This window comes from Lolium perenne, chromosome 3 (genome assembly GCF_019359855.2).
Source record: "Lolium perenne isolate Kyuss_39 chromosome 3, Kyuss_2.0, whole genome shotgun sequence".
NCBI classification, from domain to species: Eukaryota; Viridiplantae; Streptophyta; class Magnoliopsida; order Poales; family Poaceae; genus Lolium; species Lolium perenne.
The window spans coordinates 100,105,010-100,177,098 of NC_067246.2; the positions used below are offsets into that span (position 1 = coordinate 100,105,010).

At 47.2% G+C, this 72,089-nt stretch overlaps 2 protein-coding genes across 2 annotated transcripts; both read right to left on the minus strand.

Annotated features, from left to right (window-relative positions):
• Nucleotides 1–15,776: 15,776 nt before the first annotated feature.
• LOC127338309 (uncharacterized) lies at nt 15,777–17,853 on the minus strand. The gene is made up of 7 exons (XM_051364480.2): nt 17,830–17,853; nt 17,532–17,736; nt 17,242–17,436; nt 16,988–17,161; nt 16,517–16,885; nt 16,138–16,435; nt 15,777–16,043 (listed from the first exon to the last, which is right to left on the minus strand). The coding sequence occupies exons 2-7, from the start codon at nt 17,550–17,552 to the stop codon at nt 15,985–15,987; spliced, it is 1,116 nt and encodes a 371-aa protein (XP_051220440.2). The 5' UTR covers nt 17,553–17,736; nt 17,830–17,853; the 3' UTR covers nt 15,777–15,984.
• Nucleotides 17,854–36,756: 18,903 nt separating this feature from the next.
• Nucleotides 36,757–39,086, minus strand: LOC127341986 (cytochrome P450 71A1). The gene is made up of 2 exons (XM_051367932.2): nt 37,918–39,086; nt 36,757–37,581 (listed from the first exon to the last, which is right to left on the minus strand). Exons 1-2 carry the CDS (start codon nt 38,947–38,949, stop codon nt 36,958–36,960), a joined length of 1,656 nt encoding a protein of 551 aa, XP_051223892.1. The 5' UTR covers nt 38,950–39,086; the 3' UTR covers nt 36,757–36,957.
• Nucleotides 39,087–72,089: the final 33,003 nt, after the last annotated feature.

Here is a 72,089-nt window from a genome sequence, read left to right on the forward strand (position 1 = left end):
CATTGTTGTCCACAATCTTGACATTTAGACAAGGATCATACCAGTCAGGATTGGCACGTTCCCTTGTCGATCTGCGAGGTTCAGTAGCTATCTCGCTCGAAGTTTTATGATCATTATCATTCGCTTCCTCTGTTACCGGTGCAGGCGGCACAGGAACAACTTCCGGTACTGCGCTACTCTGATCAACGAGAGAAGATTCAGTAATCTCGTCGAGTTCTACTTTTCTTCCAGTCACTTGTTTAGTGAGAAATTCTTTCTCAAGAAAGGTTTCGTTCTTAGCAACAAAGATTTTGCCTTCGGATCTGTGATAGAAAGTATACCCTATAGTTTCCTTAGGGTATCCTATGAAGACGCATTTCTCCGCTTTGGGTTCTAGCTTGTCCGGTTGTAACTTTTTTACATAGGCTTCGCAACCCCAAACTTTAAGGAACGACAGCTTAGGTTTCTTATTAAACCATAATTCATACGGTGTCGTTTCAACGTATTTAGATGGTGCCCTATTTAAAGTGAATGCAGTTGTCTCTAATGCATAACCTCAAAACGATAACGGCAAATCAGTAAGAGACATCATAGAACGAACCATATCTAAGAGAGTTCGATTACGACGTTCGGACACACCATTTCGTTGTGGTGTTCCCGGCGGTGTCAACTGTGAAAGTATTCCGCATTTCTTTAAATACATGCTAAACTCATAACTCAGATATTCGCCTCTGCGATCAGATCGCAGAAATTTAATCTTCTTGTTACGTTGATTTTCTACTTCACTTTGGAATTCCTTAAACTTCTCGAAAGTTTCGGATTTATGTTTCATGAAATAGATATACCCATATCTACTCAGATCATCTGTGAAGGTTAGAACATAACGATAACCACCGCGCGAGGCTACACTCATTGGTCCGCACACATCGGTATGTATGATTTCCAATAAGTCTGTAGCTCGCTCCATAATACCAGAGAATGGAGTCTTAGTCATTTTTCCCATTAGACATGCTTCGCATCTATCAAGTGACTCAAAGTCAAGTGACTCAAGTAATCCATCGGAATGGAGTTTCTTCATGCGTTTCACTCCAATATGACCAAGACGACAGTGCCACATATAAGTAGAATTATCATTTAATTTAATTCGCTTAGCATCAATATTATGAACATGTATATCATTACTATCGAGACTTAATAGAAATAAACCATTCTTCTCAGGCGCATGACCATAAAAGATATTATTCATAAAAATAGAACAACCATTATTTTTAGACTTGAATGAATAACCGTCTTGCATTAAACAAGATCCAGATATAATGTCATGCTCAACGCAGGCACTAAATAACAATTATTGAGGTTTAAAACTAATCCCGAAGGTAGATGTAGAGGGAGCGTGCCGACAGCGATCACATCGACCTTGGATCCATTTCCAACGCGCATCGTCACTTCATCCCTCGATAGGCTTCGTTTATTCCGTAGTTCTTGTTTCGAGTTACAAATGTGAGCAACCGAACCAGTATCAAATACCCAGGCACTAGTACGAGAACCAGTAAGATAGACATCTATAACATGTATATCAGATATACATTTCTTCTTCTTGACAAGGCCGCTCTTCAGATCAGCCAAGTACTTGGGGCAATTGCGCTTCCAGTGTCCCTTCTCCTTGCAGTAATAGCACTCAGCATCAGGCTTAGGGCCAGTCTTAGGCTTCACAGGAGGCGCGGCAGCTTTCTTGCCGCCCTTCTTGAAGTTACCCTTAGACTTGCCCTGTTTCTTGAAACTGGTGGTCTTGTTGACCATCAACACTTGGTGCTCTTTCTTTATCTCAATCTCAGCAGATTTTAGCATGGATAAGAGCTCCTGCCGGTTGCTCCAAAAAAACTCATTGATCAACTCATGTGGATCGTGGTGCTCAAAACGTTTTTGAAGATCGGCTTCCAGACTACATAGGATGGCACACTGAACTTGAGAGTACCGAATTTTCCTAGTCGCGTAAACATTCTTTACTTCATCGGTTTCAGTTTCTGCAGGTGGGTCACCTAGCGGTGCATCAAGCACATATTGCGGATTTCCACCAGCGAGGAAAATCCTCACATGACGGAACCAGTCGGTGAAGTTGCTACTGTTGCTCTTAAGCTTTTCTTTCTCTAGGAACTGGTTAAAATTGATTGATGGGGACGCCATGATCTACAACATATATTTGCAATAGTTTAGACTAAGTTTATGATAAATTGAGTTCAAATTTTTAATTCAACAAAATTAAAAATCTAGGTGAACTCCCACTCAAAACAATATCCTTCAGATTGTCTTAGTGATCACACGAACCAAATCTACTACACCAAGACCGATCATCACGAGACAAGATGTAACTTCAATGGCGAACACTCAAAGTATTCATCATATCAATCATATGATTCATGCTCTACCTTTCGGTATCCCGTGTTCCGAGACCATGTCTGTACATGCTAGTCTCGTCAAGGCAACCTTAGAATCCGCGTGTGCAAAACTGGCTTGCACCCGTTGTATGCACATGTTGAATCTATCACACCCGGTCATCACGAGATGCTTTGAAATGACAAGTCTTGGCAACGGTGCTACTAAGGATGAACACTTTATTATCTTGATATTTTAGTGAGAGGGATCATCTTATAATGCTATCGTCGCAATCTAAGCAAAATAAGATGCATAAAAGGATTAACATCACATGCAATTCATATGTGATATGATATGGCCCCTTTGTCTTTGCGCCTTTGATCTTCATATCCAAAGCACGGACATGATCTCCATCATCAAAGGGCATGATCTCCATCATCGTCGGCGTAGCGTCAAGGTCAATGGCGCCGTCTTCATGATTGTTCTCCCATGTAGCAACTATTACAACTTCTTTGAAATACTACTCAACATGAAATTTAAAGACAACCATAAGGCTCCTGCCGGTTGCCACAATACAATAATGATCATCTCATACATATTCATCATCACATTATGGCCATATCACATCACCAAACCCTGCAAAAAAAAGTTAGACGTCTCTAATTTGGTTTGCATATTTTACGTGGTTTAGGGTTTTCGAGTAAGATCCAATCTACCTACGAACATGAACAACAACGGTGATACTAGTGTTGTAAATAGAAGAATAAATTGGATCTTCACTATAGTAGGAGAGACAGACACCCGCAAAGCCACTTATGCAATACAAGTTGCATGTCGAGCGTGGAGCAAATCTCATGAACGCGGTCATGTAAAGTTAGCCCGACCCGCTTCATCCCACTATGCCACAAAGATGCAAAGTACTCAAACTAAAGACAACAAAGCATCAACGCCCACAAAACAATTGTGTTCTACTCGTGCAACCAATCTATGCATAGACACGGCTCTGATACCACTGATGGGATTCGTAGCACAGAAAACAAAAAATTTCCTACCGCGAGAATGCAATCCAAGCCAAGATGCAATCTATAAGACGGTAGCAACGAGGGGATGAACGAGACTAACCCTTGAAGAGTTCCAAAGCCTACGAGATTAGATCTCGTTGTTGCAGAAGATGATCACTTGCCGCTTTCAAAAGCGCGTAGAAGATCTTGACGGTGCCACAATCGGGCAGCACCTCCGTACTCGGTCACACGTTCGGTGTTGATGAAGACGATGTCCTTCTCCCCGTTCCAGCGGGCAGCGGAAGTAGTAGATCCTCCTTGGAATCCCGGCAGCACGACGGCGTGGTGGCGGTGTCGATGGAGATCTCCGACGGAGCTTCGCTAAGCGTATGCGGGAGAGGTGGTGGAGGAGAGGCGGCTAGGGTTTGGGAGAGGGGGGCGCCGGCCACTATAGGGGTGCGGCCAACTAGGGCTTGGTGTGGCTGGCCCCTCCCCTTGCTCCTTATTATATAGGTGGAACCCCTAAGAGTTGGTCTACAAGTCTTCGAATAAGACCCCAACCCAAAACCTTCCATGTGTAGGGAAACCTACCCAAGGTGGGATTCCCACTCAAGGTGGGATTCCCACCTTTCCTTGGAGGGGGGTGGCCGACCGCCTTGGTGGAGTCCACCTGGGACTCCACCCCCTTAGGGTTGGCCGGCCATGCTAGGTGGAGTCCCTCCGGGACTCCGCCTTCCATAGTGATTTCTTCCGGACTTTTCTAGAACCTTCTAGAACCTTCCATAAATGCACCGGATCATTTTCAAACTTATAAAATGACTTCCTATATATGAATCTTAATCTCCGGACCATTCTGGAACTCCTCGTGATGTCCTGGATCCCATCCGAGACTCCAAACAAAACTTCGAAATCCATTCCATATTCCATATATACTAATATGACATCAAACCTTAAGTGTGTCACCCTACGGTTCGCGAACTATGTAGACATAGTCGAGACCTCTCTCCGACCAATAGCCAATAGAGCTAACTGGAGATCCATAATGGCTCCCACATATTCAACGATGACTTAGTGATCGAATGAACCATTCACATACGATACCGATTCCCTTTGTCACGCGATATTTTACTTGTCCGAGGTTTGATCATCGGTATCTCTATACCTTGTTCAACCTCGTCTCCTGACAAGTACTCTTTACTCGTACCGTGGTATGTAGTCTCTTATGAACCATTCATATGCTTGCAAGCTAATTAGACGATATTCCACCGAGAGGGCCCAGAGTATATCTATCCGTCATCGGGATGGACAAATCCCACTGTTGATCCATATGCCTCAACTCATACTTTCCGGATACTTAATCCCACCTTTATAACCACCCATTTACGCAGTGGCGTTTGATGTAATCAAAGTACCTTTTCGGTATAAGTGATTTACATGATCTCATGGTCGAAGGACTAGGTAGCTATGTATCGAAAGCTTATAGCAAATAACTTAATGACGTGATCTTATGCTACGCTTAATTGGGTGTGTCCATTACATCATTCATATAATGACATAACCTTGTTATTAATAACATCCAATGTTCATGATCCTGAAACTATGATCATCTATTAATCAACAAGCTAGTTATACAAGAGGCTTACTAGGGACTCCTTGTTGTTTACATAACACACATGTATCAATGTTTCGGTTAATACAATTATAGCATGGTATATAAACATTTATCATAAACACAAAGATATATAATAACCACTTTATTATTGCCTCTTGGGCATAACTCCAACAATATGACCTTGGTCCGACAAACTATGCGGTGTCACGGGGCGTTTCCTACTCATTTCCCCTAAAAGTCATAGAACTCCGGACGTGATAGCTTTGTTTGTTAAGGGTTTTCCAAAATAATTGTTTTATCCTAACTCCGAATTTTGGAGTGGTTACTAGGACACATAAAATAACGCCATGCGGCTCCGCGGGATTTTCTGACTTCGTTTAAGTTACCATCTGGCCAAAACGAGCCCCCACGGAGATACGGTATGGCCGTACCGGGCGCGCTGGTGCACCCGTTCACCATCGCGATAAACGGAAAATATTTAGCATATAAAGTGATGTGTCGTAGACCTAAAAACATTTTTCCCGAAATCTATTGAGCGACAGAAAGTGTATCCCTAGTTCAAATCCGGTCATTTTCCAGCGGATTCGGCGGGACACCGCAGGAAGCCGCATGGATTTCCAGATAGCTAGCACGCACATATGGCATGTGATATGTGGTGCGAAGGCGGTGTCCTACCACTACGCGGAGGTCTCGCGCAATACTAAAATGCACCCCATGTAGCTGCTTCAAAAAAAAAAAAACCGTTTTGGCACCCCTAAAATGAAAAAACCATCGCCCATGGGTCGGATTGGAAATCCGCTCACGGGGCCTTACTTCCCATCCCAGGGACCATGCACGTACAAAATATGGCCTCGTTCTGACAAACTATACGGTGTCACGGGGCGTTTACTACTCATTCCCCTAAAAGCCATAGAACTCCGGACTTGATAGCCCAGTTCATAAAGGGTTTTCCAAAATAATTATCGTATCCTAATTCCGTCTGTTGGAGTGGTTATTAGGACACATAAAATGACGCCATGCGGCTCCGCGGGATTTTCTGACTTCGTTTAAATTTCCATCTGGCCAAAACGAGCCCCCACGGAGATACGGTATGGCCGTACCGGGCGCGCTGGTGCACCCATTCACTATCGCGCTAAACGGAAAAAAATTTAGCACATAAAGTGATGTGTCGTAGATCTAAAAACATTTTCCCGGAATTTATTGAGCGACGAAAAGTTTAGCCCTAGTTCAAATCTGGTCACTTTCCAGCGGATTCAGCGGGACACCGCAGGAAGCCGCATGGATTCCCAGATAGCTAGCACGCACATATGACATGTGATATGTGGTGCGAAGGCAGTGTCCTACCACTACGCGGAGGTCTCGCACAATAATAAAATGCGCTCCATGTAGCTGCTTCACAAAAAACCCTGTTTTTGTACCCCAAAAATGAAAAAACCATCGCCCATGGGTTGTATTGGAAATCCGCTCCCGGGGCCTTGCTTCCTGATGTCTACGCACGCTTCTATTCCTGTAGACAGTGTTGGGCCTCCAAGAGCAGAGGTTTGTAGAACAGCAGCAAGTTTCCCTTAAGTGAATCACCCAAGGTTTATCGAACTCAGGGAGGTAGAGGTCAAAGATATCCCTCTCAAGCAACCCTGCAATTAAGATACAAGAAGTCTCTTGTGTCCCCAACACACCTAATACACTTGTCAGATGTATAGGTGCACTAGTTCGGCGAAGAGATAGTGAAATACAAGTAATATGGATGATTATAAGTAGTAATTGCAATCTGAAATAAAAATGGCAGCAAGCGAACATGTAGCAGAACTTGTTGGAAATGGTGTTTCAATGCTTAAAAACAAGGCCTAGGGATCATACTTTCACTAGTGGACACTCTCAACAATGATCACATAATTGAATAAATAAATGCTACTCTCAAACACTCTCTTGTTGGATAACAAACACCATTCATTGTGTAGGGCTGCAAAAGCACACCTCAAGCCGGAGTAAACAAGCTCCACAACGTCATAAAGGAATCACACACGATGCGCACACTGTCACCATCACACCGTGGAGAGTGAATCCGAAGTTCATATTAAAGTAACCTCTAGAGTGCATAATAGACAAGAGTAACATCTACATATTCAACTAGATTACAAAGCTCATGATCACATAAAGATCACACCATGGGAGAGAGAGATGAACCACATAGCTACCGGTAGAGCCCTCAGCCTCGGGGGAGAACTACTCCCTCCTCATCATGGGAGACAGCAACGGCGATGAAGATGGTGATGGAGTCGATGGATTCCGGGGGCACTTCCCTGTCCCGGCGGCGTGCCGGAACAGAGACTTCTGTCCCCCGAACTTGGCTTCGCGATGGCGGCGGCTACGTAAATTTTCTCGTATTTTGGCTCTCGGTATTAGGGTTTTCCGATACGAAGGAATATATAGGCGAAGAGGCAGCGTCGGGGGAGCCAGGGGTGGGCTCCCCACACGTGGGCGCGGCAGTGGGCCCAGCCGCGCCGCCCTATGGGGTGCCCCCTGCTGGCCTTCTCTGACTCTTCTTTGATGTTCTGGAACACTCCGTGGAAAATAGGGCCGTGGGCTTTTGTTTCGTCCAATTCCGAAAATATTTCCTGTGTAGGATTTCTGAAACCAAAAATAGCAGAAAACAGGAACTGGCGCTTCGGCATCTTGTTAATAGGTTAGATGAATAAAACATGTAGGTATTGTCATAAAACTAGCATGGAACATAAGAAATTATAGATACGTTGGAGACGTATCAAACATCCCTACTCGCCCTCGAGTAGGCAAACGATAAAAAGAATAATTTCTGAAGTGACATGCTACCAACATAATCTTGATCAATACTATTGTAAAGCATATGAGATGAATGAAGTGACTCAAAGCAATGGTCTATAGTTTACTAACAAATATATAATGACTAAAAAACTGAATCATATAGCAACGACTTTTCATGAATAGTGCTTTCAAGACAAGCATCAAAAAGTCTTGAAAAAGAGTTAACTCATAAAGCAATAGATTCTTAATAGAAGGTTTTGAAGCAACACAAAGGAAGATTTAAGTTCCAGCAATTGCTTTCAACTTTCAACATGTATATCTCATGGATAATTGTCAACACAAAGTAATATGATGAGTGCAATAAGCAAGCATGTAAGAATCAATGCACACAGTTGACACAAGTGTTTGCTTCTAAGATAGAAGGAAGTAGGTAAACTGACTCAACATAAAGTAAAAGAAAGGCCCTTCGCAGAGGGAAGCAGGGATTAAATTATGTGCTAGAGCTTTTCAAGTTTTGAAATCATATAGAGAGCATAAAAGTAAAGTTTTGAGAGGTGTTTGTTGTTGTCAACGAATGGTAGTGGGCACTCTAACCCCCTTGTCAAACAGACTTTCAAAGAGCGGCTCCCATGAAGGACGTTATCTCTACCAGCAAGGTAGATCATCCCTCTTCTCTTTTGCTTACACATGTATTTTAGTTTTATTTATAGATGACACTCCTCCCAACCTTTTTCTTTCACAAGCCATGGCTAACCGAGTCCTCGGGTGTCTTCCAACATTTCACATACCATGGAGGAGTGTCTATTTGCAAAATTAAGTTGCTTACTGATAAATCAGGGCAAAACATGTGAAGAGAATTATTAATGAAAGTTAATTAATTGGGGCTAGGAACCCCGTTGCCAGCTCTTTTTGCAAAATTATTGGATAAGCGGATGAAGCCACTAGTCCATTGGTGAAAGTCTGCCCAACAAGATTGAAAGATAAAACACCACATACTTCCTCATGAGCTATAAAACATTGACACAAATAAGGAGTAATAAAGTTTTGAATTGTTTAAAGGTAGCACATGAAGTATTTACTTGGAATGGCAGAAAAATACCACATAGTAGGTAGTTATGGTGGACACAAATGGCATAGGTTTTGGCTCAAGGTTTTGGATGCACGAGAAGCATTCCCTCTTAGTACAAGGCTTTGGCTAGCAAGGTTGTTTGAAGCAAACACAAGTATAAACCGGTACAGCAAAACTTACATACGAACATACTGCAAGCATTATAAGACTCTACACTGTCTTCCTGGTTGCTCAAACACTTTTACCAGAAAATATCTAGACCTTAGAGAGACCAATCATGCAAACCAAATTTCAACAAGCTCTACAGTAGTTCTCCACTAATAGGTTTAAACTACATGATGCAAGAGCTTAAACATGATCTACTTGCGAGCTCAAAACAATTGCCAAGTATCAAATTATTCAAGACAATATACCAACTACCACATGAAGCATTTTCTGTTTCCAACCGAATAGCAAGAAACTCTCAAAACAAATATAAGTGAAGTAAGAGAGTACTTTCTATAAAATAACTAATAGCTCTGAACAATAGATACATGAAAACCAAGAGCTAGAAGCTACACAGTGCGAAAACTGAATACTCAACAAATATAAGTGAAGAATAGGAGTATTCAAATGAAAAAGCGGAGCGTGTCTCTCTCCCAAACAAGATAGACAGGATCCAATTTATTCAGAGAACTAAGATAACAAAACGAAAATAAAAGCACACAGACGCTCCAAGTAAAGCACATAAGATGTGACGGAATTAAAATATAGTTTCACTAGAGGTGACCTGATAAGTTATTGATGAAGAAGGGGATGCCTTGGGCATCCCCAAGCTTAGACGCTTGAGTATTCTCGAAATATGCAGGGATGAACCACGGGGGCATCCCCAAGCTTAGACTTTTCACTCTTCTTGATCATATTATATCATCATCCTCTCTTGATCCTTGAAAACTTCCTTCACACCAAACTCAAAGCAATCTCATTAGAGGGTTAGTGCATAATCAAAAATTCACATGTTCAGCAAGGACACAATCATTCCCAACACTTCTGGACATTACCAAAGGTTACTGAAATTTAATGGAGCAAAGAAACCCACTCAAACACAGTAAAAGAGGCAATGCAAAATAAAAGGCAGAATCTATCAAAAAAGAACAATCCGTAAAGACGAATTTTTTCGAGACACTTAACATGCTCAGATGGAAAATCTCCAGTTGAATGAAAGTTGCGTACATATCTGAGGATTACTCATGAATTTTTTTCAAGATTTTTAGATTTTTCTACAGAGAGAACAACTCAAATTCGTGACAGCTAAAAATCTGTTCCTGCGCAGAAATCCAAATCTAGTATCAACTTTCTATCAAAGACTTTGCTTGGCACAAAAACGAAATAAACACGATAAGGAGAGGTTGCTACAGTAGTAACAACTTCCAAGACACAACAAAACAGTAGAAAAATAAAAAAACATGGGTTATCTCCCATAAGCGCTTTTCTTTAACGCCTTTCAGCTAGGCGCAGTGATTTTTATGATGCTCACATAAAGATGAGAGTTGAAGCATAGAGAGCATCGAAAAGCAAGTAAGAAACTCTTTTAAGTCTAACCCTCTTCCTATGAAAAATAATTTTGTAAGGGAACAAGTACTGAAAGCACAAAGCAACAAACATAGAAAGGCAACACAAGCGCAACTTCAAGATTCTCAACATAAAGAGGGGAAACTTAATATTATTAAGATGCATATAACCATGTTTCCCTCTCTCATAATAACTTTCAGTAGCATCATTGATGAAATCCACAATATAACCATCACTTAAAACATTCTTATCATGGTTCATATGCATAAAAGTATCATTATTTTTGGCATAAGAAAAACTTTTCTCATTAATAGTAATTGGAGCAGGATCATTATCAAGAATTTGAACATGGTAAACAAGTTGCATACTAAGGGAATGGTTTTTGGCAATCCCATCATAACAATGACAAGTTTCATAAGGATAATTATAACTTGTGTCATAGCCATCTCTATAACGATTATCTAAACCCGAAGATATAATATCATCATTTTCACTAGAAGTAAAGGTATCAAATATAGGATCTTCAAGCACAACATCCCCAAGCTTAGAGCTTTCAATATCATCGTTTGAGGGAACATGGATAGTGCTAACATCATTACTTTCATAATCGGTACCAAAGAGATTTTCAGTATCAAAAGTAGTGTGCTCTTCCAAATCATGATCACTAATATAGGTAAAGGGCATAGGAAGATCATTGTACTCAGATTCATTATCATAATAATCATTAGGAGCAACATACTTACGGTTACCTATCGTTATCTCATACACGCGGGGATATGTCGTTACCTCTTTTTTATTCTCCCTCTTCTTCTTCTTCGTTCCCTTCTTCTTCTTTTCCCTTTTAGGAGGGAGAGGCTTGAAAGGAAGCTTCTCCACATAACCTGATTTATTATTATAAACAATAGAAGAAACTTGGGAGGATACCTCTCTTTCATTAATAAGAACAAAACACATATTAGTCCTGTCATATTTTGGTAAAGTCCCATCCTTTATAACTCTTTGTATGTAGGTGTTGGCATGGCAATTATTAACACAATAGAGATAACATCCATGCAACACACTATTCATATCAAGATAATTCATATCTAACAAAGAAATTTTTCTTGATAACTCTTCACACCCCAAAAATGAAGTAAGTTCATCATGCTGATTAGAAGTGAACATGTGATCACAATATAGATTTGAAGTACTCATTAAATTCGAAATACTATCATCATGACCAGAACATTGAAAATTAAAATGACCCACTTCATAGCAAAGTTCACAAATAAAAGGATGGAGGTCACAAAATTTTTCACCAAGATCTTTTAGAGCCTTGTACCACATTCTAGTTTTTTCATTCCTATGATGGATACAATATTCATCTTCGATTTGATTAATTCCACAAGATCTATGCATTCCACAAAAATTAACATGCTTATAAGAAATAGTATTTTCAGAAGTTTGGGCATGTTTATTGCAATCATTAACAACAATTTCATTTTCCATGCAAGTGTCTTTAAAAGGTTCATGATACATGTACCAATTTTCTTTAGGAACATTAATATGAGAAGCAAAGGCTCTATAACAATCGACCATAATTTGAGGATCAAGACCATATTTAGCACTAAGGTCTTGAAAATCAGCAGTTTGAGCGAAAGACTTAATGCAATCATACTCGTAGTTTATACCTGATTCTTTACCTTTGTCATTCTCCCAATCTTCAGTATTGCTTTGAATTATTTCAAGAAGATCCCATCTAGCTTCAACCTCCTTGCTTGTGAAAGATCCCTCCAAACAGGCATCTAGATAGTCCTTGTGGTGTCCTGAAAGCCTTGCATAAAAAATATTAATAATAACATTACGGGGGAGCTCATGAATGGGACATTTGAGCATTAGTGACTTCAATCTCCCCCATGCTTGGGAAATACTCTCTCCATCACGAGGATAAAATTTATAAATGTAATTCCTATCAACATGCACTTCACGAGGAGGATAAAATTTAGAATAAAAGAGAGGTACAATTTTCTCCCAACTAATAGATCGACCATTCTTCAGCATCTTATACCATTCCGCAGCTCTGCCCTTCAGAGATATAGAGAATAGCTTCCTCTTAGCTTGGTCCTTTGAAATACCTGCACTCTTGAACAACTCGCATAATTCATGTATAAAGAGTAAATGATCACTAGGATGGACAGTCCCATCTCCAAAATAGCACTTGTTCATAGCAAGTTCAACAATTTTCGTAGGTATATTGAAAGGAATACTTTTAGTAGGTGGATTTAAAATATCACAAGCATCATTAGAGTTATCGCATATGGGAGATAAAGTATTATCAGAGAAAATTTTCTCCCCTAAAGCTGGGGAGCTAAAAAGATCATAAAAACTAGCTTCCCCAAGCTTAGACTTTTCCATAGCATTAGCAGTAATTGCGTTCATACTAATAGCATTGCTACTAGCATGCAAATAAGGTTCCATAGGTTTTTTAATTTTCGCATCAAACAATTTATGTCTTAACTCAGGAAAAAGATTAACAAGCTCACTAAATTTTTTGTTGTTTTCCATTATGCCTAACTAGTGAAAAATAAAAACAAGAAACAAAAAGATGCAATTGCAGAATCTAAAGGAAATAACTTCGAGCACTCACACACCGGCAACAATGCTAGGAAATAGCTTAGTAGTCGGAGGATGTGAATACCTTTTACCTTACCTCCCCGGCAACGGCGCCAGAAAATAGCTTGATGTCTACGCACGCTTCTATTCCTGTAGACAGTGTTGGGCCTCCAAGAGCAGAGGTTTGTAGAACAGCAGCAAGTTTCCCTTAAGTGAATCACCCAAGGTTTATCGAACTCAGGGAGGTAGAGGTCAAAGATATCCCTCTCAAGCAACCCTGCATTTACGATACAAGAAGTCTCTTGTGTCCCCAACACACCTAATACACTTGTCAGATGTATAGGTGCACTAGTTCGGCGAAGAGATAGTGAAATACAAGTAATATGGATGATTATAAGTAGTAATTGCAATCTGAAATAAAAATGGCAGCAAGCGAACATGTAGCAGAACTTTTTGGAACGGTGTTTCAATGCTTAGAAACAAGGCCTCGGGATCATACTTTCACTAGTGGACACTCTCAACAATGATCACATAATTGAATAAATAAATTCTACTCTCAAACACTCTCTTGTTGGATAACAAACATCATTCATTGTGTAGGGCTGCAAAAGCACACCTCAAGCCGGAGTAAACAAGCTCCACAATGTCATAAAGGAATCACACACGATGCGCACACTGTCACCATCACACCGTGGAGAGTGAATCCAGAGTTCATATTAAAGTAACCTCTAGAGTGCATAATATACAAGAGTAACATCTACATATTCAACTAGATTACAAAGCTCATGATCACATAAAGATCACACCATGGGAGAGAGAGATGAACCACATAGCTACCGGTAGAGCCCTCAGCCTCGGGGGAGAACTACTCCCTCCTCATCATGGGAGACAGCAACGGCGATGAAGATGGCGATGGAGTCGATGGAGATGGATTCCGGGGGCACTTCCCCGTCCCGACGGCGTGCCGGAACTGAGACTTCTGTCCCCCGAACTTGGCTTCGCGATGGCGGCGGCTACGTAACTTTTCTCGTATTTTGGCTCTCGGTACTAGGGTTTTCCGATACGAAGGAATATATAGGCGAAGAGGCAGCGTCGGGGGAGCCAGGGGGTGGGCTCCCCACACCTGGGCGCGGCAGTGGGCCCAGCCACGCCGCCCTATGGGGTGCCCCCCCTGCTGGCCTTCTCCGACTCTTCTTCGATGTTCTGGAACACTCCGTGGAAAATAGGGCCGTGGGCTTTTGTTTCGTCCAATTCCGAGAATATTTCCTGTATAGTATTTCTGAAACCAAAAACAGCAGAAAACAGGAACTGGCGCTTCGGCATCTTGTTAATAGGTTAGTACCGGAAAATGCATCAAAATGATATAAAGTATGAATAAAACATGTATGTATTGTCATAAAACTAGCATGGAACATAAGAAATTATAGATACGTTGGAGACGTATCACTTCCCATCCCAGGGACGATGCACGTGCAAAATATGGCCTCGTTCCGACAAACTATGCGGTGTCACGGGGCGTTTCCTACTCATTTCCCCTAAAAGTCATAGAACTCCGGACTTGATAGCCCTGTTCGTGAAGGGTTTTCCAAAATAATTATCGTGTTCCAATTCCGTCTTTTGGAGTGGTTACTAGGACACATAAAATAACGTCATGCGGCTCCGTGGGATTTTCTGACTTCGTTTAAATTTCCATCTGGCCAAAACGGGAACCCGAGGACATATAAGAAAGTGTTTGAATTGTTACTATGTTAACATGATACTATACATGATTCAAATATGCATGATTTTGACATAAACGGATAGAGAATGTTTTTATGAACATTTTGATACCTTATACGCATTTTTCTGACATCATATGAATTAGTTATGATTTTTACAAAATTAGATAAATTTGAAAAATAATCTACGCCGAGGGTGGCCGTCGGCGTAGCCTGTCTACGCCTCGGGCCAAAGATATGCCGAGGGCTGCCCTAGACCTCGCTACGCCGACGGCAACGCTACGGCGAGGATCGAATGGGGAGGCTGGCCAGACCAGGCCATACGCTGAGGACCCCGACTTTTGGCCGTCGGCGTATAAAAGGCCCTCGGCGTATCGCGTCATTCCTGTAGCGGATCTCAGGTTTGTCCATTACAATACGTTTTTTTGAAGGAGTTCTGTTATGTTTAGCTTCCAATTAATCGTTTCGTTTGTGTAGTGGCTTTATCCAGCTTTCGAGCGAATCGTCTTGCATTTATTCAGTCCACCACAGCATCATCCTCACACTACGGGAGAAACAGGCGTTGCCGTGCGACCGATCGCACGGCAAAGAGCCTATTTTGCACGGCAAAGGCTTTGCCGTGCGTCGACGCACGGCAACGTCTGCACGGCATTGTCCCCGACGGCAAAGACAACATTGCCGTGCGCCTGACCAAACCGCACGGCAAAGGCTCGTTGCCGTGCGCGCGCTCGTTGCCGTGCGCTCGAGCGTTTGCCGTGCGCGCGCTCGTTGCCGTGCGCTCGAGTCGTTGCCGTGCGACCCCTCTTTGCCGTGCGCCCAATACTTTGCCGTGCCCATAATTCTTTGCCGTGCGCTTCTCTGTGCCGTGCATTGATCTTTGCCGTGCGCCCGCGCCCCTTCCTGCACGGCAAAGAATCCTGCAGCCACACCCAGTGAGCTCCCAGGAGCACAGTTTAGCGACACGTGGCTCCTTTGCCGTGCGTGTGCACACGGCAAAGTGACCAAATGTCCTTTGCCGTGTGCACACGCACGGCAAAGGGCCCTGTTTTTTTCATTTTTTTGCTGTTTTTTGCTTATTCCCTGCATTTCAAATATAGCAATTGACAATAAAGCATATACTCATATAATCTTCAACATAACATCACCAAACACTACGGGAACACCACAAATACATCAAACACACATATTCATGCATTACATAGAGTCCATAGTCCATCCACACAAGTTACATAGAGTCCATAGTGCAATGTCCAATATTACAATCCATTACAAGCATACAATCCGACAAAGTGCACGAAGACCATGCCATCAACCTTGTCCTCCTCCGCTTCCGCCGGCCTCATTGTCATTGCCTTGTGACATAAAATCTATAAGCAGGTTGATGGAATTAACATGCATTTGCATATTGAACACTTGAACAAGCACAAGTAGCGGGTTGGGCACAAGCGTAGGAGGACTCACCGAGGTTCATGCTCCGGATGATGTTCATGTTGTTGACGGTGATAGGTGTCCCCGGGGTCTGAGTGGGCGGTGGCGGCATCCACATGGAGTAAGGTGGAGGAGGAAGACTCCCCGGTGGAGAAGACAGAGCCGTCTGGCTCATGAGCCAGCTCATCTGTGCCTGCTGCTGCTGCATCATCTGCTGCTGCTGTTGCATCTGCTGCATCATCTGTGTCTGCTGCTGCTGGTACTGCAGAATCTGCTGCTCCATCTGCGCCCTTTGCTCCTGGGCCGCCTGCTCCTTCGCTGCCATCTCCTCCTACGTTGTGTTGCCGCGATGTCATTAACATTTCAATGGAAAGCATGTAAAGGAAATGTAGAGACCCGAGGAAGAACATACCCGTAACCGCTCGACAGCTAGATCCGGGCCCGTGGCCGGGCTCTCTACCTCAGGCTGGCCGCTCTTACGACCACGACGGATCTGGCGGAGAGAGGGAACCCTCGCTGGGTCGACGCACCCGTCACCAAACCATAGGCGGCCATGCTTCAAGCCTTCTCTCGCAAGCACCGCGACCTCAGGGTCAAAGTCCTCGGCCTCTGGATTGGCCTCCTCGCCATACTTCTGCTTGAACTTGGAGACATACGACGTGCACTGGGTCTCGGATTGCGGGTTAACCCACAAGGACCCCGTCTCAGGATCAGGCGTCTTCCTTTGCTTCATCTTCTTTAGCACGGCAAAGACGTTAGGCTTCGCTCCTGTCCTGACTTCCTGCAAAAGAGAACATGTAATTGAGTGAAGTGACACACCCTTGCGGAGTTAACAAATATATAACATGAATTCAAAGAATGAAGGAACCATTAATTTGCTCACCTCCTTCTGCAGGTGAAGAGAGATGGGGATGCTGCCTTGGATATGCGATCCACCTCGCATCTCTGCCCGCTTCGCCTTGCCCTCCTCGTGCTTCTTGAGGTACTGGGGGCATGTCCACCACATGACCATCGCACGAAAGCACCTATCGTCGTTGCCGACGTACTGAGGAGGGTTCTACATGCACAAGATAAACCCATTATGGTAAAATAAACTACATGGCGATAAAGAAATCAATAACACATAAATGCAAATACCTGCAAGTACTGCCACGGCTGCATGAGCGTGTCGCGAGCGTCCTCCTTACTCATGTGGACGAAGCGGTCGGCGTGCCAGTCGCGGACGCATTGAATACGTGCCTCGTAGTGCATGCCAGTCACCCTCTTCCTTGCAAGCTGGTGTAGGACATCATCGCACGCATTCTCCTTGCCCTCGGCCCTCTTGAAGTATTTCTGCAACCATGCACATAGGTAAAACAAGGGGCATTAGTGCAATTATTGTGAACCAAGGAGAGTGTATGAATGGTAAGAAGTCAAAAGTCACGTACCCAGAATTTGGCAACAACCATATCCGCCGCGGTGCCGCGGCCAAGAGGATCTTCCGCGAGGCTGTAGTGCGCCCACCTCCAAGCTACGTCGCAGCCACCAGTAGGGAAGTTGACTATCCCAGGGAAATACCACCTAAGTAGGCCCCCAAGGATGTTCGAGTACCCACGTGGCGGTCTCTGCGTCGGGTCTTCAAACTGGAACGAGCTGCAACATGAAACGACAACATCAATATGTATGTGATAATAATTTTGATAATGAAAAAATTCCGATAACGAAATGCAAATAAATTACATGTACCTCCTTCCATAGGGCACAAGAACAACGTGCTGTAGCGCCAGCTTCTCGGCGAGGGAGCTGTGTTATCCCACGGCGATATGGCTTCCTATCACGTGGCCTCAGCCTCTCCAAAGCTGGAACGTACTGGTAGTCCTCCGGCTCACACCACTCTAGGCTTGGATCAGGATCGAACACTAAGTTCCCCAACCCCTCATCCTCCGAGAGGTCCTCCTCGTCCCCCTCCTCCTCCTGGTCCTCCCCACCCCCTCCTCCTCCTGGTCCTCCCCACCCACCTCCTCCTCCTGGTCCTCCCCACCCCCGTGGTGCTCCTGGTCCTCCTCCTCGTCATCATCATCGGCTGCGGGAGGGGGGCTAGGACTAGGAGTGAGTACCCGCGTCGCATTCTTCCTACGCGGCCGCCCTGTGGGAGCGACAGGAGGGGGGCTAGGAGGGGGGGTAGTAGCTCGGCCCCGCCTCGAAGTCCCTACACCTACCAAGTCCTTGAGCTTCTTTTTAAGACCGCCACCCCTTTTTTTTGGCGGCATGCTTCAATCACCTGCAAACACAAATGAAGAGAGTGGTTTATTAGTACGCAATATTGTAAAGAGATAAATATTAGTGAAAGCAACAGAAATATAAGTAGATGAACATTAATGAAAGCAACAAATAATGCAAAAGGATGAACATTAATTAATTAGTGGAAGCAACAAATAGCTACCATAGAGTTCTCTCAAACATAGCACGGAGTTCTTACAAATAACCTAGCTAGACAATCTCTATTACACGGAGTTATTACAAATAGGCTAGCCTCACAATTACTACTACATAGATCAGTAGCCTGTGTCGCCATCCGTGATTGGACCGCGTGTCTCCTCATCGTCATCAGGCTCGGCGAACCAATAATCATCAATGAAACCTGGAGGTGGTCCATCTGCATCGAGGTCAATCCCTGCTTTGAACGCCTCGAGCAAACTCAGGTCTTCCGGGGCACAGACATCCTCAGCTTCATCTTCTGCATTGTCTCCATCTATGCCCGCGTCTTCTTGTTCATCGTCTACGACCATGTCATCGATAGTCGGCAAGCCGATTGTGAAATGGCCGGGGAGCCCTTCTTCCTGATAAAACTCGACACTCCTTGCTGAGGGGTCTACGCGGCGGTAATCGTCCTTGTTTGGCGGGGGCGGCCTATTGCGTGAAGGCACCGTCATCACAACATCCCATCCATGTAGACGTTTTGTCGGGTTTCTGCACGCGTACGGGAGATAGAATACTTGAAAGGCCTGGGTTGCCAAGATGTACACATCCTCTCCCTTATAAACGGAGTTCCTTTCAACTTCGACCAACCCAATTTCAGGATCCCGTCTCACCCGACGTGGGTCAAACCAATGGCATTTGAAGACGACGGGATTTAGCCCTTTGTGAAACCCGTAATTCAGCTCGTATATACCCTCGACTCTTCCATAGTAATGGAGCCCATCATCACCTTGACATACCACCCCACTATTTATTGTCTTCGCGTTGGGCCGGCTTGTTGTGTATTGATGGGTGTGGAAGCGATACCCGTTCACGTCATAGGAGTTGAACGCTTCTACGGAATGGTCAAAGCCCCTAGCAATTTTTCTTAGCTCTGACTTCATCTCTTTGTCAGTTCTTGCCTACAAGTTTAGCACAAGAAGTTTAGAACGAGAAATGACCGATAAATGTAGGAAGTGCTAGCTAATTTGGATAGAATAGTACCAAATTACAAAACCAGCTACTGAAACCGAAACCGCCTCCCTTATCGAAAATTTGCTTGGATTCTTCCGGGGTAGGCTCCCTGTGGGTATTCTTCCAATGTATAGCCTTGAATTTCCTATACCGATGAAAAGAGGAAGAGTTAGCCACGAACATACGAGTGAATGTTTGCGAATAATTAAATGGTTCGCACTTACTCGATGTACGGCTTCACTTCGACCATGGTGTTTAAGACATACGAGTGGATCAAGGTCCGCTCGGGTAGGTCCGTTACGTACGGCTTCGAGCCACTTGACTTGCCACCAAGCCCCACGAAGATGCTAAGCTTGGGTACTTCTTCATTGTTGGCGGCATTGTAACGGAGGACCGGGTTGTGCTTTGTGGGAATGTTGGGATCATAGTGCTTAGTGGTGAAGTTTGCCACCTCCACGTTCAGGACTGCCTCGGCTATGGATGCTTCGATCTTGCATTTATTGCCAGTCATTTGACGAAGCTTTTGTGTTTCTCTCTCGGGACCAAACTGCCAACGGCCCCAATTCGGGCCCCCCTTTAAGCACTCCTCCGCGAGGTGCAGGATCATGTGTTGCATCGGATTAAAGAACCCTGGAGGAAAGATCTTCTCCGGATCGCAAAGCAACACGGGTGCCTCTTCATCCAGCTTCTCAATCACTTTAGTGTCTAACTCCCTAGCACAAATCTGGCGGAAGAAAAACTCAACCTCGCTAGCACTCGCCAAGTCTTCTCGGGGACATAGCCTCGAATCATCACCGGCATTATCCGCTCAAGCCATATGTGGTAGTCATGACTCTTCAGTCCTTGTACTCGCAGCGTTTCAATGTTCAGGCCCCTCATCCAGTTGGCTGCGAACCCATCGGGGAAAAACAAGGAGTCCTTCATCCATTGGAAGACCTCCCTTTTTTGGGCCTTTGTGAGGCAGAACGGAGCGTGTGGCTTAGTCCAAGTTTTTTTGGCACCATTAGGTGGCTGCATGTTCAACTCCGGCCTATCACACCACCTTTCTTGATCAATTCGAGCCTTTATGTTATCCTTCGTCTTCTCAGTGTCCACAATCGTGCTCCAAATGGCTTCACTGATATTCTTCTCGGTGTGCATTACATCAATGTTATGCGGGAGCTCGAGAAACTCAAAGTAAGGGAGCTTCCATAAGCACGGCTTGTGAGTCCATTGGTGTGTCTCCCCATATCCTAAGAAACCATTCCCATCAGGGCTAGGCTGAAGAGCATCTAACTCGGCCTTGATTTCCGTTCCGGTCTTCGGAATTGGCTTCGGGCCACGGACAACACGGCCTTTCTTGAAACTCTTTACATCACTCCTGTATGCATGCCTCCGCTCAAGGAACTGTCGAGCTTCATCAAAGCATGAATACTTGCCTCCCTTGTTTAGCCAGAAGAAAGTCACAGCACATGCACTTGCTTGTGGGCAAGGCCACTTCCCATGTGTACACCACCCGCAGAACAAAGCACGTGCTTGGCAGGTCATGCGGGACGTGTGGTACCACACATACATATCGAAGTACTCCTTCTTTGATGCGTCATATGTTCGGATCCCGCGACCTTCCCAGCCACGAACCAAGTCATCCACCAGCGGTTCCAGGTACACATTCATGTTCTTGCCGGGTATTTGGGCCCTGGGATTATCATCGACACAAACATGTTCTCTCGATCTCATGCGACGCTGTGGGGAGGTTCATGGGAATAACAAACACTGGCCAACAACTGTATATCGCAGCCGACATACCATATGGATTGAACCCATCGGTAGATATCGCAACTGCTACGCTCCTCGGGTCACACTGCTTTCGTGGAAATTTCTTCACAAAGTTCTTCCATGCGGTACCATCCGACGGATGTATCATCTTGTCGGTGTATCTGTTTCCTTCCACGGCCCACCTCATCTGCTGGGCAGTATCCTCGGTCATGAAGAGCCGCTGGATCCTCGGTAGAACTGGAAGATAGCGGAGGATATTCTTGGCAACCGTGGTCTGCCTCTTCTGACCATCACCATTGCGGTCTACCTCAAAGTACCTAGAGGAATTGCATTTGATGCAATAATTTGTGTCAGCGTGCTCCTCTCTGAATAGCATGCATCCCTTTGGACAAGCGTGTATCCGCTGAGATGACATCTTAAGGTCACTGAGCAATTTGGTCGAATAGTAGAAGTTTTGCGGCAAGAGGTGCCCTTTCGGCGAAGGCTGCCTACGATGACCAGAAGTTCATCGAACCCATCTCTGCACAAGTTCCTATGGCACTTCAAGGCCATAAGGCGAGCGATGGCATCTAGTTGGGTAACCTCTGTATTTTCATGTAGGGGTTTCTGCGAAGCAAACAGAGCCTCATAGTACTCCTTTGTGTTTTCCTCCGGGTCCTCACTTGTCTCCGCATCCTGAGGTGTCTCCACCTCTACATGAGAGCTTTCAGGCACATTACCATTAGCCAAGTTTTCTAAGCACCTATCAAAACCAGTGTCATATTCCCCCCTAGGTTGAATCTGCCGCACCTCCTTCCTAGCACGTTTCTTTGCCTTTTCTCCATGGTAAGTCCAAATCCTGTAGGACGGTGTGAACCCAAACTTGATCAGGTGCATACTCATAGTTTCCTTGTCCTGTGCCTTTCGGTTAGCGCACTTACTACAAGGGCACCAAACACTTATAGGTCTGCTAGGGATGGCAAACGCCCTATCCACAAACTGCTCGGTCTTTTCTCCCCATTCATCAGTATAGTTCCACTGACTGATTCTGCCATCGTACATCCAGCCACGATTATCCATCCTCTAATCAGCAACAAAACAGACGAACATAGCATTTATATATCAAATAGGAAATAAATGCATCATATATTTATTTATTTTACGCGTGCATCAACTTTGAAACTCTACTAGGTGGGCTCCTAGCAGCCGCCGGATCCGTAGATTGAGTACGTTCTCCGTGCTCTACCCCGATCCGAGACAGAATTTCGGCAGCACCTCCCCGCTGCTCTCCCGATACACGTCTCGGCAAAAAGCCGAGAGGGGTGTGCATCCGGAGAACAACGGGGAGGCGCTACCGAAATCCTGTCTCGGATCAGGGTAGAGCACGGAGAACGTACCCAACTACGCATCCGCCGGCTGTCCCGATAAATGCCGTAAGAGTTACGGTTCATAATATGCGAGACCACTAATGCATATTTATCCGCGTAACCCTTACGGTCGGGAAGAGACGCCTAGGTATCGCGACAGACTTGGTGATCTAGACATAAAGAAAAAACCTAGGTACAAGAGAGGCGAACGGATTCTCACCCCCGAAGCGTGACCGACAGCCGGCGAAGAAGACCAATGACCCTCCGGCAACGCTCCTCAAGCACCCCGACAACGCCGGCCCCTGTGTCCACCTCGAAACATCGTCTGCATAGCGAGAAAAATAAATTAGTCATTCAAGTCAAGACTAAATTCTGCCTCAAATTCCTATTTGCTAAATGGCCCTAATTTTGACCTACCGAGACCTAAATTTTTCCGTACGCTCGTGTATGCAAATTTCACAAAATCAATGCATCTCAATGTGCTTTACGTGTCTTATCTTGATCCATGTAAAGGCATAAGGCAAAGTATTTTAACTTCATGCATGATATGAATAAAATACCAGCTCATGTCAAAATATCACACAAATAGCTCACAGATTTTCAAATTTATCTACATCTAGCAGCGTTCATTTCAATGTAACACACAAACAACCCGTCGGGTCGGGAACACACAAACACACCTTGCTGCAGAGATTGGCAGATTGGCGGAATGGGCAGTAGGCCGTCGGGTCGAGGCAGCAGGGTGGAGGACCTCCCGTATCCCGCCGGAATCGGAGCAGGCGGCGGGGGCGGCGGCGGGACCTAGCTCCCTAGCTCGGCCGCGGTGGCGGTGGGGGAGGGGAGCAGCAGCAGCGGTGGGGGAGGGGAGCAGCAGCAGCGGCGGTGGGGGAGGGCGGGGAAGCAGCAGCGGCGACGGGGGAATGGCGGCGTGCGTGGCTGGCGCGATGGTTGGGGAGGGGCGGTGGTGTCCGTGGCTGGCGGCGGCGGCGGGGAGGGTGGCGGTGTGCGTGGCTGGCGGCAGCGGGGAGGGGCGCGATGGTGGCGGCGATGGTGGCGTGGATGCGGGCGGCGGCGCGGCGTGGATGCAGTGAAGGGCGAGGTCGATGCGTTTGTGGCTCAGGTGCCCCGACCAGGTACCTTATCCCCACACTTTGCCGTGCGCCGTTCTTTGCCGTGCGGCAAAGGGCCTTTGCCGTGCGGGCACTCTTTGCCGTGCGCATGGCGGCCTTTGCCGTGCGGCAGGGTTCTTTGCCGTGCGCCTGCGCATGGCAAAGCATTTTTACCACTTCTATAACACTAAGAATTTTATTTGTAAATTATCAATAACATTAAGTTTTATTTGTAAATTATATTAAACTTGTTTTTCAAAATGTGTATTATTTAATACTATATGTTTCATGTTTTTCAAGAAATGTGTGATTAACCATAACCCTAACCCTAACCCTAAATCCTAACCCATTGATCTAGCCACATTAATCATAACCCTAACCCTAAATCATATAACCCTAAATCATATAACCCTAAATCATAACCCTAACCCTAAACCCTAACCCTAAATCCTAACACATTAATACTTAACCATAAATCCTAACACATTAATACTTAACCATGCATCATAAACCCTAACTCTAACCCTAAACCCTAAACCTATACCTAACCATAAATACTTACCCTTTAACCTAAATCTTTGGTTCTCCATGTGTATATGTACTAAACAAACCTAAAAGAATGAAAAGTTACATTGGTGCACCCTCGCGCGGAGAAATCTAGGGGGGTAGACCCGCCGGGGCACGCGTTCCGCTGTTTTGGGGGGAGGAGGGGGATAACGACCGCCGGAGCACCGGAACCCCACCAAACCTTGCATGTGGACCTATTCTATGTGTCAAAGTGTGATGCAAGGTGTGATTCACAAAATGGTGCATGGCATGGATCCCCGGTCTGACATTCCTCACCTTCGGGCGATAACATATGATTCCTGGACGTGTACGCTGAAGTGTCCCGCCGCGGGTATATCGGGGGCTAGACTGTGCCAAAGGGTGCCACACATGGTTTTCCATATGTCCATGGACTAAACAAACCTAAACCTATGAAAAGTTACATTGGTGCACCCTCGCACGGAGAAATCTAGGGGGGTAGACCCGCGTTCCGCTGTTTTGGGGGGAGGAGGGGGATAACGACCGCCGGAGCACCGGAACCCCACCAAACCTTGCATGTGGACCTATGATATGTTTCAAAGTGTGGTGCAAGGTCTAATGGTGCAAAAGTAGCTCCCCTAAACCCTAAACCCTAAACTGGGGAGGCTTCGAGCCCTAAACCCCTCTAAATCCCTAAACCACGACGCCGGAGCTGCAGAACCATGCATCATAAACCCTAACCCTAACCCTAAACCCTAAACCTAAACCTAACCATAAATACTTACCCTTTAACCTAAACCCTAGCCCTAGCCCCTAAACCCTAGCCCTAATCCTACACCTAACCCTAACCAGTAGATCAGGCACACCGTCGATCGTGTGATAATGGCTCTAGCTGCGGGTATATGTGCCAAAGGGTCCCAATCTTGGCTCTCCATGTGTATATGTACTAAACAAACATAAAGGAATGAAAAGTTACATTGGTGCACCCTCGCGCGGAGAAATCTAGGGGGGTAGACCCGCTGGGGCACACGTTAAATTTGTTTTGGGGGGAGGAGGGGGAGAACGACCGCCGGAGCACCGGAACCCCACCAAACCTTGCATGTGGACCTATTCTATGTGTCAAAGTGTGATGCAATTAAGGTGTGATTCACAAAATGGTGCATGGCATGGATCCCCGGTCTGACATTCCTCACCTTCGGGCGATAACACTTAACAGATTCCTGGACGTGTACGCTGAAGTGTCCCGCCGCGGGTATATCGGGGGCTAGACTGTGCCAAAGGGTGCCACACATGGTTTTCCATATGTCCATGGACTAAACAAACCTAAACCTATGAAAAGTTACATTGGTGCACCCTCGCGCGGAGAAATCTAGGGGGGTAGACCCGCCGGGGCACACGTTCCGCTGTTTTGGGGGAGGAGGGGGATAACGACCGCCGGAGCACCGGAACCCCACCAAACCTTGCATGTGGACCTATGATATGTGTCAAAGTGTGGTGCAAGGTCTAATGGTGCAAAAGTAGCTCCCCTAAACCCTAAACCCTAAACTGGGGAGGCTTCGAGCCCTAAACCCCTCTAAATCCCTAAACCACGACGCCGGAGCTGCAGAACCATGCATCATAAACCCTAACCCTAACCCTAAACCCTAAACCTAAACCTAACCATAAATACTTACCCTTTAACCTAAACCCTAGCCCTAGCCCCTAAACCCTAGCCCTAACCCTACACCTAACCCTAACCAGTAGACCAGGCACACCGTCGATCGTGTGATAATGGCTCTAGCTGCGGGTATATGTGCCAAAGGGTCCCAATCTTTGGTTCTCCATGTGTATATGTACTAAACAAACATAAAATAATGAAAAGTTACATTGGTGCACCCTCGCGCGGAGAAATCTAGGGGGGTAGACCCGCCGGGGCACGCGTTCCGCTGTTTTGGGGGAGGAGGGGGATAACGACCGCCGGAGCACCGGAACCCCACCAAACCTTTCATGTGGACCTATGATATGTTTCAAAGTGTGGTGCAAGGTCTAATGGTGCAAAAGTAGCTCCCCTAAACCCTAAACCCTAAACTGGGGAGGCTTCGAGCCCTAAACCCCTCTAAATCCCTAAACCACGACGCCGGAGCTGCACCATGCATCATAAACCCTAACCCTAACCCTAAACCCTAAACCTATACCTAACCATAAATACTTACCCTTTAACCTAAACCCTAGCCCTAGCCCCTAAACCCTAGACCTAAACCTACACCTAACCCTAACCAAGAGACCGTGCACACCGTCGAATCGTGTGATAATGGCTCTAGCTGCTGGTATATGTGCCAAAGGGTCCCAATCTTTGGTTCTCCATGTGTATATGTACTAAACAAACATAAAGGAATGAAAAGTTACATTGGTGCGCCCTCGCGGAGAAATCTAGGGGGTAGACCCGGCTGGGGCACACGTTCCATTGTTTGGGGGAGGAGGGGGAGAACGACCGCCGGAGCACCGGAACCCCACCAAACCTTGCATGTGGACCTATTCTATGTGTCAAAGTGTGATGCAATTAAGGTGTGATTCACAAAATGGTGCATGGCATGGATCCCCGGTCTGACATTCCTCACCTTCGGGCGATAACACTTATGATTCACGGACGTGTACTGTTGATGTGTCCCGCCGCGGGTATATCGGGGGCTAGACTGTGCCAAAGGGTGCCACACATGGTTTTCCATCTGTCCATGGACTAAACAATCCTCAACCTATGATACGTTACTTTGGGGCACCCGCTCGGAGAAATCTAGGGGGGTAGACCCGCCGGTGCACACGTTCGTGTGTTTTGGTGGTGGAGGGGGATAACGACCGCCGGAGCACCGGAACCCCACCAAACCTTGCATGTGGACCTATGATATGTGTCAAAGTGTGGTGCTAGGTATAATGGTGCAAAAGTAGCTCCCCTAAACCCTAAACCCTAAACTGGGGAGGCTTCGATCGCTAAACACCTCTAAATCCCTTAACGACGACGAGTGAGCTGCAGAACCATGCATCATAAACCCTAACCCTAACCCTAAACCCTAAACCTAAACCTAACCATAAATACTTACCCTTTAACCTAAACCCTAGCCCTAGCCCCTAAACCCTAGCCCTAATCCTACACCTAACCCTAACCAGTAGATCAGGCACACCGTCGATCGTGTGATAATGGCTCTAGCTGCGGGTATATGTGCCAAAGGGTCCCAATCTTGGTTCTCCATGTGTATATGTACTAAACAAACATAAAGGAATGAAAAGTTACATTGGTGCACCCTCGCGCGGAGAAATCTAGGGGGGTAGACCCGCTGGGGCACACGTTCATTGTTTTGGGGGAGGAGGGGAGTACGACCGCCGGAGCACCGGAACCCCACCAAACCTTGCATGTGGACCTATTCTATGTGTCAAAGTGTGATGCAATTAAGGTGTGATTCACAAAATGGTGCATGGCATGGATCCCCGGTCTGACATTCCTCACCTTCGGGCGATAACACTTATGATTCTGGACGTGTCTGTTGAAGTGTCCCGCCGCGGGTATATCGGGGGCTAGACTGTGCCAAAGGGTGCCACACATGGTTTTCCATATGTCCATGGACTAAACAAACCTAAACCTATGAAAAGTTACATTGGTGCACCCTCGCGCGAAGAAATCTAGGGGGGTAGACCCGCCGGGGCACACGTTCCGCTGTTTTGGGGGAGGAGGGGGATAACGACCGCCGGAGCACCGGAACCCCACCAAACCTTGCATGTGGACCTATGATATGTGTCAAAGTGTGGTGCTAGGTCTAATGGTGCAAAAGTAGCTCCCCTAAACCCTAAACCCTAAACTGGGGAGGCTTCGAGCCCTAAACCCCTCTAAATCCCTAAACCACGACGCGGAGCCGCAGAACCATGCATCATAAACCCTAACCCTAACCCTAAACCCTAAACCTAAACCTAACCATAAATACTTACCCTTTAACCTAAACCCTAGCCCTAGCCCCTAAACCCTAGCCCTAATCCTACACCTAACCCTAACCAGTAGATCAGGCACACCGTCGATCGTGTGATAATGGCTCTAGCTGCGGGTATATGTGCCAAAGGGTCCCAATCTTGGTTCTCCATGTGTATATGTACTAAACAAACATAAAGGAATGAAAAGTTACATTGGTGCACCCTCGCGCGGAGAAATCTAGGGGGTAGACCCATTTGGGGCACACGTTCCGCTGTTTTGGGGGGAGGAGGGGGAGAACGACCGCCGGAGCACCGGAACCCCACCAAACCTTGCATGTGGACCTATTCTATGTGTCAAAGTGTGATGCAATTAAGGTGTGATTCACAAAATGGTGCATGGCATGGATCCCCGGTCTGACATTCCTCACCTTCGGGCGATAACACTTAACAGATTCCTGGACGTGTACGCTGAAGTGTCCCGCCGCGGGTATATCGGGGGCTAGACTGTGCCAAAGGGTGCCACACATGGTTTTCCATATGTCCATGGACTAAACAAACCTAAACCTATGAAAAGTTACATTGGTGCACCCTCGCGCGGAGAAATCTAGGGGGGTAGACCCGCCGGGGCACACGTTCCGCTGTTTTGGGGGAGGAGGGGGATAACGACCACCGGAGCACTGGAACCCCACCAAACCTTGCATGTGGACCTATGATATGTGTCAAAGTGTGGTGCTAGGTCTAATGGTGCAAAAGTAGCTCCCCTAAACCCTAAACCCTAAACTGGGGAGGCTTCGAGCCCTAAACCCCTCTAAATCCCTAAACCACGACGCCGGAGCTGCAGAACCATGCATCATAAACCCTAACCCTAACCCTAAACCCTAAACCTAAACCTAACCATAAATACTTACCCTTTAACCTAAACCCTAGCCCTAGCCCCTAAACCCTAGCCCTAATCCTACACCTAACCCTAACCAGTAGATCAGGCACACCGTCGATCGTGTGATAATGGCTCTAGCTGCGGGTATATGTGCCAAAGGGTCCCAATCTTGGTTCTCCATGTGTATATGTACTAAACAAACATAAAGGAATGAAAAGTTACATTGGTGCACCCTCGCGCGGAGAAATCTAGGGGGGTAGACCCGCTGGGGCACACGTTCCGCTGTTTTGGGGGAGGAGGGGGAGAACGACCGCCGAGCACCGGAACCCCACCAAACCTTGCATGTGGACCTATTCTATGTGTCAAAGTGTGATGCAATTAAGGTGTGATTCACAAAATGGTGCATGGCATGGATCCCCGGTCTGACATTCCTCACCTTCGGGCGATAACACTTAACAGATTCCTGGACGTGTACGCTGAAGTGTCCCGCCGCGGGTATATCGGGGGCTAGACTGTGCCAAAGGGTGCCACACATGGTTTTCCATATGTCCATGGACTAAACAAACCTAAACCTATGAAAAGTTACATTGGTGCACCCTCGCGCGGAGAAATCTAGGGGGGTAGACCCGCCGGGGCACACGTTCATTGTTTTGGGGGAGGAGGGGGATAACGACCGCCGGAGCACCGGAACCCCACCAAACCTTGCATGTGGACCTATGATATGTGTCAAAGTGTGGTGCAAGGTCTAATGGTGCAAAAGTAGCTCCCCTAGACCCTAAACCCGCAAGTGCGGAGGCATCGAGCCCTAAACCCCTCTAAATCCCTAAACCACGACGCCGGAGCTGCAGAACCATGCATCATAAACCCTAACCCTAACCCTAAACCCTAAACCTAAACCTAACCATAAATACTTACCCTTTAACCTAAACCCTAGCCCTAGCCCCTAAACCCTAGCCCTAACCCTACACCTAACCCTAACCAGTAGACCAGGCACACCGTCGATCGTGTGATAATGGCTCTAGCTGCGGGTATATGTGCCAAAGGGTCCCAATCTTGGTTATCCATGTGTATATGTACTAAACAAACATAAAGGAATGAAAAGTTACATTGGTGCACCCTCGCGCGGAGAAATCTAGGGGGGTAGACCCGCTGGGGCACACGTTCCGCTGTTTTGGGGGGAGGAGGGGGAGAACGACCGCCGGAGCACCGGAACCCCACCAAACCTTGCATGTGGACCTATTCTATGTGTCAAAGTGTGATGCAATTAAGGTGTGATTCACAAAATGGTGCATGGCATGGATCCCCGGTCTGACATTCCTCACCTTCGGCGATAACACTTATGATTCTGGACGTGTACGCTGAAGTGTCCCGCCGCGGGTATATCGGGGGCTAGACTGTGCCAAAGGGTGCCACACATGGTTTTCCATATGTCCATGGACTAAACAAACCTAAACCTATGAAAAGTTACATTGGTGCACCCTCGCGCGGAGAAATCTAGGGGGGTAGACCCGCCGGGGCACACGTTCCGCTGTTTTGGGGGAGGAGGGGGATAACGACCACCGGAGCACTGGAACCCCACCAAACCTTGCATGTGGACCTATGATATGTGTCAAAGTGTGGTGCTAGGTCTAATGGTGCAAAAGTAGCTCCCCTAAACCCTAAACCCTAAACTGGGGAGGCTTCGAGCCCTAAACCCCTCTAAATCCCTAAACCACGACGCCGGAGCTGCAGAACCATGCATCATAAACCCTAACCCTAACCCTAACCCTAAACCCTAAACCTAAACCTAACCATAAATACTTACCCTTTAACCTAAACCCTAGCCCTAGCCCCTAAACCCTAGCCCTAATCCTACACCTAACCCTAACCAGTAGATCAGGCACACCGTCGATCGTGTGATAATGGCTCTAGCTGCGGGTATATGTGCCAAAGGGTCCCAATCTTGGTTCTCCATGTGTATATGTACTAAACAAACATAAAGGAATGAAAAGTTACATTGGTGCACCCTCGCGCGGAGAAATCTAGGGGGGTAGACCCGCCGGGGCACACGTTCCGCTGTTTTGGGGGAGGAGGGGGAGAACGACCGCCGGAGCACCGGAACCCCACCAAACCTTGCATGTGGACCTATTCTATGTGTCAAAGTGTGATGCAATTAAGGTGTGATTCACAAAATGGTGCATGGCATGGATCCCCGGTCTGACATTCCTCACCTTCGGGCGATAACACTTAACAGATTCCTGGACGTGTACGCTGAAGTGTCCCGCCGCGGGTATATCGGGGGCTAGACTGTGCCAAAGGGTGCCACACATGGTTTTCCATATGTCCATGGACTAAACAAACCTAAACCTATGAAAAGTTACATTGGTGCACCCTCGCGCGGAGAAATCTAGGGGGGTAGACCCGCCGGGGCACACGTTCCGCTGTTTTGGGGGAGGAGGGGGATAACGACCGCCGGAGCACCGGAACCCCACCAAACCTTGCATGTGGACCTATGATATGTGTCAAAGTGTGGTGCAAGGTCTAATGGTGCAAAAGTAGCTCCCCTAAACCCTAAACCCTAAGGCGGGAGGCTTCGAGCCCTAAACCCCTCTAAATCCCTAAACCACGACGCCGGAGCTGCAGAACCATGCATCATAAACCCTAACCCTAACCCTAAACCCTAAACCTAAACCTAACCATAAATACTTACCCTTTAACCTAAACCCTAGCCCTAGCCCCTAAACCCTAGCCCTAACCCTACACCTAACCCTAACCAGTAGACCAGGCACACCGTCGATCGTGTGATAATGGCTCTAGCTGCGGGTATATGTGCCAAAGGGTCCCAATCTTTGGTTCTCCATGTGTATATGTACTAAACAAACATAAAATAATGAAAAGTTACATTGGTGCACCCTCGCGCGGAGAAATCTAGGGGGGTAGACCCGCCGGGGCACGCGTTCCGCTGTTTTGGGGGGAGGAGGGGGATAACGACCGCCGGAGCACCGGAACCCCACCAAACCTTGCATGTGGACCTATTCTATGTGTCAAAGTGTGATGCAATTAAGGTGTGATTCACAAAATGGTGCATGGCATGGATCCCCGGTCTGACATTCCTCACCTTCGGGCGATAACACTTAACAGATTCCTGGACGTGTACGCTGAAGTGTCCCGCCGCGGGTATATCGGGGGCTAGACTGTGCCAAAGGGTGCCACACATGGTTTTCCATATGTCCATGGACTAAACAAACCTAAACCTATGAAAAGTTACATTGGTGCACCCTCGCGCGGAGAAATCTAGGGGGGTAGACCCGCCGGGGCACACGTTCCGCTGTTTTGGGGGAGGAGGGGGATAACGACCGCCGGAGCACCGGAACCCCACCAAACCTTGCATGTGGACCTATGATATGTGTCAAAGTGTGGTGCAAGGTCTAATGGTGCAAAAGTAGCTCCCCTAAACCCTAAACCCTAAACTGGGGAGGCTTCGAGCCCTAAACCCCTCTAAATCCCTAAACCACGACGCCGGAGCTGCAGAACCATGCATCATAAACCCTAACCCTAACCCTAAACCCTAAACCTAAACCTAACCATAAATACTTACCCTTTAACCTAAACCCTAGCCCTAGCCCCTAAACCCTAGCCCTAACCCTACACCTAACCCTACCCAGTAGACCAGGCACACCGTCGATCGTGTGATAATGGCTCTAGCTGCTGGTATATGTGCCAAAGGGTCCCAATCTTTGGTTCTCCATGTGTATATGTACTAAACAAACATAAAATAATGAAAAGTTACATTGGTGCACCCTCGCGCGGAGAAATCTAGGGGGGTAGACCCGCCGGGGCACGCGTTCCGCTGTTTTGGGGGGAGGAGGGGGATAACGACCGCCGGAGCACCGGAACCCCACCAAACCTTGCATGTGGACCTATTCTATGTTTCAAAGTGTGATGCTAGGTGTAATTCACCAAATGGTGCATGGCATGGATCCCCGGTCTGACATTCCTCACCTTCGGGCGATAACACTTAACAGATTCCTGGACGTGTACGGTGAAGTGTCCCGCCGCGGGTATATCGGGGGCTAAACTGTGCCAAAGGGTACCACACATGGTTTTCCATATGTCCATGGACTAAACAAACCTAAACCTATGAAAAGGTATATTGGTGGAACGTCGCGCGGAGAAATCTAGGGGGTAGACCCGCCGTCCCGCTGTTTTGGGGGGGAAGGAGGGGGACGGCCGCCGGAGCACCGGAACCCTGATATATGTGGGGGATGAGCATGGAGACTAATTTTGTATTTCACATAGTGTAATAAATAGTCATCAAAAAGAAAAACTAATTAACAAAATAAATATAAGTAGTAGATGAAATAAAATAGTTAGAAAAACAAAAAAAAAGTATATTGGCGCACGGCAAAGGGAGAAGCGCACGGCAAAGGACCCTTTGCCGTGCAACTTGTCTGTCTGCACGGCAAAGTTTGGCTGCACGGCAGTGCCCAGGCCTTTGCCGTGCGCTGTTTCTTTGCCGTGCGGCTTACAGGGACTTTGCCGTCCTAAATTCTTTGCCGTGCGCTGCTCCCATTCTTTGCCGTGAGGAACTTCTTTGCCGTGCGCCGTATCTTTCTTTGCCGTGCTATGTTTCTTTGCCGTGCGCTGCTCTCATACTTTGCCGTGCATTTTTACGTTGCCGTGCGCTCTTCTTGCTACGCACGGCAAAGAAATCTTTGCCGTGCAGCAGCTCACGGCAAAGTTTGGCTGCACGGCAGCGCCTGATTTTCCCGTAGTGTCATGCATTATTAAATCAGACAGACGGCCGCTCGCATCCCCAATGCGTCAATTTGGGACCAATTGTTTGCCTCCTCCTCTCCCCTACTTTCACCGTATATAAATCCCCTCCCATTTATCCGCTCACGTGGACACACACCTCACACGCCAATAGTACCATCGACCAGAGCAACTCCCACTGGGACGCCATCAGCAAGTCCCCGGTGACCTGCTAATGGAGTAATAGCCTGCACACGATGCAGCCAACGTGGGAGGCAACTCACGTCCCTCCATTTTGTTTGCTAGACAAATGGATTGCATCTACAGTATTTTGCGAAACCGAGCAACCTGCAGCGAAATTTTTGCTGGATATGATAATTCCATATTTATTCCTAGCTTTTATTTTTCATGTGTACCAACGTTGTTTCTTTTCTGCTTGGAACTGGGTCGGTTTCATGGTTGGCTCAACCATTATTATCATTGAATCGTCCTTAGAATCTACTCTCTGTAAATCATATTCCTATGTGACTCTTTTCTTGTGATGATTGATCTGAATGTGATGAACTGGACTGTATTCTGCCAAACAATTAGATGATGCAATTCCGGCCTTCCTTTCACAGTTTCACTACAGTGGGTCTCATCTATCATGGCCATACCATTTATATCTCTCATGGAGTATAAAAGCTCGCATTCTATGTGACATAACATGGATGGAGTAACCTTCATATTTCTATGCGGTTCACAACGTACTCTAGCTATGATTGATTGGTATGAGAGGAATTTGACTGCAGTCTAAAGAGCAGCTAGAGGAGTTTTTTCATTGCACAAGCAGAATGTATACTGGAACATCTAATTTGACATGGAAAATTTGTAAGTCAATGTTCCACTTAGTTGCACGCCTTGCAAGGCAACTACATTGTATTCATTGTCGATCATTTCAGTTCAAAGCAAAACGCAATGTGGTCATCATCTTCTATTTAGGTCTGCCCATTTCGGACCGAAAGTTATCTCTGGAGCAGTGGCTCTTCCTGGTGAGGAAGCTGGCGGTTAAGGTGGAACCGTGGCTGGGAAAACTTATGTCCTCGGGTGGACGCTTAATCCTATCCAATGCCTGTCTGGACAACCTTCCAATGTTTGCTATGAGTTTGTTCTTACTCCATGATGGTATCCATGCGAGGTTCGACACCCACAGGTCCAAGTTCTACTGGGAAGGAGCGGGTCCAAAGCGCAAATACCATATGGTCAATTGGCCCACGGTGTGCAGGCCAAAAGAACTTGGGGGTCTTGGCCTGCTCAATACCAAGAAGATGAACCAGGCTCTCATTCTCAAATGGGTGTGGAGGTTGTACCAAGAGGAAGACACCATCTGGGCAAAGCTGATCAGAGCTAAGTACCGCGATGCCAATGACATTTTCAGTGGCAATGGGCAAGGGGGCTCGCAGTTTTGGAAGAGCCTCCACAAAGTGAAACACCTCTTTACAGTGGGGGCAAAGCACTTGGTGCGAGATGGGCACCGCACCAATTTTTGGTTGGACTGGTGGATTGAGTCGAGACCCCTCAAAGAGTTATTCCCGCTTCTGTTTGCTATTTGCGAGGACGAATTCGTGTCGGTGGCTACGGCCCTTCAAGGGGAAGGCCTAGCCATTAGATTCCGTCGCTCTCTGGATCAGGAAGGGACGAGGCAATGGAGGACCTTATGTAACTTGCTTGAGGATGTGACCCTGGTTCATGGCATGGACCAGATTCGCTGGCATCTGGACAGCTCGGGCTGTTTCTCGGTGAAATCGATATACTTCAAACTGTCTCAGGGCTCGTCGGTGGCACACTTCAAGGACATGTGGGAGTCCAGGGTGTCTTTAAAGATTAAAATCTTCTCTTGGCAGCTGGCCCTGGATAAGCTTCCATCTAACCTTCAGATTGCAACTCGCCACGGACCATCGACGGGAGGGTGTTCCTTATGTGGTGCACCGGAAGACGCAACCCACATTTTTTTCAGCTGCTCCTTGGCGCAATTCGCTTGGGCGGTGTTGCGCCAGTTGCTGGGATGCAATTGGAGGCCAGCTAACTTCCCACAATTTCATGCTATCCTTTCGGGTTTTGCGGGCTATACTCGCCGCATTCTGTGGGTCTTATTCTTAGCACAATCCTGGGCGCTTTGGACGATCCGTAACAAACTCACTATCGAAAAGACAATCATTAACCATCCCGCTGACCTTATCTATAAAATTGTGATTTTTCTTCAGCTCTGGAGGCCCAAGTTTAAGGGCATGGAAAAGGAAGGACTAAGCTGGATGGAGCGCGAGCTTCGGGAGCTCTACACCTCCATGAAGCCAAGAGGCTGAAGCAGTGAAGCGACGCCGTCCCTGATCAGCCACATCTCCCTGCCGCGCGCTTTCTCTGCTATGTGCTACACTTGCCTGTTCCCCCCAGCTTTCTTATGTTGTTAGGCGAAGCTGTATGCCGCATCATGTATAACCGTTAAATGTGAACCTTATGCTACCTGGGCTTTATTAAGTTAAAGTCGGGCAATAAAGTTGCCTTATATCTAAAAATCATCTTCTATTTCTCCTACAATCTATTCTCTCTCTATTCAAACATTTTGGTTGTATGAAGCTTAGGCAACAGTCTTTAATGGAATATATTTGTTGAAGAATTCTATCCAAAATTTGAAATGAAGAATTATTTGACTGGGTTAAATCAAAATATTAACAATAAAACGATTGAAAATAAGCTTGATCACTATTTTCATTTAAGGTTTGCAACAGGCAAATGCAAAGTATTCACGTAATCAGCCAGCCCCTCACCATGCATGCATGTGTTTTTTTCTTCTTTTAAAATGCATGTAACCCAAATGTTTGCAAGTTGCACACATATAGAGTGTCCATGTCCTCAGTCAGCTTCTATCATCCGCATAATCATGCATGCACAAGTCTTTTATGCAATGCGCAAGCCGTTGGTGCTATTTTCTGCATATATATAAAATATTTATCATTCCCACAGCAACGCGCGGGGTATCAACTAATTCAATAGATACATAATACCCTATAGTTGCGAGTACAAAATACGAACATTCATACTGTAGATGCACGGAAAGCAGCACCTTAACTAAGTCGTCTTCAAGCAATCCCAAGTTTCCAACTTGCCAAGTCCACGAACAACTTGATCAAGGAGACCACGGCTTGGCAACCAGGCACAGGTTGGCCTTGAGACGTACAGATAGCCCATACAGCTCGCTCATGTCCAACTTTGACGCCTCGGCCGCCGCCGGTAGCTCCCAGTTGAAATGGTACAGCAGGCTCGCAAGGGCCAGCTCGATCGATGGCACGGCGAAACCAACCCCGGGGCACCCTCTCCTACCGGCGCCGAATGGCACCGACCTGAAGTCGCCATGCCCCACCTCGTACTCCGCCGGGCTATCCATGAACCGCTCCGGCATGAACTCCTCGGCGCGCTCCCACGTCTCCATGTCGCGGCCAATGGCCCACGCGTTGATCACCACGCGCGTCCGCGCCGGCACGTGGTAGCCTAGCAGCTCCGTGTCCTCGAGCGTCTCCCGGGGCAAGAGGAGCGGCAGAGGCGCGTGCAGCCGGAGTGTCTCTTTGATCACCGCTCTGAGGTAGTGCAGCTTGCTGAGGTCGTCCACGTTCATGTGGTTGCCGCCATTGCCGACGACGGTTGCTCGGATCTCGTCCTGGAGCTTGCGCATTTCGGTTGGATGGTTGATGAGCTCCGCCATGGCCCATACCAGAGTGGTGTAGGTCGTGTCAGTCGCAGCGGCGAACACATCCTGTCCCACCATACAAACACATGAAGTTGCAGGACATAGAGACATACCGCAAAACGAAACAAACATATACAGTATGACAACAAATAGGAAGGAAATTAAGACTATTTCAAAGTTCTTAGTTTTTTTTCTTTTGGTTGTTTGCATCAATGCTATTAGGATGTTGTAATTGGTATTTTTTGATATTAATATATTGGTTTTATCGAAGAAAAAAAATAGTCACCACGGATCTAGTCACCCTCTTCTTCCTTTGAGACCATGTGGTTTCCGTTTCACTGACCGTGAAGGATTGACATCCTAGCAAAAGCACAAAACGTAATGTTTGCCAAGGTAACGTACCAGGACAATGGCCTTGATGCCGACCGTGTCGATCTGGATTCCTCTGGCGTCCTCTCCCGCCTCGCTCACGTCCAACAGCACGTCCACGAAGTCTCGGTGATCTTCCTCGCCGTCGCCAACAAGCCGTCCTCCGCCGAGTCGACGTTGGCGGTGGTCCGCTATGACCTGCTCGAGCAACCCGTCCATGATCTTGCTCATGCGCGCCGCCTTGGCGTCCAGTCCCATCAGCGTGTCTACCCACGCCAGCCACGGCACGAACTCCCCCACCGTGGCCGTCCCCAGTAGCTCCTCGAAGTCGGCGAACAACTCAGCCAGGCCGCCGTTTATCCCGTAGCCCCCGTCGTCGCCGAACGTGGCCCGCGAGATCACCGCGTTGGTGTAGGAGATGAGCTCGTCGGTCAGGTTCACCACGGCGTTATCACCATCAGGCCGCGAGCCGGCCGAGGCGCATGCGACGCGTCGGAGACGGTCGAGCAGCGCAGCGACCTCCTGCTCACGGACGCGGCCGAACGAGGCGACGCGGCGAGCGCTTAGGAGGTGGAGCACGCACACGCGGCGCGCCTGGCGCCAGTACTCTCCGTAGGGGGCGAAGGCCATGTCGTGGCCGTAGAGCAGCCGCTCCGCCATGCGCACCGAAGGGCGGCTCGCGAAGGCCAGGTCGCGGGTCTTCATGGCCTCCTGCGCTGCGGCCGCCGAGGAAGCCACAATGGTGGGCACGCCGCCGAGGCGTAGGAGCATGACAGGACCGTGCGCCTCGGCCATAGACCGGAGCTTCCGGTGCGGCAGGGGACCAAGAAGTGGGAGGTGGCCGAGGATGGGAAGACCCCACGGTGACGGAGGCAGCCGTTTGCCGCCATTGCTGCCGAATGGACGAGACTTCTTGGTGAAGAAGAGGAGGAAGGAGAAGATGGACACAAGCAGGGTGAAGACGGGGATGAGGAAGGGTGAATGCAAGAATGCAACAGGCGACGACACGTCCATCGTATGCATATAAAAATTGCGAGTGCAGCCGTGCAGGTGCACTCTGCTCATGTTTATGTACTTGACGATGATGCGTGCCTGATCGAATGTTGCTAGTTTTGCCACGTGACGTGCGTGTATTCTACTGAGTAGGCAATCACAGTAGGTTACCCTTCGGCGACCGCCCTTTCATTTGTCCTTGTACACTCTCTAACTTATCGCCTCCAAAGACAGACCCGTCGAGATCTAAATCCGCGACCCCACGGTGACGGAGGCAACCGTCTGCCGCCATTGCCGCTTGAGGAATGACGCTTCTTAGAGAAGAGGACGAAGGAGAAGATAGGCACAAACAGGGTGAGGAGGAGGAGAGATGGATGCAAGAATGCAAAAGGCGATGTCTGCACCGCAATATTGCAAGCGCAGGTACCTTGCTTTCTTTGCCACGTGTTGTGCGTGTTTGAAGCTTCTTTTCAACTTTACGTGGCGTGCATGTGTAATCAATCGCAATAGGGTGCACCTTGGGTGGACGAACATTTCATTCGTTCCTGTCCACTCTAACCTTATCGCTCCAAACGCGTCCATCCCTTTCATAATCTCGGTCCCGAATATGTACAAGTTTCAAAAACAAAATCAATCTTCAAACGAAGTTGCGAAGTTGTAGAAAGGTTATTGGAGATTGCACAGCACCAATAGGGCCGGCTGCTCATGTATATATAGGCGGACACATGTACAATTACAGGTACAACCCTGAGAAAACACGGGGACCTATGCCTATACAATATGTTACTCAACACCCCCCCCCCCCCCCCCCCGCAGTCAAAGGGTCGGCACCGACACACAGACTGGAGCGAAACTCAGGAAAAGTCGTGGATGGCAATCCCTTCGTCATGATATCGGCAAATTGCTGAGACGTCGGTACGTGAAGAACTCGAACGCGACCGAGGGCAACTTGCTCACGAACAAAGTGGATGTCCAACTCGATGTGCTTGGTGCGCCGATGATGAACGGGGTTGGCGGAGAGGTAGACAGCCGATACGTTGTCGCAGAAAACCACCGTAGCCTTGTCAACAGGACAAGAGAGCTCGGACAGAAGCTGGCGAAGCCATGTGCACTCAGCCACAGCGTTAGCCACGGCGCGGTACTCGGCCTCAGCACTGGAGCGAGACACGGTGGGCTGCCTCTTGGAGGACCAAGAGACAAGCGACGAGCCGAGGTAGACGCAGTAGCCGCTGGTGGAGCGGCGCGTATCCGGGCAACCCGTCCAGTCCGCGTCGGAGTAGGCGACAAGGTCAGTTGACGTCGAGGGCGAAGCATGCAATGACAAGCCGTAGCCCATGGTACCACATACGTAGCGGAGAATCCGCTTCACCGCGGCCCAATGAGCATCCCGAGGAGCATGCATGTGCAAGCACACCTGCTGCACGGCGTACTGGAGCTCCAGTCGCGTCAGCGTCAAGTACTGAAGAGCACCGACGATGGAGCGGTAGAGCGGCCCGTCGGACGCTAGCGACCCATCACTGGCGGAGAGCTTGGCCTTCGTGTCGACAGGAGTAGGCGCAGGGTTGCAGTTAAGCATCCCTGCACGCTCGAGAAGCTTGTGGGCATACTTCCGCTGATGGAGGAAGAACCCGTCCGCACGTCGGACAACCTCGATGCCGAGGAAGTAGTGGAGCGGGCCAAGATCCTTCAACGCGAACTCAGCGCGAAGGCGGTCGGTGAGCTGTCGAAGAAGACCAGCGGTGGAGGCCATCAGGATGATGTCGTCGACGTACAGCAGCAGGTATGCCATGTCGTTGCCGGTCAGGTAGACGAACAGCGACGCATCGGAGCGCGTGGAGCGGAAACCAAGGTGATGCAGGAAGCCAGCGATGCGCTGGTACCAGGCGCGGGGCGCCTGCTTCAGTCCATACAGGGACCGAGAGAGCAAGCACACGTCATCGGGGCGCTCGGTGTCGACGAAGCCGATGTCGCTGCTGACAGTACACCTGTTCCTGCAGATGGCTATGAAGGAAGGCGTTGGAGACGTCTATCTGGTGCACTGGCCACGCACGAGACGCGGCGAGGTGCAACACTGTGCGGATCGTGCCCGGTTTGACAACCGGGGCAAACGTATCCGTGAAGTCGACGCCAGCGCGCTGCCGAAACCCGCGCACAACCCAACGTGCCTTGTAGCGCTCGAGAGTACCATCGGAGCCGAGCTTGTGCTTGAAGACCCATTTGCCAGTGATGACGTTGGCGCGAGGGGGCCGGGAATGACCTCCCAGGTCCTATTGCGCTGCAGCACGTCGTACTCCTCCTGCATGGCGGCGCGCCAACGCGGATCGCGCAAGGCAGCGCGAGCCGAGGTGGGCACCGGCGAAGGAGCGGTCGCTGGGCCGGTGGTGGAGCCGGTCGGACCGAACGACAGGTCGGGTCGGTCGGCCGGGTGGCCGGTCTGGCCGGGCGGCAGGCCGGGCGTAGGACCGGGCGGTGCGCCGGGCGGCAGGCCGGGCCGGTCGGCGGGGGCCGGTCTGCCCGAGCGGCGCGCCAGGTGGGCTGGCCGGGGGGCCGGTCGGACCGGGTGCTGGGCCGGGTCGGCTGGTGAAGGGGGCGCCACCGTCGTGCGGCAATATGCTGTTGCCGCTGGCCCAGAAGGCAGACGCGGTAGACGGAGACGCCGCGCAGACATACTGGTCGGCGGGGTAGCCTGTAGACGGCCGCCGCACGCCTGCGCGGGCGCGGGTGAGCATGGGCGCAGGAGCCGCAGCCGACGGGTGGCGAGGCAGACGACGAAGAGGCGGCCGAAGGGGACGCCGCGGGCGATGGCGCCTCGGGCGACGCGCGGGTGACGGGGCGCCTCGGGCGTCGCGGGTGCGGGCGACGGGGCGCCGGGGCGCCGCGGGCGACGGTGGCGCCGTGGCCGCCGCGGGCGATGGGGACGCCGAGGGACCGGGCGGGGCCGGCGCCGAGGGGGCCACCGCGGTCAGTCGTCGGCGCGCGGCCGCAGGAGGGCCATCGGGCGCCGGGGGCGTCGTCGGAGGTGTCGCCATGAGTCCCTGCTGAAACGGAAAAACCAACTCGTCAAAGTACACGTGCCGGGAAGTGAGGACACGATGGGAGACCGGGTCGTAACAGCGGTAGCCCTTGGTGTTGGCGGGGTAGCCGAGAAACACACAAGGGAGGGAGCGCGGCGCAAGCTTATGCACGGCGGTGGCAGCAGTGTTAGGATAGCACCGGCAGCCGAAGATGCGAAGGTCATCATAGGCGGGAGGCGCACCGTAAAGGAGATGATGCGGCGTGTAGGACCAACGCACACGACACGGGTGGATGTTAACGAGGAGAGTCGCCGTGGCAAGGGCATCCGGCCAGAATCGCGGGGGCATGGAGGCATGGAACAGAAGGGTGCGGACGCAGTCGTTGAGGGTACGAAGCATCCGTTCGGCACAGCCGTTCTGTGAAGAAGTGTATGGACACGTGAGGCGGAAGATGGCGCCGTGGGTGGCGAGAAGTGAGCGAATGGTGATGTTGTCGAACTCCTTGTCGTTGTCGGTTTGTAAGGCGTGAATGGGGCGACCAAACTGAGTGGAGACGAAGGCGAAGAAGGCGGTGAGGGTGGTGGCAACATCTGACTTACGGCGAAGTGGAAAAGTCCATACAAAATGCGAGTAATCATCAAGAATCACAAGATAATAGTTATAACCAGAGTTACTCGGAACCGGCGAGGTCCAAACATCACTATGAATAAGTTGAAAAGGAAAAGACGCGACTGTGAAGGACGAACTAAACGGAAGACGAACATGTTTGCCTAGACGACATGCTTCACAAGAGTGGGCATCCGTTTTATTACAAGTAAAGGAGAAGCCTTGCATTATTTGACGCAGAGTGGCGGAGCTAGGATGACCAAGACGGGCGTGCCAAAGGTCGACACCGGCGGAGAGGGCGAGTGGGCGGCCGGTGGTGGTGGAGGCCGCGACAACGGGGTAGAGATCGTCGGGGCTGTCACATCGGTGGAGGAGCATCCGGGTACGACCATCCTTGACAGAGAAACCAAAAGCGTCAAATTCCACAGTCACAGGGTTATCACGACAGAAAGACTTAACAAAAACAAGATTTTTAATCAAGTCAGGAGAAACAAGAACGTTATGGAGAGAGAGAGGAGTGGAAGTGGAAGGAAAAGAGCAGAACCGGTGTGAGTAATAGGAAGAGCATGACCGTTTCCAACGATGATGTGAGAGGAAGTAGGAGCGGGTGTGGAAAATGAGAGGTTACCGGGGTGCGCAGCCATATGCGTGGAAGCGCCGGTGTCCATGAACCAGTCGCCACCGCCACCATACGCCCCAGCAGAGGGGGCGCTCTAGAGGGCGGTCAGGAGCGCGGGATCCCACGGAGTCGCACCCGGGGGGCGGCGTAGGCCGGGGCAGGCTGGGGCGCCGCGTAGAACACCTGGTGGGAGGCTGGATGCGGCCCCATAATACCCGGGTAGGGGGCGCGCGGCACGGGCATGGAGTAGGCGTGAACAACCCCGGTCCACGGGGTGTGACCGGCAGTCCATGGCGGAGGGGCGGTGTACTGCGGGGGACGAGGCGCGGGGGTGGTGGCATTGGCACCACCGTTGCCACCGCCGTTGCCACCACCACGGCGACGACGGCCGCGGCGGCTACCGCCAGGAGGAGCCGGCTGCCCGGTCCAGGGGCCGGTCTGGCCGGCCTGGTGACCGGACTGGCCGGTCCATGGTCCGGCTGACCGGGCGGCAGGCCGGCGGCGGGGAAACCCGGCGGCGGACCCATGGGGCGAGGCGCAGGGGCGCGGGGCACGGGAGTCTGGGCACCGCGGGAGAAGCCAGTGGCGAAGGCGGTGTGGGCCGCCCGAGCCCGGAGATGCTTGAGGTGGCGCTCCTCGAGGCGCAGGTAGGCCACGGCCTGCTCGAAGGTGGGCGTGGTGAGGAGCGTGAGGTTGGAGGCGGCGTTGCTGAGATCCTCGCCGAGACCCGCCGACATGGTGGAGAGCATGATCTTGTCATCGATCGGGAACTCCAAGTCACGGAGCTCGTCGGAGAGACTCTTCAGCTTGAGGGCGTAGTCATCGAGAGACAAGTCGTTCTGGTGGGTGCCGAAGAACTCCTGCTGGAGGAAGGTGACCCGCTGGATTTTGTTGTCGGTGAAGAGGCCGGTGATCGTAGCCCAGACCGTGTGGGCGGAGTCGCCGTCGCGGACGACGGTGCGAAAGATGTCGTTGGAGACGGTCTGGTAGAACCAGCGGATGATGGTGGCGTCGATGGCGAGCCACTCAGGGTCGTGCGGCATGGCGAGGAGGTCGATGGTGCCGTCGACGTGATCAAGGAGATCATACTCGCGGAAGAGCAGCCCAAAGTACGTCTTCCACGGGAAGAAGTTGGCAGCGGTGGTGGAGAGCTTCAGCGGCACACGCTCGGCGATGGGGATGTCGCGGATGATGGCGACGGAGGGGCCGGCGAAGGGGTTGCTGCTGCCGGAGCCGGAGGAGTTGAAGTCGGAGCCGGAGGAGTCGAAGCGCTCCATGGCGGAAGCGGTGGTGGTGGTGAGGGCCGGCGGCGCCGTAGATGAGAAGGGCGGCGGCTATGGTTGGGAGTGGTGGAGGCCGGCAGCGCCCTAGAGAGGAGGGGGCGGCGGCTAGGGTTGATGGAGGTGGTGGCCGGCGACGCCCTAGGGAGGAGGAGGAGGCGGCGGCTAGGGTTGGGAGGGGGTGGCCGGCGGCGCCCCAAGGGGAGAGGAGGGCGGCGGCTAGGGCAGGACCCGAAGGGTCTCTGATACCACGTAGAAAGGTTATTGGAGATTGCACAGCACCAATAGGACCGACTGCTCATGTATATATAGACGGACACATGTACAATTACAGGTACAATCCTGAGAAAACACGGGGACCTATGCCTATACAATATGTTACTCAAGAAGTAAAATCAATCTTGCGGCGATCAGGGCCATCTTTCCTGGCCTCTCACAATGCGTTGTCTCTCTTAGTATGGGTATAGGTACTAGTGATGTATGTTAAAAAAATAACGTGAAAAAATTAGACAAATTATTACTATACTAGCACAAATACCAGTGCTTTGCTACGGATTTAAAAAAAAATAGGCTATGAGAAATTCAAGAAGATGCTTAAGGACGTACAAAACTAACATACAAAGCCTAATCTACCAATGAATCGAAACGCCAGGTTCCCTCAAACTACCAACAACCTCTCTCTGAACTCATCAATAATTTTGGTTTTTACCGCTCTCATAGCCAACCATTGTGCATTAGGAGCCATTGACCATCATAAAAATAATGACTAACGTTACAGCTACTATTTTTTTGTTGGTAATCTGAAGCAAAAGTATCCAAATTGACAAGATGTCACTGCCCACTGGGAAACAATACTTACTGTGCAGACAGAGTTGTTGATCTGGACAATGGTTGTCATTTCTTAATTGTGACTTCCAGATGGTCAGTCCGGCAATTCTTGTCAAACACTTTCTTCCTCAGTTTCATACAGGACATATAATACACCACAGACAAAGATAGCATATATGTACACTGCTGTGATGCAATATATGATTTGCACCATTTTGGCCCATGCGAACTCCACGTCAAACTCAAACCCCTACTCTCGCAAGGGGCAAAAAAATATCACACTCTTCTACAACAAAACTGTGTACTAAGGCAGAAACAGCAGATGACATTGACTCAAGTTGCATCTACAATATAAAATACAAATCTTTCAGTGCGATCAATGAGACCATATCAAAATTGGCAGTGTCCTAAATCATTTGAAGATCCATGTTTAAAATTATAGATCCTATTCTTATTGATTCAGTTTGTTCATACGATCTTTTACGTAACAACATTAGGGTAGGAGTTTGGCCTTTTCCATGTCAATGAAACTATTATTCCTTAAGACGACGTGGGCTTAGCCCAGTGGTTGGGGTCGCAGTGGCGCACCCGACGACCGGAGTTCGATTCCTGTCAGGGATGAATTTCGGAATTGTCACGCCAAGTCCCGCTTCTACTATATCAAAAAAGTGTCTAGTTCCTCCTAGACACGGTTTAAAAACTATTATTCCTTAAGATATAAGGTGTTTTTTTGTACTGGAAATAAAATCCGCCGGCGTGAAAGTGGCACAAATGATATCGTATAGTTTGGAAAAAGTAATAGCACTAGTAGGAAAACCCTTATAGGCGGAGCTTAGTTCTGTGGCGCACCCCTAAGAATGCGTCACAAAATTTTATTTTGTGGCGCACCAGGAACGGTGCGCCACAGAAATAGCTTAATTTTGTGGCGCACCATGGAACACTGCGCCACAAAAACTTGGTGGGGCCCACACCCTGTCACGCCCAATCATTGGTTTTACTTTTTCTACGGCGCACTGCACTTGGTGCGCCACAGAAATAACGTATTCTGTGGCGCACTGGCCTCGGTGCGCCACAGAAATAACGTGTTCTGTGGCGCACTGGCCTCGGTGCGCCACAGAAATAACGTGTCCTATATCATGGCTGTACCCCTCCCTCGCCCGTATACCACTCTCTCCCCTCTCCCCTCTCCCCGCGCCGCCGCCTTCCATGGCGAGCGCTGCCGTCGCCGTCGCCGCCGCCGCCTTCCTCCGCGAGGGCCGCATGCCACCACGCTCCACCCATCCCCGCCACCAGCAGCACAAGCCGCTGCGGCGTGGAGGAGGAGGGGCCGGCGCGGCGTCAAGGTGGAGGAGCCGCCGCCGCGTCAAGGTGGAGGAGCCGCCGCGACCTCCACCCCTACCGTCGTCGTCGGTGAGCTCCTCCACAACTGTCGTCGTCGGTGAGCTCCCTCCCCTCCCCTCCCTCTTCCTCCCCCGCGCGAGCACAACGTGCTCGACGAAATGCTCGCTCGGTTGGCTAGCTAGGTCGGCGTGGTTGAGGCCGATGTCGGCGACGACGGTCACGTAGGAGTCGTGCTCTTGCTTGTGCTGCTAGGTTTATTGCTGCTGTTGCTCTGGATGCATTGCCCCTAATCGTTTTGCTTCATATGGTGTTCATATGAACACCAGCTACTAGCAGTGACATGCTATATTGGCTCTATCTGCTCCAAAGGTTCCATTTGGAGCCTGGATTGCTAGTGGTTAGTATATTGTTATGCTGCTAATCCTTGTTGTTGCTTGTCTTAAGCAATAGAAATTGTCTATGCCTCTCTGTACTTGCTTACCATTAACTGGTGAGCTAGTGATGCTTATTGGAGTGTTCTATATCAGTGACACTTCTATGCTGCTACTACATATTGGTGTTGGTTATTGTCAACTTATATCACTTGCTATGCCTGTGTGGCTTCTTGGATCATATGTACTGTTGTTTGTGGAGGTTCTTGCCACTTGTTATTGATGAACCATGTGATGGTAATGATTCAATTTAATTCAATGATGTTAATTTGATTTCCATCCTTTGTTGGAAATAAATCCATGTCTGAACCTGTACAAGGTAATGAAGACTTGCTCACTTGGTATTGCTTGCTAGTTGGACATTTGGTTGGTTTTGATGCTACTGGTTCATTTAAATGCATGAAATGCTACTATGGTATGCTACTGTGGTATCCTTGTGAAGAAAATGATGGATTCTTGTGAGCTTATGGTATGCTACTATGCTACTGTGGTATCCTTATGAAGATTTACTTGATGGATTCTTGTGAGCTTATGGTATGCTACTATGCTTATAATGCTCTGATTAGTGGGGATGCTTACTGGATCATGTGCATATAGTTCATATAGTTCCCTAAAAAGAAAGAATGCTCCCTGGCCAGATGCTTGATGTCTTCGCTCAGCCAATGATGCAAAGGCCGAGGCAAAAACTTGGATAAGAACAGATACTAAAATGTGTGATTTAAATGGAATGCTTATGATGGTATACTAAAATAGAGATATTCACATTAGGGAATCATGTAAATGAATGCCACTGTGGTATCCTTTGAAGAAAATGGGAAGTTTCTGATGGTTTAAAAGACTAGGTGATGCTAGGTTATTAAGTTGGCTGTCAAGGTTGGTTTTATCTGGTTAACTTGGATAGGCTATGTGTTTTTGCTTACTTATGCATATCCATCTCTACTGGATTGACTAGCTCAGGCTTGGCCTCTCTCTTGCCAGCATCACTTGGTTACTACCAAGTGATGAATAATCCCTTATGATACCCTAGCTTTGTTTTGAACTCAACTGAGTAATGATAAATTTCTATTTCTTGTTGGCTTTGATGAAAATAGAGATATCCACAGTAGGGGATCATGTAAATGAATGCCACTGTGGTATCCTTTGAAGAAAAGGACTGTTTCTGATGGTTTTAAAAGGCTAGGTGGTGCTAGGTGATTAAGTTGGCTACCAAGACTTGTCTCATCTGGTTAGCTGGGATATGCTATGTGTTGTTGCTTGTTTAGGCATATCTATCACTTACTGGATTTACTGGTTCTTGATTGGCCTCTCTTTTGCCAGCATCACTTGTTCTATATACCAAGTGATGAATAATCCCTTTGGAGCATCTGCTCCATGCATGCTATGTGTGTTTGAGCATCTTGACTTATGTCACCATGGTTGCTGGTTTGGTGGTGTTTTTGTACTTGCCGATGATTAGATGGTTGGTCGATCACTCGTACACTCGGGGGTGGAGCAAGTGAGCCTGGTGTGATGGCACAAATATCAATATCTTGTGCATCCTACCTGGCCTCACTTACTCCATCCCTGGATGTTAATATTTGTTTCGACCAACAAAGTATGAGGCATTCCATTTAGTTCATACTAGCTACTTCTTAATTGCATTGGCCTTTCTTCCATTTTAGTGCCGATGATTAAATTGTTTGGTCACTTGTACACTCTGGGGTGGGGCCACTGAGCCTGGTGCGATGGCACAAATATCAATCTCTTGTGCATCCTACCTGGCCTCGCTGACCCCATCCCTGAATGTTAATATTTCTTTCGACCAACAAAGTATGAGGCATATGATATCTAGTTGAGATACCACTTGGCTCTTTCTTCCATTTTAGTGCCGATGATTAGAATGTTTGGTCACCTATACGCCGCAATATACTTTGTAGACGGGCCCCCCTTTCCCCGGCCGCCGTTCCGTGAACGAGTCTTTGACGAGACAACAACGCCGACCTGCCTCTTCGGCGCAGAACCACGCCAGTCCTAGCCGCCTCTCTTGTGGCCGCGTCTCCTGCGCCCTGCACTCTTCGCCTTCTTGCCCGGTGAACAATAGACTGATCGTTGGAATAAGGAAGCCGATGACGGCCGATCGCAATCTAATCTTGCGACCGGCCGTCATCGGTTTCCTTATTCCAACGATCAGTCTATTGGTTCACCGGACAAGAAGGCGAACAGTGCAGGGCGCGGGACACACGGCCACAAGGGAGGCGGCTGGGACAGCTGTGGTTCTGCGCCGGAGAGGCAGATCGGCGTTGTTGTCTCGTCAAGGACCCGTTCACGGAACGGCGGCCGGGGAAAGGGGGCCCTTCTGCAAAGTATACTGCGGCGTATACTGCAACTATGGTTTCTGACCATACTATTTGTGTTGACCAACAATGTATGAGGCACTTATTCCATTTTGTCATTCCATTTGCTTTGGTATTTTCAAAATGCCGATGATTAAAATGTTTGGTCCCCGTACACTCTGGGGTGGCGTAAGTGAGCCTGGTAAGATAGCACAAATATCAATCTCTTGTGCATCGGACTTGGTCTCACTTACGCCATCCCGGAATGTTAATATTTGTGTTGACCAACAATGTATGAGGCATTTATTCCATTTCTCTTGTGCATCGGACTTGTTGGTCTCACTTTCTTCCATTTTCATCATAGTAGGAACTGGATATGAAGACCCCGATGCAAGCGAGCCTGGTGGGTAGAGATGAGGGATGATGACCCACAAGTATAGGGGATCGCAACAGTCTTCGAGGGAAGTAAAACCCAATTTATTGATTCGACACAAGGGGAGACAAAGAACACTTGGAAGCCTTAACAACGGAGTTGTCAATTCAGTTGCACCTGGAAACAGACTTGCTCGCAAGGGTTTATCAGTAGTAACAGTTTTATAGCAGTAGCAGTAGTGAAATAACAGCAGCAGAGTAACAGAGACAGCAGTAGTGATTTTAGTAAACAGCAGGATTAAAATACTGTAGGCACGGGGACGGATGACGGGCGTTGCATGGATGAGAGAAACTCATGTAACAATCATAGCAGGGCATTTGCAGATAATAATAAAACGGTGTCCAAGTACAAAGCAATCAATAGGCATGTGTTCCATATATAGTCGTGCGTGCTCGCAATGAGAAACTTGCACAACATCTTTTGTCCTACCAGCCGGTGGCAGCCGGGCCTCAAGGGAAACTACTGGATATTAAGGTACTCCTTTTAATAGAGTACCGGAGCAAAGCATTAACACTCCGTGAACACATGTGATCCTCACATCGCTACCATCCCCTCCGGTTGTCCCAATTCTTGTCACTTCGGGGCCATTGGTTCCGGACAGCGACATGTGTATACAACTTATAGGTAAGACCATAAACAATGATTATCTTGATGAAACAATAACATGTTCAGATCTGAGATCATGGCACTCGGGCCCTAGTGACAAGCATTAAGCATAACAAGTTGCAACAATATCATCAAAGTACCAATTACGGACACTAGGCACTATGCCCTAACAATCTTATGCTATTACATGACCAATCTCATCCAATCTCTACCATCCCCTTCGGCCTACAGCGGGGGAATTACTCACACATGGATGGGGGAAACATGGCTGGTTGATGTAGAGGCGTTGGCGGTGATGGCGGCGATGATCTCCTCCAATTCCCCGTCCCGGCGGAGTGCCAGAACGGAGACTTCTGGCTCCCGCGACGGAGTTTCGCGATGTGGCGACGTTACGGAGGGTTTACGGCGACTTCGACTTCTCTCCGTGCGTTTTAGGTCGAGGCCGATAAATAGTCCGAAGGAGGGCGTCGGAGGCCGGCCGAGGGGCCACACCACAGGGCCGCGCGGGCCCCCCCTGGGCCGCGCCGCCCTATGGTGTGGGGCCCTCGGGCCTCCACTTCAATTGCCCTTCTGGCTCCGTTAGTTTCCTGGGAAAATAGGACCTTCTGCATAAATTCCGAGGTTTTTCCCGAAAGTTGGATTTCTGCACAAAAACGAGACACCAGAGCAGTTCTGCTGAAAACAGCGTTAGTCCGTGTTAGTTGCATCCAAAACACACAAATTAGAGGCAAAACAATAGCAAAAGTGTTCGGGAAAGTAGATACGTTTTGGACGTATCAACTCCCCCCAAGCTTAGCTTATTGCTTGTCCTCAAGCAATTCAGTTAACAACTGAGCGATAAAAGAACTTTCACGAACACATTTGCTCATATGATGTATATATTCTCATGCTATGGCTAATACTCGAGCAGTTCATAATGAGATATATGGAAATAAGATCATCTAACAGCTATGTCAATCATGGAGAGGTACCAACAATTAATAAGAAACATCATGAATCATGTATATAAGCAGAATTGTAATGTTCATAAGAGAGCATGATAAAGTGGTATCTCGCTTGCCTGTATTTGGTTGGCAAAACATAAATGCTCGGGCACCTCTGGAGTTCATAGAAAGACTAGAAGTAGTGATTGTCAAAAGATAAATGCATCAAAGTTATACCACAATCAATCATATTTTGAGACAAGCATATTATACTAAGAATGACAGTTGTGCTCTCAAGATAGTGCTCAAAGAAATAATGGAGACACAACATAAAAGTAAAAGATTGACCTTTCGCAGAGGGAAGCAGGGATTAACATGCGCTAGAGCTTTTCATTTTTATAAAGACAGGAGTAAAATTATTTTGAGAGGTGTTTGTTGTTGTCAACGAATGGTAATGGGTACACTAACTACCTCGCCAACCGGACTTTCAAGAGCGGCTCCCATGAATTATTGCATATTTATTTGGCACTCCTTCCAACCTTTCTTTCACAAACCATGGCTAACCGAATCCTCGGGTGCCTGCCGACAATCTCATACCATGAAGGAGTGCCTTTTTATTATAGTTTTATTATGATGATGACACTCCCCCCCAACCTTTGCTTACACAAGCCATGGCTAACCGAATCCTTCGGGTGCCGTCCAACAATCACAAACCATGGAGGAGTGTCTATTTAAGTTAATTAATTCGGGACTGGGAATCCCATTGCCAGCTCTTTTTGCAAAATTATTGGATAAGCGGATGTGCCACTAGTCCATATGAGAGTCCGTCAAAAGTAAATGACAAGGTTGAAAGCTAAACACCACATACTTCCTCATGAGCTATGAAACATAAACACAAATTGAGAAGCATTTTGAAGGTTTTAAAGGTAGCGCATGAGAATTTACTTGGAATGGTTTGAAATGCCATGCATAGGTATTTATGGTGGACACTCTGGAATAACTTGGTTTTCAGGTGTTTGGAAGCACGAGCAGCGTTCCCGCTCAGTACAAGTGAAGGCTAGCAATAGACTAGGGAGCGACAAATCAAGAGAGCAGTAACTGTCATAATCATGCTTGCGGCAAAATAAATTAACAGAGGCATAAAAGTGATACAAGAACTCTAAAGCAATATAAATCATCGAGGCTTAATTGACTTTTTGTTCAGTCATATGCATGCGTGAGCATGTGCCAAGTCGATATAAATGAATTATTCAGAGGAGGATACCACAATGCCATACTTACTTATGAATAAAACAATGCAAGCAAACATCCATGACATGCTACTCATATTAATAGATTGGAGCTAATCATGAGAGATCATAAACTACTAGACTTTCTCAAATAACATATACCTCACACGAACCAACTAAGCATGCTCACATGGATGAGTATATGTGCAAAAATGAAAGCAAATAGAGTTCATACCAGCCTCTCACCACAATCAGATTGTCGTAGATCGTCATTATTGCCTTTTCACTTGTGCAGCTTGGATAATATGAAATGAAAACCACGCTCCAGCCACCGAAGACCATTGAACTCATAAAGAACTTTACAAACAAGAGAAGAACAGAAAATATTTTTGGTGTTTTCGAATTTAGAAACAAGAACAAGAGGAAACAAACAAACAAAGCAAAATCTTTTTGGGTTTTCTTATAGCAAACTAGCAATAGCAAATAAAGTGAAACAAATGCAAGAAACTAAAGCAAACAAATGGTGAAGAGAAATAACAGAAATATTTTTGGTCTTTTTGTGTTTTGGGAAGGAAACAAAGCGAAATCAAGAAATAGCAAACTGAAAGAAACACAGAAAAGCGAGATGGCAGAAATCTGCCAAAACCTGACAGCAGTACAGAAATCGATTTTAACAAAAATCTTACGTTGCTCAGATCGAAAAGTGTTCAACTAATGAAAGTTAGATAACAACCTGGGGAACCTACACAAAAATTTGCAGCTCAAAATGACGCTCTGGCTATTTTTGAGAAGTTTTACGGTAACGTTCCAAAATCTGTTTTCAGGCAGCACTTCCCCAAATATTATCTTCTTCTCATTAGAAAACCACTCAATCGAACAAAACAAGTATGTACAAGTATCCAGCAACCATAATATGCAAAGAATGAGTGATGCCGGTATACCTCCCCCCAAGCTTAGGCTTTTGACTCTTCTTGATCACATTATATCACCCTTCTCTCTTGACCCTTAAAAACTTCTGCCACACCAAACTTCTCATAAACTTCATTAGAGGGGTTAGTACTCAAAAAACTTGAATCCACCTTGGTCCTGTAGTGGCACATTGCAAGAACTCAATAAAACATTAGCTACAGCTCTCTATGTCTAGAAAAGCTCGCTTAAAGTCCACAAGAGACAATGCAAAAAACAGAGACAGAATCTGCCAAAACAGAACAGCCAGTAAAGACGAATTTTAATAAAATACTTCCGTTGCTCAAATCAGAAAACTCAAAACTAATGAAAGTTGCGTACATATCTGAGGAACACGCACGTAAATTGGCATAATTTTCTGAGTTTCCTACAGAGAATTAGACCCAGATTCGTGACAGATAGAAATCTGTTTCTGCGCAGAAATCCAAATCTAGTATCAACCTTCGATTAGAGACTTTACTTAGCACAATAATGCAATAAAGTAAAGATACAAATGTATTGGTACAGTAAGTAAAATAAGTGGAGGAAGAAAGATATGTTGTTTACCTCCTCTATGCATATAAAAAGTATTCGTTAACAAGGTTGATCAAGTCTTGCCACCAAATAAATTTTACATAGCATAAGAAGAAATAAACCTCAAATCAATCATGTTACCTTGAATTGTATTGATATGGATCCAATCACGAGAATTTGATATTCTTCCTTAGGCTCATATATAGGACAATCAATAGTTCCCACTTTGATAGTTCTCACATTAGAAATAGTATTAACTCCACATACTTTATCAATCTTCTTGGGGAAATAAACGGTATGCTCCCTATCATCAACATTGAAAGTAACCTTTCCTTTATTACAATCAATAACAGCCCCTGCGGTGTTAAGAAAAGGTCTCCCAAGAATAATAGACATATTATCATCTTCAGGCATTTCCAACACAACAAAATCAGTTAATATTAAGCAGTTAGTAGTAACTTGAACAGGAACATTCTCACATATACCAACAGGAATAGCAGTAGATTTATCAGCCATTTGCAAAGATATATCAGTAGGTATCAACTTATCTAAGTAAAGTCTCTTATAAAGAGAAAAAGGCATAACACTAACACCGGCTCCCAAGTCACACAGAGCAGTTTTAACATAATTATTCTTGATAGAACAAGGAATAGTAGGTATACCTGGGTCGCCCAACTTCTTTGGAACTTTGCCATTGAAAGAGTAATTAGCAAGCATAGTGGAAATTTCCTCATTGGGGATTTTTCTTTTGTTAGTAACAATATCTTTCATATACTTTGAATAAGGTGGCAATTTAATAGCATCAGTCAAAGGGATTTGCAAGAATAAAGGTTTCATCCAATCGCAAAATTTATTATAGTGTTCTTCTTCCTTTGATTTTAATTTCTTAGCAGGAAAAGGCATTTGCTTTTGCACCCAAGGTTCTCTTTCATTACCATGTTTCTCAGCAATAAAATCTTCTTTAGTGTACTTTTTATTTTTAGCATGCTTTTCAGGTTCTTCTTCAACCTCTTCTTTATCAGGAGTATCATTCTTATCATTATCATTATCATTATCATGTTCATTACCACTTTCAGTTTCAGCATCAGAAATAGAAATACTATTAGGATCATTAACAGGTTCAGAGGATTCTACAACATTTTTATGTTTCTTCTTCTTTTTCTTCCTAGAATGAGCACTAGGTTCAATGCGTTGAGAATCTTGTTCAACTCTTTTGGGATGCCCTTCAGGATATAGAGGATCCTGGGTAGAGACACCACCTCTAGTTGTTACTTCATAAGCATGTTTCTCTTTAGAATTATTCCCTAACAAGTCATTTTGCACTTTAGTGAGTTGATCAATTTGAGTTTGAATCATTTGAAAATGTTTAACAAGCATCTTAACATCATTGGAGGTTCTCTCCACAATATCATGCAATTCACTAATAGCTTGAGAATTTTCCATTAAATGATTCTCTACTCTCATATTAAAATTTTCTTGCTTAACAATATAATTATCAAACTCATCTAAGCATTGTGCAGGAGGTTTCGAATACGGAATATCTTCCCTAGTAAAGCGTTGAAGGGAGTTTACCTCAATCATGGATGAAGGGGGAATTATCTCACATATATCTTCAATAGGAGGTAGATTCTTCACATCTTCAGATTTAATACCTTTCTCCTTGAGAGACTTCTTGGCTTCCCTCATATCTTCATCATTCAATTTAATTAAACCCCGCTTCTTCAATATTGGAGTTGGAGTCGGTTCAGGCGTAGTCCAATCATCATGATTCCGGCTTATTTTAGCCAATAATTCTTCAGCGTAAATGCAGGAGTTCTTTTCCTGAAAACACAACCAGCACAACTATCCAGGTATGCCCTAGACTTAATGGTTAGTCCACTATAAAATATATCAAGTAAATCATGCTTTTCCAAATCATGCTCAGGTCGAGCTCTAATAAGAGAGCAGAATCTCGACCAAGCCTCGTGCAATTTCTCTTCATCTCCCCGATTAAAATTATAAATTCTCTGCAAAGCAATATGTTGAGCACTAGCAGGAAAGTATTTGCGGAAGAAAACATCAAGCAATTCTTTCGGACTTTTAATAGAATTAGGTGGCAAATTATTATACCAAGTTTTAGCGTCATCCTTTAATGAGAATGGAAATATTTTAGCAACAAAGTAAGTACGCATCTTAACATCATCGAGAAAACAAGCTACTAAGAGTAGATAGCTCGGTCATGTGTTCAACAGCACTTTCTTTTTCAGTACCACAAAAGGGTGTTTTCTCAACAATAGCTATATGAGATAGATCAAGAGAAAAATCATAATCTTTATCCCTAATGTTTATAGGAGATGTGGCAAACTTAGGATCGGGAGACGGTTTATATCTAACAAAGATGTTCTCGCAAGCAACTTTTTAATTTTTCTTGCATCAGTAGTAGCATTGCATTTTTCAATAAAATCATCATTAAGCTCCACATAATCTTCCTCAGGATCATCACTAAAATAACCAAGTTCGGGTGAACTAACGGGTGTAGTAGCATTAGGAGTTTCGGTATTTTCAATTTGTCTAGACCTAGCAATTGTAGCATCTAGAAAAGATCCCAATGAACCACTATCATCAAGCACGAGCAGAAACATTATCAATATTATGAGAGTGTTCAGATTCAGCAGATGTACCCGCATGCGAAGCATGTGGCGGTGAAACAAGTTTATCAATCACGATGGTGAATCAAGAGCAGCAGAGGTATTCGTAATTGTACCTTTTCTTGTAGTGGATGGTAATATGGCGATCTTAGTATCGCGAGGTTTACCCATGATGGAGAATTTGCAGCGAACAATATTAATCCAAGTGATCTTCCAAATAAAGCTATGCTCCCTGCAACGGCGCCGAGAAAATAGTCTTGATGACCCACAAGTATAGGGGATCGCAACAGTCTTCGAGGGAAGTAAAACCCAATTTATTGATTCGACACAAGGGGAGACAAAGAAGACTTGGAACCCATAACAACGGAGTTGTCAATTCAGTTGCACTGGAAACAGACTTGCTCGCAAGGGTTTATCGAGTAACAGTTTTATAGCGATAGAGTAGTGAAATAACAGCAGAGTAACAGAGACAGCAGTAGTGATTTTAGTAAACAGCAGGATTAAAATACTGTAGGCACGGGGACGGATGACGGGCGTTGCATGGATGAGAGAAACTCATGTAACAATCATAGCAGGGCATTTGCAGATAATAATAAAACGGTGTCCAAGTACAAAGCAATCAATAGGCATGTGTTCCATATATAGTCATGCGTGCTCGCAATGAGAAACTTGCACAACATCTTTTGTCCTACCAGCCGGTGGCAGCCGGGCCTCAAGGGAAACTACTGGATATTAAGGTACTCCTTTTAATAGAGTACCGGAGCAAAGCATTAACACTCCGTGAACACATGTGATCCTCACATCGCTACCATCCCCTCCGGTTGTCCCAATTCTTGTCACTTCGGGGCCATTGGTTCAGGACAGCGACATGTGTATACAACTTATAGGTAAGACCATAAACAATGATTATCTTGATGAAACAATAACATGTTCAGATCTGAGATCATGGCACTCGGGCCCTAGTGACAAGCATTAAGCATAACAAGTTGCAACAATATCATCAAAGTACCAATTACGGACACTAGGCACTATGCCCTAACAATCTTATGCTATTACATGACCAATCTCATCCAATCCCTACCATCCCCTTCGGCCTACAGCGGGGGAATTACTCACACATGGATGGGGGAAACATGGCTGGTTGATGTAGAGGCGTTGGCGGTGATGGCGGCGATGATCTCCTCCAATTCCCCGTCCCGGCGGAGTGCCCGAACGGAGACTTCTGGCTCCTGCGACGGAGTTTCGCGATGTGGCGGCGTTCTGGAGGGTTTCTGGCGACTTCGACTTCTCTCCGTGCGTTTTTAGGTCGAGGCCGATAAATAGTCCGAAGGAGGGCGTCGGAGGCCGGCCGAGGGGGCCACACCACAGGGCCGCGCGGGCCCCCCCTGGGCCGCGCCGCCCTATGGTGTGGGGCCCTCGGGCCTCCACTTCAATTGCCCTTCTGGCTCCGTTAGTTACCTGGGAAAATAGGGCCTTCTGCATAAATTCCGAGGTTTTTCCCGAAAGTTGGATTTCTGCACAAAAACGAGACACCAGAGCAGTTCTGCTGAAAACAGCGTTAGTCCGTGTTAGTTGCATCCAAAACACACAAATTAGAGGCAAAACAATAGCAAAAGTGTTCGGGAAAGTAGATACGTTTTGGACGTATCAAGGGAGCAAAGGAGGAACCGGATAAAGACTACTTTGTATCTCGAAATTGTGAAATTTGTATGAATTAAGAGTTGTATGCAAAACATTTGTCTATATTGTTGTATAATGTGATGATGATGTATAATGTTGCTATGTTATATGTGTCCATATTATATCTGTCTATATTATATCTGTATATAACCTGTATACTATGTATAAAACCTGTATAATACACCAGGCAGTATAAAATCGAGTATACCTGTACAATGTTCTGTGGCGTACCAAAATGTAATTCAGTGGCGCACCCGTTTCTGTGGCGCATGGGGAACCATGTGCGCCACAGAAACCTTAATTCCGTGGCGCACGGAGCCCTGCGCTACAGAAACCTTATTTCTGTGGCGCACCACCCGTGCGCCACAGAATCACTTTTTCGTGCGCCACTAATGAGGCTTTTCCTACTAGTAGGACTATGAAGTAAAACAGAGCTATATGGAACAATCATTCCAAGGTTCTATACTCCAGAAAACTCATTATACTACAGGTGAGTTTGCTATTTCCACCAACACTACTTTTGTTGTATACCACTACCACATCACTACATATCTTTTGAGAAGTGCAAAGTAAAATATAATGTGTCCCTATAGAATCTCATATGTAATCAACACACAGGGCCGGTCCTGAGATTTTTAGGGCCCGGGGCAAAATTAGAACTTTAGGCCCCCTTATTGCAAACAAGAAAATAATAATCAATATGTTCGTATATAAAAGTATTACCAGTAAACACATAAAATGTATAAATAGCAATATTACTATCAAAGTTGTATGCAAATCTAGCCATCACATTGGCTAGCTGGCCTGGTGTGGTCCCTGCTCGATGACTTAACCTCCTTGCTTGCGTCGTGGCTGCATTAGGGCCGGTCATGACTCGTCTTTAACCTTTTTTTTTTCAAAGAACGTAGGTTGTAGTTAGATCCGCAAATAAACTTTTGGGTTCACAACCCGCCTTATCATTGTTGTCGAACTGCCATCTTCCGCTACCACGAATGGACATCGCATCGTCTACTGTTTGATTTTTTTATCGCTCTAGCTCTCTCTAATCCATGCAATGCGGAATTTGGGAGTTCTGCCTCAAAGAAATCAGAGCGTAATAAAAGAAAAATATGGCAACCTGTTACCTTTTACGTTGGAAAATATGGTGAACGTATGCTTCATTCTTAGCTTTTTTAGAGCCACACATGGCGATCATGGCTAAAAAATTCAGCATGGACAAATGGTCAATGAAGTGGCCCTCATCCAGAGCGAAACCTATACACCGACCAGGTCGGTGGCTACCGGCCACCGACCACCCCCTGGTCGGGTATGGGCCAGGCCCATTTGTGTCTATTTATCCATTTTCTTTTTTCTTTTCTGGTTTTTATTCTGTTTTTTTATTCTGTTTTCGGTTTTGTTTATATTTTTTCAGATTCGAAAATTTTAATTTTTAAAAATTATTTAAATTGAGAAAATGTTTAAATTCAAAAATGTTCAAATTTGAAAACCGTTCAAATTTAAAAACCGTTCAAATTTAAAAACCGTTCAAATATGAAATTTGTTCAAATTCTAAAATTTTCTAATATGAAAATCGTTCAGATTCGAAAATTGTTCAAATATAAAATTTGTTCAAATTCAGAAATGTTCAAATTCGGAAATTGTTCATGGAAAAAAATACATTTTTTGTTCAAATTTAAAATATTCAAATCTGAAAAATGTTCAGATTTTTTATAAAGTGATTTATTTTTAATTTGAATTTTTTTAATTTCGATAAATGTTTAGATTTAAAACATAAATATAAATAGAAAAGAAAAACATATTTTTTTAAAAGAAAAGAAACAACAGAAAAAAGAAGAAACAAAAAAGAAAAAAACGCATTACCTGATGTTGGGCCGCGGCCCAGCTAACTACCCAGGACCCGCGGGGGTGTGCGGCATCCTGCAAGCGCCGACCAGGTCGGTGTCGAGGAGCTCCCCTCATCCAGGTACGAGGTGAACCTAGAGAGACCTTAATCGTTGTGTCGTTGCTAACAAAAGGAGAAAAGGCCCATGCTAAATACAGCAGAAAAAGGCCCACACGAGGAAAGGACTCTCCCGTCCGGTCCTTCGCCAATGGGGAAATTGCTCGCCTAGCGCGCGGGATGCTCGTTTCGCTAAAGGGGGTTCGACTGTGGGCTCGGCCCATCAACGTTTTCCTTCGTTCGCTGTGTTGGTTCGACGCTTCTCATACGAGATCGCTCGGTACCTACATACGATGCATGTTTCTGGTTTGAATTAAGCAATTCTATAGTGGGCTCGGCACATTCTTCCTGTCTTGTGCTGGCTTCGACTCATCATGTTCCTCTACGTTTCGCTACTAGCATCATGTACGGATCAATAAGTACCACCGCATGCGCACCAGTACTCCACGTTTCTTCTTGACATGAATACCATGCAAATAGTGTGTACGTACACGTAGCATTCATCTTTGCCGTGAAAAAACATGCACGTACGGAACCAAATTTTGGTGATGGTGATTGGTTATCAAACCCCAATGAAGTGTTTAGCATGTAGAACCACATAATGTTGTCCCTCTGTAGGTAAGCGTGTGTGTGCTTTGTGTAAGATCATCGACGTTCTATGGGAAGTTTGAATCATGGGCTTTAAAATGTGTGTTTGTGGGGTACTCAGGGAAGCAAAAGAGGTACAAGTGTTGGTGCCCGTCTAAAAGGAAATTCTTTGGAAGCATGGATGTAACATTTTGAGAAATACATGAATCATATTATGGTGGCGAATCTCCATAATGTTTTTCTTAGGTTACTTGTTACTAGTCACTCTGGTTTTCGTAACAGTTTAGGGGATGAAGAACAATATGGTGAAGAAAGGATGGTGACTAGAATACTTCAAGCAGATGACCAAGATGACGTGGAGGAAAGGAATTTCGAGAAGGACAACAACATTTGTAGGGGAGGAGAATGTCATACATGTCGTTGATCGTGATTCTCATGAGACTGAAGAAGAGCAACTCCCTAACATGGTTTTAGATTCCTCGTCACGAGTTTCTGAATCTACATCATCATCTCTAGCATCATCGAATAGTGATAACCTCCCTCCTACTTATGATGACCTTGTGATGCATGTAAAATGCATACATGAACATTGTAGTTTAATGATACATATTCTCACATATTTGCATCTTATATAATGTTATATCCATGTTTTATATTTATTTGGGGGATTTACCAATGATTCCCCTTATTTTGGTTATAACTCTGTAGAATGGAAGTTCCTTGTTTTGTGTATTTTTAATTTCCAGGATCTAAAAAAAGTCAAATTGACTTGAGATTTTTCGAGGAGTATTATTTCACGAAGACGGTGACCTGGAGCACTGGAACCTCACGAGCGGGGCCCGAAGGCCCAAAAAAGAGCAGGTGGCATGGCCGGGGAGGGGTTCTGCGCCACCCATACTCTTTCCCTCCTCGAGCATCTTCAGCCATCAATTCCACTGTCAATCTCTTCATCTTGATCTAAAACCTTCTATAAAAAGGGTCCCCGATGCGATCCCAGAACATATGGAGGGCGGAGATCAAAAACACGAAACAAAGAGCTAGAAGGCTACCGCCGGAAGGAGAGTTTGGAGGGGGAATCGTTGCTGGAATCGCCTCCAGTAGGCTCCACCCCCTAGGCAGTATTATACCATTCTCACAGAATCTATCTCGAACAAAGTTCATAAATCCAATCAGACATTCCACGTATTCTTTCGAAAAACACGAACCATGCCTCACCCTTGTTCTATCCATCAAGTGACACTGATCTGCACAATATTCAGAGGCTTTAAATTTCGGAAAATTGTCCAAAAAATACTTCCAGAGCGTTCTAAAATTGCACATTACTCAGAAACAATTATTTTAGGACGGATGTAGTAATCTATGGATGATACTTTTATAGATTTTTTTCGATAAAGGGAATATATTAAAATCAGAAGATACCAATTATACCCAGCCTCTCCAATAACGCAACATCCTAATGGCAGTATGGATGCACACAACCAAAAAAGAAAAAGAGGCCAGAGCCTTACCGTGGCTGCAACCTGTCGGCCTAAAGAAGTGGTTATTCGGAGCAGGCTGGATGCTAGAGAATGTGGTGAGGTGCAAGCAATGGTGGACGATGGTGATGAATCCGCTCGGGTGCCGGTGGCGGCAATATACGGGACGGAGGGGAGGCCCGCAGACGTCGTGGAGTACGGCGAATTGTACGGGGCACAGGTGGCAATGGATCTACCTTGCGTCGCCGTGCTAGCTAGCTAGTTGTGGGCGGCGTTACAGGTCGTGCAATCTCGGCCCTGGCCCGCCTGAATTTGGTAATTCAAAAATTTGGGAGAAAGCCCTCCCGCCGAATACAGTTTGCAGGGCGCGAACACTGTTTTATTTTTAGACAAGACCAAAGCCTGCTGAGTCATTCTTACAAGAACCTGAATCTACCTGAATAGATCTGGGTCGGGATATAACTTTCCAGGACTACGCCTTGGCCCATTATTCGGCTTCGAATATATTATGGGTTCTTTTGTGTGTCTTGTTTCAACCTAAATAAATTGGAATTGGGCCAAATAATTTAGGCCCAGTAATTTCCTCTGCGTGTCTTGTTTCAACCTGAATAAATTAGCCTTGGGTCCAGTAATTTTCTCTGCATGTCTTGTTTCGACCTGAATAAATTGGCCTTGGGCCTTTAGTCAGCCAATCTGGCCCAACGACACCTCGACGCGTAGCTGACAAGTGGGACACCTAGTGAATCCAGTAGGTCCCATGACTACATGTGGGCCCGACGGGAATGGGACCTGGGACTCACCAAGCTCTGGCATGCGGGCCCCACAAGTTCTGACATATTGGGTCCATAATCTAACAGGCTGGGACCACCAAGCTCTGGCATGCTAGGACCCACCAGGCTCTGATATGCGGACCCCATAGATCTCTAGCATGTCGGACCCACCAAAACACTCACACGAGGGTCCCACCAGGCTCTGACCTGCGGGGCCTTGCGTCTAGAATTTACGACAGGCAGACACTTCTGATCGCACGTGCGCAATTTTTTTGGCATGGCAACTGACATGTGGAGCCCATGTTGGTCCTACTGACAGGTCAGGTCCACTTCGCATGCCTGGAGGCTGTGGAAACGGGCGGCCCCACGCAGGAGGGTCGTGTCGGTACCTGACATGCGGGCCCGAGTGCTGCAGGTCAGTTACATGTGTGCAGGCAGTGGTTTTCCCCCTTACAAATAGGAGTCCCAGTCTTACATGCCTTGGATTGTTGTGCGAGCAGACAGAAAAGTACGTGAACAGAAGCGTGCAGAGTGTGGGTAAGGTGTGTCCACCGGCCCGAAGCCCAGTTCTTGTGACGACCCCTTGCTGACTCCGCGGTTCGGACCGCCCACCTCCCGCGACGCTCATTTCTGCACAATCGTTGACGTTTAGAGCTCGCCCGTCACTATTTTTTAGGCCGAGCGGCCCAAAACGCCAACTGAGATGCAAAAACATGCCACCGTCACAGAAAAAAACATTCGCTGACGGATTTCTCAAACGTCAGCCCCATACCGTCATTGAAGCCCCAGTTGTTTGTAGTGAAGGAAATCCTGACCAATCTGATCACCCTAGAGGTGGAGGCAGATCCGGAGGCCTTTGAAGCCAGACACAAGGAACTTCTGGCGGAAGCTCGGAACTTGGTTAAGCTCACATCTGTTAAGCTTCATGCACTAGCCACTTGAACCAAAAGTCCGAACTGATGGAAAGGGCTAGGCAATCCACATATACACTTCACAACACCCCCACTCGCGTGTGACGGGGGAAGAGAAAGTCAACACGTGAAAGAAGAAGAGCACACCGAAATAGCGGTGGCTAAAGAGGGGGGCAACAGCAATTTTTAGGCTTAATTGCGAAAACCAGGATTTGAACTCGAGACCTGGGGCTCTGATACCATGTTAAGCTTCATGCACAGCCACTTGAACCAAAAGTCCGAACTGATGGAAAGGGCTAGGGAATCCACATATACACTTCACAACAACATCAACTATCCTAAAGGACAAGGCAAAAATCGCCAACAAGTATGGGGTAGCCCAGAAGCATGAGTGACTGGCGGAATAACAATATGAGAAAGCAAGAGAGCTTGCGGAGCAATGGGCCACCGCCGTCAAGGAAACCCACGAGGAAATGATGCAGAGAGATACTATTCCCTCTCCCAACATCAACTTTGATAGCGCAGCTCGTCACAAACCTCTGGCAACTCCAAAGGATAACATGAAAAAAAAAGGAAGAGCTCCTGGCCGAAGACAATGACCAGATCGATCTTGACTACCTCAGGACGATCATAGGCATGTGTGTCCACAACGCAGAACCGGCCTGCCGGAAAACCGAGGGAGCACCGCGATGATGAATCACGCATTCGATCATCAGAGTGTCGGAGAAAGACCATGGAACACCCAAACCCAATCCCCATATCCTCGGATACCCCGAAGGACAAAGCTAAGGGAAATGATCCAATGTTCTCTGGCAAGGATAGGCACCAGAACGCCTCACCGCCAAAGCATCGCCATGAGCCACCGCGCCCTCTCCAACGTAGTCCCGCTGGAAATCTCAGACACATGGGCCTGGCGGAATAAATATCCGCGAAAACATCAAGCGTAGGAGGAGCCGGAATGATGACCGCGCAGCTGAGGATAGGCAACACCGGCACGAAGGAGGCAGCCACCAAGATGGCGGAGGAAGCCACCGCAGCCGGAGCTAGCACCGTCAGGAAGGGCGCGAAGAATCTGATGGCGGAAGAAAGAGGCACTATAGGCCCCGCACGGTTCTCCGTCACCACCACCTAGAAAAGGAGGCGGGCGGAGGAAGAAGATCATATTCCTACTCAAGATCCCCTGAGGGTAGGCGGAACTCACGAGACGCCTGGGAGCGCCTGAACAAGTACAAAGTTGGCTAAATTGGCCCAAAATGCTTCGGAAAGAGGATCCACGAGGAAGAAACTTGAAGCATTATGATGGCAAAGAGAGATCCGGCACCTGGATTGACGACTACTTAAATGATCTTGACTTTGCCGAAGGGACCCCAAACATGGCTTGCCGCATGCTTCAATTGTACCTTGTTGGTCCGTTCTGGGTTTGGCTCAGTGACCTCCCGGAAAACTCCATCTTTTGCTGTTTCGACCTGAAGATAGCCTTTGATTCACACTTCAAGGGCACCTACAAGAGACCATGTACGGCCAATGATTTTCAAGCGTGTATACAGAAGAAAACGGAAACCTCCCGAGAATATCTTGCTCGATGGTTAGAGACAAGAAATGCCTGTGAGAACATTGACGAACCAACAACTATGTTGGCCTTTATAGGAGGATCGCATAGGGGAGGTTTACTCTGGCCCAAGTTGATGTGGGAATACAACAACCGGAAGCTAGATCTTAACAAGATTATCTCCATCGCCAACATCCACACCGCTGCGGATGATGATGCAGACGGAGAACTTCCAGCCACAACCTTACCCTTACTCCAGCAGAAGAAAAACAACGGAAACATTAAGCGGAAGAATCCCCCTGATGACCAGAGGAGCAGCGGATCCGCCATGGTCGCCATGACGTTCGAGAAAGGTCAAGGCGGAGGAAGAGGGCTGTGGTGGCGGAGCCGGCAGGAGCCAGCAGCGCGCTGACGAGGTCACGTCTACCGGAACCCGCGGTCCCCAAACATACGAGGAATACAGAGAAATGTCGTGCTTGGCTCATATTAATCCGGCAACAGGAAAATCCTCACATACCAACCATAATTGCAAATGAGTCAACGATCTCAAGATGGATCCAGAAGCAGGATACAAGCATGCAAGGAAACATTGTCCACATGGTAAAGGAGGCAAAGGCAAGAGAAAAGAGAAGGACAAGGAAAGCTCCGAGGCAATGGATGAGGATAGAGCTTCGTCGGAACCCAGAGAGGGTGCCGCAGCCAACACCTCCAATACTTTCAGAAAGAAAAGTGTAGGATCGTATCATACCTTCCTCGGAAGTCCCACTGTGCGAGCAAAGAAATCTGCCCACAGAACTTTGAATGCCACGGTTCTGGCCGTACCTCAGTACGTCAAGTGGTCGGAGAAACCATGCACGTTCGGCAAATCCGATCATCCGGCTGTCATACCTAAAGAGTGGTACGCTTTGGTTGTTAGTCCTTGTATTGACAGGTATGACTTCTCCAAGTGACTCATGGACGGTGGAACCAGCTTGAACATCATGTACCTGGAAACTCTGGAGAAGATGAACCTTACCAAGGAGCAACTTAAGCACAATACCACAGAATTCCATGGTGTGGTTCCGGGTAAAAAGGCAAACTCCTTGGGCATCATCAAACTTCCTGTGGCCTTCAGTGATGTTAACAATTATCGTGAGGAGATGATCACATTTGAGGTTGTGCCCTTCAAAAGTTCCTACCACGTGATCTTCGGCAGGCCAACATACCACAAGTTCCATGCAAGGCCGTGCTACAACTACAACGAGCTCAAGATTCTGGGTCCTAACGGTATGATCACCGTATCCGGAGACTTCAAAAAGGCTCAAGACTGCGAGGAGGGCTAAGCCGCCTTCGAATAGTTAGTTATCGCTGGAGAGGAGCTGCAAGGCTACAAAGCCGCGGTGGATCCGGCTTAGATGCTTGATATGTCACAAACGTATCCATAATTTCTTATGTTCCATGCTAGTTTTATGACAATACTCACATGTTTTATACACACTTTACATCATTATTATGCATTTTCCGGCACTAACCTATTAACGAGATGCCGAAGAGCCAGTTGTTGTTTTCTGCTGTTTTTGGTTTCAGAAATCGTACAAAGGAAATATTCTCGGAATTGGACGAAATTAACGCCTAGGGTCTTATTTTTCCACGGAGCTTCCAGAAGACCGAAGGGGATACGAAGTGGGGCCACGAGGTGGCCACACCATAGGGCGGCGTAGCCAAGGAGGGGCCCGCGCCGGCCTATGGTGTGGGCCCCTCGAGCGCCCCCCGACTCTGCCCTTCCGCCTACTTAAACTCTCCGTCGCGAAAACCCTATTACCGAGAGCCACGATACGGAAAAAGTTCCAGAGACGCCGCCGCCGCCAATCCCATCTCGGGGATTCAGGAGATCGCCTCCGGCACCCTACCGGAGAGGGGAATCATCACCGGGGGGCTCTACATCACCATGCCCGCCTCCGGATTGATGTGTGAGTAGTTCATCCTTGGACTATGGGTCCATAGCAGTAGCTAGATGGTTGTGTTCTCCTCTTGTGCTATCATGTTTAGATCTTGTGAGCTGCCTATCATGATCAAGATCATCTATTTGTAATGCTACATGTTGTGTTTGTTGGGATACGATGAATATTGAATACTATGTCAAGTTGATTATCAATCTATCATATATGTGTTGTTTATGTTCTTGCATGCTCTCCGTTGCTAGTAGATGCTCTGGCCAAGTTGATACTTGTGACTCCAAGAGGGAGTATTTATGCTCGATAGTGGGTTCATGCCTCCATTGAATCTGCGACAGTGACAGAAAGTTCTAAGGTTGTGGATGTGTTGTTGCCACTAGGGATAAAACATCAATGCTTTATCTAAGGATATTTGTGTTGATTACATTACGCACCATACTTAATGCAATTGTCCGTTGTTTGCAACTTAATACTGGAAGGGGTGCGGATGCTAACCCGAAGGTGGACTTTTTAGGCATAGATGCATGCTGGATAGCGGTCTATGTACTTTGTCGTAATGCCCTGATTAAATCTCATAGTAATCATCATGATATGTATGCATCTCTATTTGTCAATTGCCCAACTATAATTTGTTCACCCAACATGCTATTTATCTTATGGGAGAGACACCACTAGTGAACTATGGACCCCGGTCCATTCTTTTACATCTGAAATACAATCTACTGCAAACTCTGTTCTCTACTGTTCTTTGCAAGCAAACATCATTCTCCACACCATACGTTTAATCCTTTGTTTACAGCAAGCCGGTGAGATTGACAACCTCACTGTTAAGTTGGGGCAAAGTATTTTGATTGTGTTGTGCAGGTTCCACGTTGGCGCCGGAATCCCTGGTGTTGCGCCGCACTACACTCCTCCGCCAACAACCTTCACGTGGCCCTTGACTCCTACTGGTTCGATAACCTTGGTTTCTTACTGAGGTAAAACTTGCTGCTGTACGCATCACACCTTCCTCTTGGGGTTCCCAACGGACGTGTGCTTCACGCGTTATCAAGCTCTTTTTCTGGCGCCGTTGCCGGGGAGATCAAGACACGCTGCAAGGGGAGTCTCTCACATCCAATCTCTTTACTTTGTTATTGTCTTGCTTTACTTTATTTTACTTTCTGTTTTGTTTGCTTCTTTATATCAAAAACACAAAAAAATTAGTTGCTTGCTTTATTTCATCTGTCTTGTTTGCTTCCTATATCAAAAACACAAAAAAATTAGTTACTAGCTTTACTTTATTTAATTCTGTTCTGCTTAGTTTATTTTTATTACTGTTAAAATGAATACTCCTGAAAACACCAAGTTGTGTGACTTCACTAGCACTAATAATAATGATTTCATATGCACTCCTATTGCTCCACCTGCTACTACATCAGAATTTTATGAAATTAAACCTGCTTTAGTAAATCTTGTTATGAGAGAGCAATTTTCTGGTGTTAGTTCTGATGATGCTGCTGCCCATCTTAATAATTTTGTTGAACTTTGTGAAATGAAAAAGTATAAGGATATAGATGGAGACATTATAAAACTGAAATTGTTTCCTTTCTCCTTAAGAGGAAGAGCTAAAGATTGGTTGCTATCTTTGCCTAAGAATAGTATTGATTCATGGACTAAATGTAAAGATGCTTTCATTGGTAGATATTATCCTCCTGCTAAAATTATATCTTTGAGAAGTAGCATAATGAATTTTAAGCAATTGGATAATGAACATGTTGCCCAAGCATGGGAAAGAATGAAATCTTTGGTAAAGAATTGCCCAACCCATGGACTAACTACTTGGATGATCATCCAAACCTTTTATGCAGGACTGAATTTTTCTTCGCGGAACCTATTGGATTCAGCTGCTGGAGGTACTTTTATGTCCATCACCTTAGGCGCCGCAACAAAGCTTCTTGCTGATATGATGATAAATTACTCTGAATGGCACACGGAAAGGACTCCAGAAGGTAAGAAGGTAAATTCTGTTGAAGAAACCTCCTCCTTGAGTGATAAGATTGATGCTATGTTGCCTGCCAAAACCCACCGGCGAGCAGCGACGAGCAACACGAAGAGCCGGGAGGCTCCCAGAACTGCTGGTGGGCCCTGGTCCATCGGGCGACGGCCCGCAAAACTCCGGCACACGTTCTGGCTATTGCGAGGGCATGCCACCTGACCTATACCTGGTCAGGAAGGTGATGGATTGTCTCAATTGGTTTCCTGCATGGCAGACACGTAAACATTAAATCCGAGCCTCGATCGGCTCTCAGGTTACCCTGTGAATCGGCTCAAGGAGCCGATTGACCCATGGTTCATATTGGATCTACGATAACATGGGGATCCCGCTTTATCAATACCAAGTTAAATCGATCTACGACAGTTTAGGGCTTTCACCGCATAACTGGAACATCCTACACGTAGTTGATCCTGGCAGATACGAAAGATAATGGAAAACTAGTTCTAGAAGAGGCCTAAAAACCAACACAGAGTCGATTCCCGGAACAACCCCTCTTAGATTGGCAAACCACACCTTACGCACTACTGGATCGTTCAACCCGTTTGCAAGGCCTAACCATGCGGATATCAAACTAATCCTTGGAGAATCAAGGAACAACTATAACAGATCAGATCTACTAAATAAAGACCAAGCAAGATGCTACCCTTACACCTAAGATAGGTGCAAAGGCAGCTAGATATTTAGGAGTAACATAACTAAGCAAACACATCAGAAAAGTATCGATGTTAGCCCCAAAACATCTATAATAACAGTGTTATTACTCGCTATCAACAAGGCTTCAGTACGAGCAACACAAAACAACGAATAAACTGATACTGCCTAGATCGCGAGATGCGATCTAGGCAGCATGACGCTTACCCGGAAGAAACCCTCGAAACAAGGGGTGGCGATGCGCCTAGATTGTGTTTGTTGTGAACGTGATCGTCCTCCTTTCTCAATAACCCTAGGTACATATTTATAGTCCGTAGACTTTCTATCTTTGGAATAAACCTAATTGTGTACGAACCAACTCTATCTCTTAATTCTAAACTGAAACGTGATCTACCATAATGTACAGATACACGGGCAATCTAGCCCAAACTCTCGCACGAGGCCGATTCAGAAACACTTTATGTACATATCCTCTAAGCCCATCTCAATCACGGTCCATCTCTGCTTGGCTAAAATCCGGCGATAACACATGCCCCCTGGTTTTGGCAATAATAATTCCAAAACCACTCTGTTTTCCTTCATCGGGTTACGCGTTGCAGAGCAGAACCGCTACAGTACCCTTCCATCATGATGCCTTGCCTTCTCAACTTCTCCGCACTGCACGATTTGACAGTTTTGGCACCGCATCCTCGAAAACCGCCACAGCATTGAATCATCTCCCACTGTATCCCCTTCATTTAACCTCATCCGAGCAGTTTGCCTCTTCATTCTCCTGTTCCGCATTAGCAATCGAAAAACCCTCCTCTGCAACCATGGACTCCTCCTCTGCCTCTTCGGGTCTCTCCTTCCAATCCTCCTCCTCCCGCGAGCCGACACCGGAGTACGACCCGACAGCGGCGTACGAGGCCCGCGCCCCACTATGGTGGGACGAGGTGGATTGGGACTTCGCCGTCGAGTTAGAGGATGATGAATCCTTGACCGACGGGGAGGATAACCTCCAGTTCCTCGTGGACGGGGAGCTGGAGGAAGAGAGCGACGACGACGCCTTCTCCTGGGGCGAGGACCTCTCCTCCGACGGGGAGGATGAAGCAGAGGATGACACCTCCTCCGATGACTATCCGCCGGCGAAGCGCTTCCGCGCAGGGTCGGAGGACGACGACGACGACGACGAAGAAGAAGCCCCTACCGACGGCTCCAGTAGCAGCGACGAAGACATCGCCGGCAGCATCGCCGATAGCGGCGAGGACGGCGACGACGAGGGCAGTGACGGCAGCGACGGCGCTGGCCCCTAGATTAGGGACTACTAGAATAGGGCTAGTAGTAGTACATTAGGCAGCAAATCTCCCTTTTGTGAGCAATCGGCTCTTATTGTAAAAAACCCTCTTTTAATCAATGAAGAATGCTTCGGTTTGATTTTTTCGATTGTCAAAGTAGGTCAACGCACAAAGAGCCGATAGCAACACATCGGTCTTTTACCATAAAACGCCAGTAAGGCCAGACTTAGTTACCCATTTAGACCGGTCCAAGTGGTCATTCCCTAAATTTCAAACGGTAACTTGTGACCCTCGTCTCAGATCTCCAATTGCCCATCGAACAGATTCAACTCGCGGCAACGCGAATCCCAGATCCCCAGCCACGCAAATTCATCTCCGTCGGCGAATCAGATGGCGGAATCGTCCAATGCCAACGCAACGGTCTCTGGCCTGAAGGTAATCCTTAACTGCCCCTCGCCATCCGAGCATAGTGTTAGAACTAATAGCAAACATCTGAATTAATGCTTTATTCCACCATTAATTTTAGGTATCAGACATTCTGTTGCCGTATCCTTCTCTTCCAAACTCTCTTTGTCTTGGCCCCCGTACTGCCGAGAGTCCTGCCCATCTGATTTCTTGCGAGGCCAATAGGATTCCCTTTGTGAGCCAGAATTTAGATCTAACTTCTTGGGCCGACTG

What these genes read in the sequence shown, in the direction of transcription:
- LOC127338309 (XM_051364480.2), bottom strand. Translation starts at nt 17,552, where the DNA reads ATGGTTGTTGCCAAATTCTGG. An exon ending in AGCCGTGGCAGTACTTGCAG is followed by an intron (nt 17,162 to 17,241) that starts GTATTTGCATTT and finishes TTGTGCATGTAG; the next exon opens with AACCCTCCTCAGTACGTCGG. An exon ending in TAGCTGTCGAGCGGTTACGG is followed by an intron (nt 16,436 to 16,516) that starts GTATGTTCTTCC and finishes AACACAACGTAG; the next exon opens with GAGGAGATGGCAGCGAAGGA.
- LOC127341986 (XM_051367932.2), bottom strand. Translation starts at nt 38,949, where the DNA reads ATGAGCAGAGTGCACCTGCACGGCTGCACTCGCAATTTTTATATGCAT. An exon ending in GCATCAAGGCCATTGTCCTG is followed by an intron (nt 37,582 to 37,917) that starts GTACGTTACCTT and finishes ATGGTGGGACAG; the next exon opens with GATGTGTTCGCCGCTGCGAC.